We start from the raw sequence: 70,513 nt of genomic DNA on the forward strand, positions 1-70,513 counted from the left end.
AGAGGGGAAGAGAGGCAGCAGAAAGAGGGAAGAGCAGGACAGAGACCAAGAAAGAACGATGAGGAGCAGGCTGGAAACACACAAAGAACCTGGGGCAGGCAGCACAACAGCGAGGGAGAATGAAGACTAGGGGCAGAAAGCTGACAGAGCAAGATGGAGAAAGACAAGAAAAGCGACAAGAACAGGGCAGAGAGGGAAGAAAGAAGCCACAGGGACAGGGAGCCGAGACAGCCAACGACAGAGGGAAGGGGCCAGGGAGGGAAACCACAAAACGAACCACGGGGCTACGTGGTACAGAGCATGAGCAGGGAGGGAATTAACAATTAGGGACAGGGAGCCAGAGGAAAAAGAAAATACACCAAAAGGGAGACGGAGAGCAACAGGAATCGCAATGCGTACAGAAAGAAGAGAGAGAACCAATTCTAAAATAGGGACATGGGGAAGCCAGAAAGGACAAAAGCTACAGGCTACAGGGCAGAGAGGGAAGAATTAACGAATAGACACAGAGAGCTGGGCAGAAAGAGACGGAGAAAGGCTAAAGATCACACGGCCACCAGGGGAAGAGAGGGAAGAATTTAAAAAACAGGGGCAAGAAGCCAGAGAGAGGGAGGGAGAGGCAACAATAAAATGGGACGGGCCACAGGGCAGCGAGGAGGGAACCGAGGAATAAGGAAAAGATGCCAAAGAGAACACAATGTAGTATGGAAAAAAGGAACAGCGGCCTAGGGGGAAGGAGGAATTAAAGATCAGGCACTGGGAGGCAGACAGAGACAAACGAAGAAACAAGTGAAAACAAACCAACAGCAATGGCTAGCAAGACAGAGAGGGAGGAAATTGGGCAATAAATCATAGCAGCAAGGAGCTGGACAGAGAGAGATGAGGACAAACAAACAGCACGGGTCTACGTGACAGAGAACGTGGAATTAGAACACAGAGAGGGAGCCTGTCAGAGGTGGAGGATAAAAGCAGCAGAGAGGGGAAGAGAGGCAGCAGAAAGAGGGAAGAGCAGGACAGAGACCAAGAAAGAACGATGTGGAGCAGGCTGGAAACACACAAAGAACCTGGGGCAGGCAGCACGACAGCGAGGGAGGAATGAAGACTAGGGGCAGAAGCTGACAGAGCAAGATGGAGAAAGACAAGAAAAGCGACAAGAACAGGGCAGAGAGGAAGAAAGAAGCCACAGGGACAGGGAGCCGAGACAGCCAACGACGGAGGGAAGGGGCCGGGGAGGGAAAACCACAAAACGAACCACGGGGCTACGTGGTACAGAGCATGAGCAGGAGAGAATTAACAATTAGGGACAGGGAGCCAGAGGAAAAAGAAAATACACAAAAGGGAGACGGAGAGCAACAGGAATCGCAATGCGTACAGAAAGAAGAGAGAGAACCAATTCTAAAATAGGGACATGGGGAAGCCAGAAAGGACAAAAGCTACAGGCTACAGGGCAGAGAGGGAAGAATTAACGAATAGACACAGAGAGCTGGCAGAAAGAGACGGAGAAAGGCTAAAGATCACACGGCCACCAGGGAAGAGAGGAGGAATTTAAAAATCAGGGGCAAGAAGCCAGAGAGAGGGAGAGAGAGGCAACAATAAAATGGGGACGGTCCACAGGGCAGCGAGGAGGGAACCGAGGAATGAGAAAGAGGCCAAAGAGAACACAATGTAGTATGAAAAAAGGAACAGCGGCCTAGGGGAAGGAGGAATTAAAGATCAGGCACTGGGAGGCAGACAGAGACAAACGAAGAAACAAGTGAAAACAAACCAACAGCAATGGGCTAGCAAGACAGAGAGGGAGGAAATAGGGCAATAAATCATAGCAGCAAGGAGCTGGACAGAGAGAGATGAGGACAAACAAACAGCACGGGTCTACGTGACAGAGAACGTGGAATTAGAACACAGAGAGAGGGAGCCGGACAGAGAGGGGCCGAGAGAAAAATCTAGACAGGCTACAGTGGGCAGAGGCAGGAATTAAAACCTAGGGACAGGGAGCTGGACAGAGAGAGATGGAGATCACAGGGAACAGCGGTGGGTGCAGGAAGAGCAAGAATTCAAGAATAGGGAAAGGGAGCTGGACAGAGAAGAACTCAGAAAGGCAAGAACAGTAGCAGGGTACAGAGCAGAGAAGACGAATAAAAAGCGCGGGGGGAGCGTTGAGGCAGACAGAGAGATTAAGAAAATGTCACGGGCTACGTGGCAAAGCAGGAGGAATTCAGAAACGGGGACGGGAACCAAGGAAGAGTGAGTTGGTGAAGGATAACGGGCATTAAAAGTGAGGGACGGGGAGCTGGGAAAAGCGAGAGGCAGAGAAAAACAGGATCACACAAAGCCAAAAAAGAAGAAACAGAACAACAGGAACAAGTGTAACCAAAGCGATGAAATCAATCAACCAGAGACGTTGTTACACTATGGGAACATGGAGCGTACGAATCAGTGTATCTGTTGATCTGCATTTTAGTCCCTAGGTAATCATTAATGTGAACAGAACAATAGGCAATGTGCTTCTGTCAGAAAAGGATGACAAAACGCGGTTTCGTGTAGCGGACTGAGAAAACTAGCCAAGACTGGCAAGATTAAGAGCCAAGAAGGTAAAAGGTAATTCCGGCAGGGGGAAGATCGCGACCACCGACTCACGGACCACCACCGACTCAAGTAACACCACCTACTCAGAAGAGGACAACCGAGCCTGCGCAGTAATTTACATAAGGAAAGAGCAAGTTTGTACCAATCAGTAGACAGGACAATAATGAATATGTCTGACTACGTAAAATTTTGAGCTATAAATTGTAGGGGAAAGGTGCGTGAGGTACGCACGTTAGGAGGAGCGATCCCCCGTGCATCTGGCGCCGTGAATAAAGAATGCCTGCTCTTTAATACTAAATTGGAGTTACAGAGTTGTTTCCAATTTTACCACGTTTTTCAGTAACACAGGGAGTCACACCAAGAGAGCCAGAGAAAGACAAAATACCGACAGGCTACAGGACAGAGCAGGAGGAATACAAAAAAACAGAGCCAGAGCCAGGGAGAGAGAGGGAGAGAAAGAAAAAGTAGCCACAGGCTACAGGACAGAGAGAGGGAGGACTGAAAAGACAGGGAGGCAGGGAGCCACTCAGAGCGAGATGGAGAAAGACGGTGCGGGGGGGGGGAGCGCAAAAAAAAAAATTTTGCAGCAGGTAAGGAAAGAGAGGGGGCCAGGGGAGAGACAGGGAGGGCCCAGGATGCACAAGAGAGGCAATGGGGCCCCAGTGGCCCAGGACTCACCGTGACTCTCGCTCTCAGCGCTGCTGGCACAATTTAGCCGTTCAGATGCTTGTTTCCCCTTCTCTCCTCCCTGCCTCTTCTGCAGCTCCAGACTCTAGGCCATCCTCCACCTAAAGAGAATACATGGGTGTCTTACAGCTCTTACAAGATGAGGCTTCCTAGGCACGTGGCCTAGCTCGCTCGTGCACTACACGCCCGTACCGAACTCCGGGTTACGCGTACAGACCCTGCGGTGCACGTCGGTGGCCTGGCCCGCTGCGGGCTACGAAGGGGGATCCTTCCTCCCTCACCTGCAGGGACAGGCTCTCTCTTGCCTGCGGCAGGAAGGCAGCTGTCAGCCAGAGCGCCTTCAATTTCTTCTTCTTTACCTTTCGTTGGTGTCTCCAGCTTCAGCCGAGGCAGGTCCTGTCCACAGCCGGGAAGGGCTTTGTCTATCCCTTTTGAGCCCCGCGCTGCAAGGACGGCGAGGCCGGGCAGAGAGAAGCCACGCGAGCCTGAGACGGCCACAGTCAACGGCATCCCCGGGGGAAGGACAGACAACCACGTCCGCAGCAAGGTCTCTGGGAGAGGGAAAGAAGAAAGAGCGACCATCATTACCGTCGATCGACCCTGGCCAAAGCCTCTCCTTGCGCAGGGGGCTTCTGGACCCCCCGCTCCTTCCCTGCGCTAGTGCTAAGGGCCCCTGCGCCGAGGGGGAATCCAGTGCGCTTGAGGGCCGGCTCGCTGCCTTCACGACAGGGCCTGGGGACGGCCTAGGCCTACGCAGCACGCTTCAGGAGAGGTGCCGGGGCTGGGGGCAGGCGCGTGGGGCGAGGGCGGGGGGGGGCAGGCGGGGGGGGAGGGGGGGAAGGGGCAGGCGCCGGAGGGGGGGCAGGCGCGCGGGGGGGGGGGGCAGGCGCGCGGGGGGGGGGGGGCAGGCGCCGGAGGGGGGGGCAGGCGCCGGAGGGGGGGCAGGCGCCGGAGGGGGGGCAGGCGCGCGGGGTGAGGGGGTGGGGGGGGCAGGCGCCGGAAGGGGGGCAGGCGCGCGGGGCGAGGGGGGGGGGGGTAGGCGCCGGAGGGGGGGCAGGCGCGCGGGGTGAGGGGGTGGGGGGGGGCAGGCGCCGGAGGGGGGCCAAGCGCGGGGCGAGGGGGTGGGGGGGGGGCAGGCGCCGGAGGGGGGGCAGGCGCCGGAGGGGGGGCAGGCGCCGGAGGGGGGGCAGGCGCGCGGGGGGAGGGGGGGGGGGGGCAGGCGCCGGAGGGGGGGCAGGCGCGCGGGGCGACGGGGTGGGGGGGGGCAGGCGCCGGAGGGGGGGCAGGCGCGAGGGGCGACGGGGGGGGGCAGGCGCCGGAGGGGGGGCAGGCGCGCGGGGGAGGGGGTGGGGGGGGCAGGCGCGCGGGGCGAGGGAGGGGGGGCAAGCGCGCGGGGCGAGGGGGGGGGCAGGCGCCGGAGGGGGGGCAGGCGCCGGAGGGGGGGCAGGCGCCGGAGGGGGGGCAGGCGCGCGGGGCGAGGGGGTGGGGGGGGGCAGGCGCCGGAGGGGGGGCAGGCGCGCGGGGCGACGGGGTGGGGGGGGGCAGGCGCCGGAGGGGGGGCAGGCGCGAGGGGCGACGGGGGGGGGCAGGCGCCGGAGGGGGGGCAGGCGCGCGGGGGAGGGGGTGGGGGGGGCAGGCGCGCGGGGCGAGGGAGGGGGGGCAAGCGCGCGGGGCGGGGGGGGGGGGGCAGGCGCGCGGGCAAGGCGGGCCAGGGGAGGCTGAGGGGGAGCTCCGGTGAGCCGGGGAGGCGGCCATCTTAGGCGTCCTGGGCAGGGGAAAAGAGCATCATCCTCCTCCCTTCTGTCAGCTCCCGGGGAACTCACCGCTTCTCGGGCGGCCGCACCTGGAAGCCCCCAGAAATCAACACGAATCCAACCCCAAAAATACACCTCGCGGTCCGTACGCGGCACGGCCGCCCGCCACCCGAGCGCCAGAACACCGCGCCTCCCGCCGCGCCCCGGCGAACCACGTGACAGGGCCGGCGGCCGCGCGCCACAAGGACTACAGCTCCCGGCACGCCGCGAGCCCGCCCTCCCCGCTCTCTCACCCTGCGGGGCACCGTTCTTCCCGCCGATGCACCCGGAAGCCCCACCGAGCCCTCAGCACAGCCTCGCTCTCCCCACCGCCCGCTCCGACCCGGCGCTGCCCCGCCGCAGCCCTCCTCGGGGCTTCACCCGGGACCCAGCCGTCCACCACCCAGCTCCCGCTCACCTCCTCCGTCGCTACAGTCGCAGCCCGCTGACGCTCGGCCACAGCTCCGCCCCGTCCCGCCCTCGGCTCGCACTGGCCCCCCGGAGCAGGGCACCACCCCTTTTCCAGGTAGGAGCCGGCACCGGCAGCCCCACTGCCCGCACCTGGGGCTCCTCCATCCAGACCCCGCCCACAGCTGAGGCGCAGCAGCAACGGGGGCCCCCTCCCCTCACCCCCACAGTGCACCACCTCCTCCCCGGGCTCCATCACAGCCCCTTGCCCCACGCAAAGGGAGCGCAAACGCAGCCCCGAGGGCAAAGGAGAGGGCAGGTGTTTGTGCAGGCAGCGCGCATGTAACAAGTCCCAGGAGCGATTCGTGGCTCAGGGTCCCCAAAGCTCCCCCTGCCCCCAGGCCACCTCGGCCGCCATTGCCAGAGCCGCACGGAGCTGGTTTTGGCTAGGATAGTGCTCATTTTCTCCATAGTAGCTAGGAAAGGATAAGTTTTGGATTTATGTTCAAAACAGCGTTAACAATGTAGAGATGTGCTGAGCACTGCTTCCACAGTCAGAGCCTCTTCTGGTTCTCTCAGTGCCCCACCAGCAAGTAAGCTGGGAGAGGACACAGCTGGGAAAGCTTTCCCAGCTAACTGACCAAAGGGATATTCAATACCATTTGACATCACGCTGAGTACATGCAGCTGGGGAAGAAGGGGGAGTCCTTAGGGGCTACGGCATTTCACTCCCTAAGTAACCATTACACTTGACAGAGCCCTGCTTTCCCAGAGAAGGCTCAACACCTGCCCACCGAAAAGGAGGAGTGAATTAATTCCTTGCTTTGCTTTCACGCACAGCTGTTGCTCTACCTATTAAACACCCATGATTTTTCTCACTTTTACCCTTCCAGCTCTCTCCCCCAGCCCACTGAGGGTGGAGTGAGCAAGCAGCTCCCTGGTGCAGAGTTGCCAGCTGGGGCTAAACCACGGCACACGCTTGTCCTCGTTTGGCAGGGAGCGGACCGTCCATTGCCTGGCTCCTGGAGCGACGGGCTGCTGGGCAGAGGGGGAGGCCACCAAAGGTGAGGAGCAGGGCACAGGACAGTAGGAAGAGAGAAGAGAAAAGCGGCATGCGGCTGGACGGGGTGGGGGGTGTGTGTGCATGTAGTGAGAAGGCATGAGGCAGGGAACAGGACAGCCAGAGAAGGACAGGGAGCCTGTCAGAGGTGGAGATAAAAGCAGCAGAGAGAGGGGAAGAGAGGCAGCAGAAAGAGGGAAGAGCAGGACAGAGACCAAGAAAGAACGATGAGGAGCAGGCTGGAAACACACAAAGAACCTGGGGCAGGCAGCACAACAGCGAGGGAGGAATGAAGACTAGGGGCAGAAAGCTGACAGAGCAAGATGGAGAAAGACAAGAAAAGCGACAAGAACAGGGCAGAGAGGGAAGAAAGAAGCCACAGGGACAGGGAGCCGAGACAGCCAACGACAGAGGGAAGGGGCCAGGGAGGGAAAACCACAAAACGAACCACGGGGCTACGTGGTACAGAGCATGAGCAGGGAGGGAATTAACAATTAGGGACAGGGAGCCAGAGGAAAAAGAAAATACACCAAAAGGGAGACGGAGAGCAACAGGAATCGCAATGCGTACAGAAAGAAGAGAGAGAAACAATTCTAAAATAGGGACATGGGGAAGCCAGAAAGGACAAAAGCTACAGGCTACAGGGCAGAGAGGGAAGAATTAACGAATAGACACAGAGAGCTGGGCAGAAAGAGACGGAGAAAGGCTAAAGATCACACGGCCACCAGGGAAGAGAGGGAAGAATTTAAAAAACAGGGGCAAGAAGCCAGAGAGAGGGAGGGAGAGGCAACAATAAAATGGGGACGGGCCACAGGGCAGCGAGGAGGGAACCGAGGAATAAGGAAAAGATGCCAAAGAGAACACAATGTAGTATGGAAAAAAGGAACAGCGGCCTAGGGGGAAGGAGGAATTAAAGATCAGGCACTGGGAGGCAGACAGAGACAAACGAAGAAACAAGTGAAAACAAACCAACAGCAATGGGCTAGCAAGACAGAGAGGGAGGAAATTGGGCAATAAATCATAGCAGCAAGGAGCTGGACAGAGAGAGATGAGGACAAACAAACAGCACGGGTCTACGTGACAGAGAACGTGGAATTAGAACACAGAGAGGGAGCCTGTCAGAGGTGGAGATAAAAGCAGCAGAGAGGGGAAGAGAGGCAGCAGAAAGAGGGAAGAGCAGGACAGAGACCAAGAAAGAACGATGTGGAGCAGGCTGGAAACACACAAAGAACCTGGGGCAGGCAGCACGACAGCGAGGGAGGAATGAAGACTAGGGGCAGAAAGCTGACAGAGCAAGATGGAGAAAGACAAGAAAAGCGACAAGAACAGGGCAGAGAGGGAAGAAAGAAGCCACAGGGACAGGGAGCCGAGACAGCCAACGACGGAGGGAAGGGGCCGGGGAGGGAAAACCACAAAACGAACCACGGGGCTACGTGGTACAGAGCATGAGCAGGGAGAGAATTAACAATTAGGGACAGGGAGCCAGAGGAAAAAGAAAATACACCAAAAGGGAGACGGAGAGCAACAGGAATCGCAATGCGTACAGAAAGAAGAGAGAGAACCAATTCTAAAATAGGGACATGGGGAAGCCAGAAAGGACAAAAGCTACAGGCTACAGGGCAGAGAGGGAAGAATTAACGAATAGACACAGAGAGCTGGGCAGAAAGAGACGGAGAAAGGCTAAAGATCACACGGCCACCAGGGAAGAGAGGGAGGAATTTAAAAAACAGGGGCAAGAAGCCAGAGAGAGGGAGAGAGAGGCAACAATAAAATGGGGACGGTCCACAGGGCAGCGAGGAGGGAACCGAGGAATGAGAAAGAGGCCAAAGAGAACACAATGTAGTATGGAAAAAAGGAACAGCGGCCTAGGGGGAAGGAGGAATTAAAGATCAGGCACTGGGAGGCAGACAGAGACAAACGAAGAAACAAGTGAAAACAAACCAACAGCAATGGGCTAGCAAGACAGAGAGGGAGGAAATTGGGCAATAAATCATAGCAGCAAGGAGCTGGACAGAGAGAGATGAGGACAAACAAACAGCACGGGTCTACGTGACAGAGAACGTGGAATTAGAACACAGAGAGAGGGAGCCGGACAGAGAGGGGCCGAGAGAAAAATCTAGACAGGCTACAGTGGGCAGAGGCAGGAATTAAAACCTAGGGACAGGGAGCTGGACAGAGAGAGATGGAGATCACAGGGAACAGCGGTGGGTGCAGGAAGAGCAAGAATTCAAGAATAGGGAAAGGGAGCTGGACAGAGAAGAACTCAGAAAGGCAAGAACAGTAGCAGGGTACAGAGCAGAGAAGACGAATAAAAAGCGCGGGGGGAGCGTTGAGGCAGACAGAGAGATTAAGAAAATGTCACGGGCTACGTGGCAAAGCAGGAGGAATTCAGAAACGGGGACGGGAACCAAGGAAGAGTGAGTTGGTGAAGGATAACGGGCATTAAAAGTGAGGGACGGGGAGCTGGGAAAAGCGAGAGGCAGAGAAAAACAGGATCACACAAAGCCAAAAAAGAAGAAACAGAACAACAGGAACAAGTGTAACCAAAGCGATGAAATCAATCAACCAGAGACGTTGTTACACTATGGGAACATGGAGCGTACGAATCAGTGTATCTGTTGATCTGCATTTTAGTCCCTAGGTAATCATTAATGTGAACAGAACAATAGGCAATGTGCTTCTGTCAGAAAAGGATGACAAAACGCGGTTTCGTGTAGCGGACTGAGAAAACTAGCCAAGACTGGCAAGATTAAGAGCCAAGAAGGTAAAAGGTAATTCCGGCAGGGGGAAGATCGCGACCACCGACTCACGGACCACCACCGACTCAAGTAACACCACCTACTCAGAAGAGGACAACCGAGCCTGCGCAGTAATTTACATAAGGAAAGAGCAAGTTTGTACCAATCAGTAGACAGGACAATAATGAATATGTCTGACTACGTAAAATTTTGAGCTATAAATTGTAGGGGAAAGGTGCGTGAGGTACGCACGTTAGGAGGAGCGATCCCCCGTGCATCTGGCGCCGTGAATAAAGAATGCCTGCTCTTTAATACTAAATTGGAGTTACAGAGTTGTTTCCAATTTTACCACGTTTTTCAGTAACACAGGGAGTCACACCAAGAGAGCCAGAGAAAGACAAAATACCGACAGGCTACAGGACAGAGCAGGAGGAATACAAAAAAACAGAGCCAGAGCCAGGGAGAGAGAGGGAGAGAAAGAAAAAGTAGCCACAGGCTACAGGACAGAGAGAGGGAGGACTGAAAAGACAGGGAGGCAGGGAGCCACTCAGAGCGAGATGGAGAAAGACGGTGCGGGGGGGGGGAGCGCAAAAAAAAAAATTTTGCAGCAGGTAAGGAAAGAGAGGGGGCCAGGGGAGAGACAGGGAGGGCCCAGGATGCACAAGAGAGGCAATGGGGCCCCAGTGGCCCAGGACTCACCGTGACTCTCGCTCTCAGCGCTGCTGGCACAATTTAGCCGTTCAGATGCTTGTTTCCCCTTCTCTCCTCCCTGCCTCTTCTGCAGCTCCAGACTCTAGGCCATCCTCCACCTAAAGAGAATACATGGGTGTCTTACAGCTCTTACAAGATGAGGCTTCCTAGGCACGTGGCCTAGCTCGCTCGTGCACTACACGCCCGTACCGAACTCCGGGTTACGCGTACAGACCCTGCGGTGCACGTCGGTGGCCTGGCCCGCTGCGGGCTACGAAGGGGGATCCTTCCTCCCTCACCTGCAGGGACAGGCTCTCTCTTGCCTGCGGCAGGAAGGCAGCTGGCAGCCAGAGCGCCTTCAGTTTCTTCTTCTTTACCTTTCGTTGGTGTCTCCAGCTTCAGCCGAGGCAGGTCCTGTCCACAGCCGGGAAGGGCTTTGTCTATCCCTTTTGAGCCCCGCGCTGCAAGGACGGCGAGGCCGGGCAGAGAGAAGCCACGCGAGCCTGAGACGGCCACAGTCAACGGCATCCCCGGGGGAAGGACAGACAACCACGTCCGCAGCAAGGTCTCTGGGAGAGGGAAAGAAGAAAGAGCGACCATCATTACCGTCGATCGACCCTGGCCAAAGCCTCTCCTTGCGCAGGGGGCTTCTGGACCCCCCGCTCCTTCCCTGCGCTAGTGCTAAGGGCCCCTGCGCCGAGGGGGAATCCAGTGCGCTTGAGGGCCGGCTCGCTGCCTTCACGACAGGGCCTGGGGACGGCCTAGGCCTACGCAGCACGCTTCAGGAGAGGTGCCGGGGCTGGGGGCAGGCGCGTGGGGCGAGGGCGGGGGGGGGCAGGCGGGGGGGGAGGGGGGGAAGGGGCAGGCGCCGGAGGGGGGGCAGGCGCGCGGGGGGGGGGGGCAGGCGCGCGGGGGGGGGGGGGCAGGCGCCGGAGGGGGGGGCAGGCGCCGGAGGGGGGGCAGGCGCCGGAGGGGGGGCAGGCGCGCGGGGTGAGGGGGTGGGGGGGGCAGGCGCCGGAAGGGGGGCAGGCGCGCGGGGCGAGGGGGGGGGGGGGTAGGCGCCGGAGGGGGGGCAGGCGCGCGGGGTGAGGGGGTGGGGGGGGGCAGGCGCCGGAGGGGGGCCAAGCGCGGGGCGAGGGGGTGGGGGGGGGCAGGCGCCGGAGGGGGGGCAGGCGCCGGAGGGGGGGCAGGCGCCGGAGGGGGGGCAGGCGCGCGGGGGGAGGGGGGGGGGGGGCAGGCGCCGGAGGGGGGGCAGGCGCGCGGGGCGACGGGGTGGGGGGGGGCAGGCGCCGGAGGGGGGGCAGGCGCGAGGGGCGACGGGGGGGGGCAGGCGCCGGAGGGGGGGCAGGCGCGCGGGGGAGGGGGTGGGGGGGGCAGGCGCGCGGGGCGAGGGAGGGGGGGCAAGCGCGCGGGGCGAGGGGGGGGGCAGGCGCCGGAGGGGGGGCAGGCGCCGGAGGGGGGGCAGGCGCCGGAGGGGGGGCAGGCGCGCGGGGCGAGGGGGTGGGGGGGGGCAGGCGCCGGAGGGGGGGCAGGCGCGCGGGGCGACGGGGTGGGGGGGGGGCAGGCGCCGGAGGGGGGGCAGGCGCGAGGGGCGACGGGGGGGGGCAGGCGCCGGAGGGGGGGCAGGCGCGCGGGGGAGGGGGTGGGGGGGGCAGGCGCGCGGGGCGAGGGAGGGGGGGCAAGCGCGCGGGGCGGGGGGGGGGGGGGGCAGGCGCGCGGGCAAGGCGGGCCAGGGGAGGCTGAGGGGGAGCTCCGGTGAGCCGGGGAGGCGGCCATCTTAGGCGTCCTGGGCAGGGGAAAAGAGCATCATCCTCCTCCCTTCTGTCAGCTCCCGGGGAACTCACCGCTTCTCGGGCGGCCGCACCTGGAAGCCCCCAGAAATCAACACGAATCCAACCCCAAAAATACACCTCGCGGTCCGTACGCGGCACGGCCGCCCGCCACCCGAGCGCCAGAACACCGCGCCTCCCGCCGCGCCCCGGCGAACCACGTGACAGGGCCGGCGGCCGCGCGCCACAAGGACTACAGCTCCCGGCACGCCGCGAGCCCGCCCTCCCCGCTCTCTCACCCTGCGGGGCACCGTTCTTCCCGCCGATGCACCCGGAAGCCCCACCGAGCCCTCAGCACAGCCTCGCTCCTCCCCACCGCCCGCTCCGACCCGGCGCTGCCCCGCCGCAGCCCTCCTCGGGGCTTCACCCCGGGACCCAGCCGTCCACCACCCAGCTCCCGCTCACCTCCTCCGTCGCTACAGTCGCAGCCCGCTGACGCTCGGCCCACAAGCTCCGCCCCGTCCCGCCCTCGGCTCGCACTGGCCCCCCGGAGCAGGGCACCACCCCTTTTCCAGGTAGGAGCCGGCACCGGCAGCCCCACTGCCCGCACCTGGGGCTCCTCCATCCAGACCCCGCCCACAGCTGAGGCGCAGCAGCAACGGGGGGCCCCCTCCCCTCACCCCCCACAGTGCACCACCTCCTCCCCGGGCTCCATCACAGCCCCTTGCCCCACGCAAAGGGAGCGCAAACGCAGCCCCGAGGGCAAAGGAGAGGGCAGGTGTTTGTGCAGGCAGCGCGCCATGTAACAAGTCCCAGGAGCGATTCGTGGCTCAGGGTCCCCAAAGCTCCCCCCTGCCCCCAGGCCACCTCGGCCGCCATTGCCAGAGCCGCACGGAGCTGGTTTTGGCTAGGATAGTGCTCATTTTTCTCCATAGTAGCTAGGAAAGGATAAGTTTTGGATTTATGTTCAAAACAGCGTTAACAATGTAGAGATGTGCTGAGCACTGCTTCCACAGTCAGAGCCTCTTCTGGTTCTCTCAGTGCCCCACCAGCAAGTAAGCTGGGAGAGGACACAGCTGGGAAAGCTTTCCCAGCTAACTGACCAAAGGGATATTCAATACCATTTGACATCACGCTGAGTACATGCAGCTGGGGAAGAAGGGGGAGTCCTTAGGGGCTACGGCATTTCACTCCCTAAGTAACCATTACACTTGACAGAGCCCTGCTTTCCCAGAGAAGGCTCAACACCTGCCCACCGAAAAGGAGGAGTGAATTAATTCCTTGCTTTGCTTTCACGCACAGCTGTTGCTCTACCTATTAAACACCCATGATTTTTCTCACTTTTACCCTTCCAGCTCTCTCCCCCAGCCCACTGAGGGTGGAGTGAGCAAGCAGCTCCCTGGTGCAGAGTTGCCAGCTGGGGCTAAACCACGGCACACGCTTGTCCTCGTTTGGCAGGGAGCGGACCGTCCATTGCCTGGCTCCTGGAGCGACGGGCTGCTGGGCAGAGGGGGAGGCCACCAAAGGTGAGGAGCAGGGCACAGGACAGTAGGAAGAGAGAAGAGAAAAGCGGCATGCGGCTGGACGGGGTGGGGGGTGTGTGTGCATGTAGTGAGAAGGCATGAGGCAGGGAACAGGACAGCCAGAGAAGGACAGGGAGCCTGACTGAGGTGGAGATAAAAGCAGCAGAGAGAGGGGAAGAGAGGCAGCAGAAAGTGGGAAGAGCAGGACAGAGACCAAGAAAGAACGATGAGGAGCAGGCTGGAAACACACAAAGAACCTGGGGCAGGCAGCACAACAGCGAGGGAGGAATGAAGACTAGGGGCAGAAAGCTGACAGAGCAAGATGGAGAAAGACAAGAAAAGCGACAAGAACAGGGCAGAGAGGGAAGAAAGAAGCCACAGGGACAGGGAGCCGAGACAGCCAACGACAGAGGGAAGGGGCCGGGGAGGGAAAACCACAAAACGAACCACGGGGCTACGTGGTACAGAGCATGAGCAGGGAGGGAATTAACAATTAGGGACAGGGAGCCAGAGGAAAAAGAAAATACACCAAAAGGGAGACGGAGAGCAACAGGAATCGCAATGCGTACAGAAAGAAGAGAGAGAAACAATTGTAAAATAGGGACATGGGGAAGCCAGAAAGGACAAAAGCTACAGGCTACAGGGCAGAGAGGGAAGAATTAACGAATAGACACAGAGAGCTGGGCAGAAAGAGACGGAGAAAGGCTAAAGATCACACGGCCAACAGGGAAGAGAGGGAAGAATTTAAAAAACAGGGGCAAGAAGCCAGAGAGAGGGAGGGAGAGGCAACAATAAAATGGGGACGGGCCACAGGGCAGCGAGGAGGGAACCGAGGAATAAGGAAAAGATGCCAAAGAGAACACAATGTAGTATGGAAAAAAGGAACAGCGGCCTATGGGGAAGGAGGAATTAAAGATCAGGCACTGGGAGGCAGACAGAGACAAACGAAGAAAAACCAACAGCAATGGGCTAGCAAGACAGAGAGGGAGGAAATTGGGCAATAAATCATAGCAGCAAGGAGCTGGACAGAGAGATGAGGACAAACAAACAGCACGGGTCTACGTGACAGAGAACGTGGAATTAGAACACAGAAAGGGAGCCTGTCAGAGGTGGAGATAAAAGCAGCAGAGAGGGGAAGAGAGGAAGCAGAAAGAGGGAAGAGCAGGACAGAGACAAGAAAGAACGATGTGGAGCAGGCTGGAAACACACAAAGAACCTGGGGCAGGCAGCACGACAGCGAGGGAGGAATGAAGACTAGGGGCAGAAAGCTGACAGAGCAAGATGGAGAAAGACAAGAAAAGCGACAAGAACAGGGCAGAGAGGGAAGTAAGAAGCCACAGGGACAGGGAGCCGAGACAGGCAACGACGGAGGGAAGGGAACACCACAAAACAACCACGGGGCTACGTGGTACAGAGCATGAGCAGGGAGAGAATTAACAATTAGGGACAGGGAGCCAGAGGAAAAAGAAAATACACCAAAAGGGAGATGGAGAGCAAAAGGAATCGCAATGCGTACAGAAAGAAGAGAGAGAAACAATTCTAAAATAGGGACATGGGGAAGCCAGAAAGGACAAAAGCTACAGGCTACAGGGCAGAGAGGGAAGAATTAACGAATAGACACAGAGAGCTGGGCAGAAAGAGACGGAGAAAGGCTAAAGATCTCACGGCCACCAGGGAAGAGAGGGAGGAATTTAAAAAACAGGGGTAAGAAGCCAGAGAGAGGGAGGGAGAGGCAACAATAAAATGGGGACGGGCCACAGGGCAGCGAGGAGGGAACCGAGGAATAAGGAAAAGATGCCAAAGAGAACACAATGTAGTATGGAAAAAAGGAACAGCGGCCTAGGGGGAAGGAGGAATTAAAGATCAGGCACTGGGAGGCAGACAGAGACAAACGAAGAAACAAGTGAAAACAAACCAACAGCAATGGGCTAGCAAGACAGAGAGGGAGGAAATTGGGCAATAAATCATAGCAGCAAGGAGCTGGACAGAGAGAGATGAGGACAAACAAACAGCACGGGTCTACGTGACAGAGACCGTGGAATTAGAACACAGAGAGGGAGCCTGTCAGAGGTGGAGATAAAAGCAGCAGAGAGGGGAAGAGAGGCAGCAGAAAGAGGGAAGAGCAGGACAGAGACCAAGAAAGAACGATGTGGAGCAGGCTGGAAACACACAAAGAACCTGGGGCAGGCAGCACGACAGCGAGGGAGGAATGAAGACTAGGGGCAGAAAGCTGACAGAGCAAGATGGAGAAAGACAAGAAAAGCGACAAGAACAGGGCAGAGAGGGAAGTAAGAATTCACAGGGACAGGGAGCCGAGACAGCCAACGACAGAGGGAAGGGAACACCAAAAAAACGAACCACGGGGCTACGTGGTACAGAGCATGAGCAGGGAGAGAATTAACAATTAGGGACAGGGAGCCAGAGGAAAAAGAAAATACACCAAAAGGGAGATGGAGAGCAAAAGGAATCGCAATGCGTACAGAAAGAAGAGAGAACCAATTCTAAAATAGGGACATGGGGAAGCCAGAAAGGACAAAAGCTACAGGCTACAGGGCAGAGAGGGAAGAATTAACGAATAGACACAGAGAGCTGGGCAGAAAGAGACGGAGAAAGGCTAAAGATCACACGGCCACCAGGGAAGAGAGGGAGGAATTTAAAAAACAGGGGTAAGAAGCCGGAGAGAGAGGGAGGGAGAGGCAACAATAAAATGGGGACGGTCCACAGGGCAGCGAGGAGGGAACCAAGGAATAAGGAAAAGATGCCAAAGAGAACACAATGTAGTATGGAAAAAAGGAACAGCGGCCTATGGGGAAGGAGGAATTAAAGATCAGGCACTGGGAGGCAGACAGAGACAAACGAAGAAAAACCAACAGCAATGGGCTAGCAAGACAGAGAGGGAGGAAATTGGGCAATAAATCATAGCAGCAAGGAGCTGGACAGAGAGAGATGAGGACAAACAAACAGCACGGGTCTACGTGACAGAGACCGTGGAATTAGAACACAGAGAGGGAGCCTGTCAGAGGTGGAGATAAAAGCAGCAGAGAGGGGAAGAGAGGCAGCAGAAAGAGGGAAGAGCAGGACAGAGACCAAGAAAGAACGATGAGGAGCAGGCTGGAAACACACAAAGAACCTGGGGCAGGCAGCACGACAGCGAGGGAGGAATGAAGACTAGGGGCAGAAAGCTGACAGAGCAAGATGGAGAAAGACAAGAAAAGCGACAAGAACAGGGCAGAGAGGGAAGAAAGAAGCCACAGGGACAGGGAGCCGAGACAGCCAACGACAGAGGGAAGGGGCCGGGGAGGGAAAACCACAAAACGAACGACGGGGCTACGTGGTACAGAGCATGAGCAGGGAGGGAATTAACAATTAGGGACAGGGAGCCAGAGGAAAAAGAAAATACACCAAAAGGGAGACGGAGAGCAAAAGGAATCGCAATGCGTACAGAAAGAAGAGAGAACCAATTCTAAAATAGGGACATGGGGAAGCCAGAAAGGACAAAAGCTACAGGCTACAGGGCAGAGAGGGAAGAATTAACGAATAGACACAGAGAGCTGGGCAGAAAGAGACGGAGAAAGGCTAAAGATCACACGGCCACCAGGGAAGAGAGGGAAGAATTTAAAAAACAGGGGCAAGAAGCCAGAGAGAGGGAGGGAGAGGCAACAATAAAATGGGGACGGTCCACAGGGCAGCGAGGAGGGAACCGAGGAATGAGAAAGAGGCCAAAGAGAACACAATGTAGTATGGAAAAAAGGAACAGCGGCCTATGGGGAAGGAGGAATTAAAGATCAGGCACTGGGAGGCAGACAGAGACAAACGAAGAAAAACCAACAGCAATGGGCTAGCAAGACAGAGAGGGAGGAAATTGGGCAATAAAACATAGCAGCAAGGAGCTGGACAGAGAGATGAGGACAAACAAACAGCACGGGTCTACGTGACAGAGAACGTGGAATTAGAACACAGAGAGGGAGCCTGTCAGAGGTGGAGATAAAAGCAGCAGAGAGGGGAAGAGAGGCAGCAGAAAGAGGGAAGAGCAGGACAGAGACCAAGAAAGAACGATGAGGAGCAGGCTGGAAACACACAAAGAACCTGGGGCAGGCAGCACGACAGCGAGGGAGGAATGAAGACTAGGGGCAGAAAGCTGACAGAGCAAGATGGAGAAAGACAAGAAAAGCGACAAGAACAGGGCAGAGAGGGAAGAAAGAAGCCACAGGGACAGGGAACCGAGACAGGCAACGGCGGAGGGAAGGGGCCGGGAAGGGAACACCACAAAACGAACCACGGGGCAACGTGGTACAGAGCATGAGCAGGGAGAGAATTAACAATTAGGGACAGGGAGCCAGAGGAAAAAGAAAATACACCAAAAGGGAGATGGAGAGCAAAAGGAATCGCAATGCGTACAGAAAGAAGAGAGAACCAATTCTAAAATAGGGACATGGGGAAGCCAGAAAGGACAAAAGCTACAGGCTACAGGGCAGAGAGGGAAGAATTAACGAATAGACACAGAGAGCTGGGCAGAAAGAGACAGAGAAAGGCTAAAGATCACACGGCCACCAGGGAAGAGAGGGAAGAATTTAAAAAACAGGGGTAAAAAGCCAGAGAGAGGGAGGGAGAGGCAACAATAAAATGGGGACGGGCCACAGGGCAGCGAGGAGGGAACCGAGGAATAAGGAAAAGATGCCAAAGAGAACACAATGTAGTATGGAAAAAAGGAACAGCGGCCTATGGGGAAGGAGGAATTAAAGATCAGGCACTGGGAGGCAGACAGAGACAAACGAAGAAAAACCAACAGCAATGGGCTAGCAAGACAGAGAGGGAGGAAATTGGGCAATAAATCATAGCAGCAAGGAGCTGGACAGAGAGAGATGAGGACAAACAAACAGCACGGGTCTACGTGACAGAGACCGTGGAATTAGAACACAGAGAGGGAGCCTGTCAGAGGTGGAGATAAAAGCAGCAGAGAGGGGAAGAGAGGCAGCAGAAAGTGGGAAGAGCAGGACAGAGACAAGAAAGAACGATGTGGAGCAGGCTGGAAACACACAAAGAACCTGGGGCAGGCAGCACGACAGCGAGGGAGGAATGAAGACTAGGGGCAGAAAGCTGACAGAGCAAGATGGAGAAAGACAAGAAAAGCGACAAGAACAGGGCAGAGAGGGAAGAAAGAAGCCACAGGGACAGGGAGCCTAGACAGGCAACGACGGAGGGAAGGGGCCGGGGAGGGAACACCACAAAACGAACCACGGGGCTACGTGGTACAGAGCATGAGCAGGGAGGGAATTAACAATTAGGGACAGGGAGCCAGAGGAAAAAGAAAATACACCAAAAGGTTGATGGAGAGCAAAAGGAATCGCAATGCGTACAGAAAGAAGAGAGAGAAACAATTCTAAAATAGGGACATGGGGAAGCCAGAAAGGACAAAAGCTACAGGCTACAGGGCAGAGAGGGAAGAATTAACGAATAGACACAGAGAGCTGGGCAGAAAGAGACGGAGAAAGGCTAAAGATCTCACGGCCACCAGGGAAGAGAGGGAGGAATTTAAAAAACAGGGGTAAGAAGCCAGAGAGAGGGAGGGAGAGGCAACAATAAAATGGGGACGGTCCACAGGGCAGCGAGGAGGGAACCGAGGAATGAGAAAGAGGCCAAAGAGAACACAATGTAGTATGGAAAAAAGGAACAGCGGCCTATGGGGAAGGAGGAATTAAAGATCAGGCACTGGGAGGCAGACAGAGACAAACGAAGAAAAACCAACAGCAATGGGCTAGCAAGACAGAGAGGGAGGAAATTGGGCAATAAAACATAGCAGCAAGGAGCTGGACAGAGAGATGAGGACAAACAAACAGCACGGGTCTACGTGACAGAGAACGTGGAATTAGAACACAGAGAGGGAGCCTGTCAGAGGTGGAGATAAAAGCAGCAGAGAGGGGAAGAGAGGCAGCAGAAAGAGGGAAGAGCAGGACAGAGACCAAGAAAGAACGATGAGGAGCAGGCTGGAAACACACAAAGAACCTGGGGCAGGCAGCACGACAGCGAGGGAGGAATGAAGACTAGGGGCAGAAAGCTGACAGAGCAAGATGGAGAAAGACAAGAAAAGCGACAAGAACAGGGCAGAGAGGGAAGAAAGAAGCCACAGGGACAGGGAACCGAGACAGGCAACGGCGGAGGGAAGGGGCCGGGAAGGGAACACCACAAAACGAACCACGGGGCAACGTGGTACAGAGCATGAGCAGGGAGAGAATTAACAATTAGGGACAGGGAGCCAGAGGAAAAAGAAAATACACCAAAAGGGAGATGGAGAGCAAAAGGAATCGCAATGCGTACAGAAAGAAGAGAGAACCAATTCTAAAATAGGGACATGGGGAAGCCAGAAAGGACAAAAGCTACAGGCTACAGGGCAGAGAGGGAAGAATTAACGAATAGACACAGAGAGCTGGGCAGAAAGAGACAGAGAAAGGCTAAAGATCACACGGCCACCAGGGAAGAGAGGGAAGAATTTAAAAAACAGGGGTAAAAAGCCAGAGAGAGGGAGGGAGAGGCAACAATAAAATGGGGACGGGCCACAGGGCAGCGAGGAGGGAACCGAGGAATAAGGAAAAGATGCCAAAGAGAACACAATGTAGTATGGAAAAAAGGAACAGCGGCCTATGGGGAAGGAGGAATTAAAGATCAGGCACTGGGAGGCAGACAGAGACAAACGAAGAAAAACCAACAGCAATGGGCTAGCAAGACAGAGAGGGAGGAAATTGGGCAATAAATCATAGCAGCAAGGAGCTGGACAGAGAGAGATGAGGACAAACAAACAGCACGGGTCTACGTGACAGAGACCGTGGAATTAGAACACAGAGAGGGAGCCTGTCAGAGGTGGAGATAAAAGCAGCAGAGAGGGGAAGAGAGGCAGCAGAAAGTGGGAAGAGCAGGACAGAGACAAGAAAGAACGATGTGGAGCAGGCTGGAAACACACAAAGAACCTGGGGCAGGCAGCACGACAGCGAGGGAGGAATGAAGACTAGGGGCAGAAAGCTGACAGAGCAAGATGGAGAAAGACAAGAAAAGCGACAAGAACAGGGCAGAGAGGGAAGAAAGAAGCCACAGGGACAGGGAGCCTAGACAGGCAACGACGGAGGGAAGGGGCCGGGGAGGGAACACCACAAAACGAACCACGGGGCTACGTGGTACAGAGCATGAGCAGGGAGGGAATTAACAATTAGGGACAGGGAGCCAGAGGAAAAAGAAAATACACCAAAAGGTTGATGGAGAGCAAAAGGAATCGCAATGCGTACAGAAAGAAGAGAGAGAAACAATTCTAAAATAGGGACATGGGGAAGCCAGAAAGGACAAAAGCTACAGGCTACAGGGCAGAGAGGGAAGAATTAACGAATAGACACAGAGAGCTGGGCAGAAAGAGACGGAGAAAGGCTAAAGATCTCACGGCCACCAGGGAAGAGAGGGAGGAATTTAAAAAACAGGGGTAAGAAGCCAGAGAGAGGGAGGGAGAGGCAACAATAAAATGGGGACGGTCCACAGGGCAGCGAGGAGGGAACCGAGGAATGAGAAAGAGGCCAAAGAGAACACAATGTAGTATGGAAAAAAGGAACAGCGGCCTATGGGGAAGGAGGAATTAAAGATCAGGCACTGGGAGGCAGACAGAGACAAACGAAGAAAAACCAACAGCAATGGGCTAGCAAGACAGAGAGGGAGGAAATTGGGCAATAAAACATAGCAGCAAGGAGCTGGACAGAGAGATGAGGACAAACAAACAGCACGGGTCTACGTGACAGAGAACGTGGAATTAGAACACAGAGAGGGAGCCTGTCAGAGGTGGAGATAAAAGCAGCAGAGAGGGGAAGAGAGGCAGCAGAAAGAGGGAAGAGCAGGACAGAGACCAAGAAAGAACGATGAGGAGCAGGCTGGAAACACACAAAGAACCTGGGGCAGGCAGCACGACAGCGAGGGAGGAATGAAGACTAGGGGCAGAAAGCTGACAGAGCAAGATGGAGAAAGACAAGAAAAGCGACAAGAACAGGGCAGAGAGGGAAGAAAGAAGCCACAGGGACAGGGAACCGAGACAGGCAACGGCGGAGGGAAGGGGCCGGGAAGGGAACACCACAAAACGAACCACGGGGCAACGTGGTACAGAGCATGAGCAGGGAGAGAATTAACAATTAGGGACAGGGAGCCAGAGGAAAAAGAAAATACACCAAAAGGGAGATGGAGAGCAAAAGGAATCGCAATGCGTACAGAAAGAAGAGAGAACCAATTCTAAAATAGGGACATGGGGAAGCCAGAAAGGACAAAAGCTGCAGGCTACAGGGCAGAGAGGGAAGAATTAACGAATAGACACAGAGAGCTGGGCAGAAAGAGACAGAGAAAGGCTAAAGATCACACGGCCACCAGGGAAGAGAGGGAAGAATTTAAAAAACAGGGGTAAAAAGCCAGAGAGAGGGAGGGAGAGGCAACAATAAAATGGGGACGGGCCACAGGGCAGCGAGGAGGGAACCGAGGAATAAGGAAAAGATGCCAAAGAGAACACAATGTAGTATGGAAAAAAGGAACAGCGGCCTATGGGGAAGGAGGAATTAAAGATCAGGCACTGGGAGGCAGACAGAGACAAACGAAGAAAAACCAACAGCAATGGGCTAGCAAGACAGAGAGGGAGGAAATTGGGCAATAAATCATAGCAGCAAGGAGCTGGACAGAGAGAGATGAGGACAAACAAACAGCACGGGTCTACGTGACAGAGAACGTGGAATTAGAACACAGAGAGGGAGCCTGTCAGAGGTGGAGATAAAAGCAGCAGAGAGGGGAAGAGAGGCAGCAGAAAGTGGGAAGAGCAGGACAGAGACAAGAAAGAACGATGTGGAGCAGGCTGGAAACACACAAAGAACCTGGGGCAGGCAGCACGACAGCGAGGGAGGAATGAAGACTAGGGGCAGAAAGCTGACAGAGCAAGATGGAGAAAGACAAGAAAAGCGACAAGAACAGGGCAGAGAGGGAAGAAAGAAGCCACAGGGACAGGGAGCCTAGACAGGCAACGACGGAGGGAAGGGGCCGGGGAGGGAACACCACAAAACGAACCACGGGGCTACGTGGTACAGAGCATGAGCAGGGAGGGAATTAACAATTAGGGACAGGGAGCCAGAGGAAAAAGAAAATACACCAAAAGGTTGATGGAGAGCAAAAGGAATCGCAATGCGTACAGAAAGAAGAGAGAGAAACAATTCTAAAATAGGGACATGGGGAAGCCAGAAAGGACAAAAGCTACAGGCTACAGGGCAGAGAGGGAAGAATTAACGAATAGACACAGAGAGCTGGGCAGAAAGAGACGGAGAAAGGCTAAAGATCTCACGGCCACCAGGGAAGAGAGGGAGGAATTTAAAAAACAGGGGTAAGAAGCCAGAGAGAGGGAGGGAGAGGCAACAATAAAATGGGGACGGTCCACAGGGCAGCGAGGAGGGAACCGAGGAATGAGAAAGAGGCCAAAGAGAACACAATGTAGTATGGAAAAAAGGAACAGCGGCCTATGGGGAAGGAGGAATTAAAGATCAGGCACTGGGAGGCAGACAGAGACAAACGAAGAAAAACCAACAGCAATGGGCTAGCAAGACAGAGAGGGAGGAAATTGGGCAATAAAACATAGCAGCAAGGAGCTGGACAGAGAGATGAGGACAAACAAACAGCACGGGTCTACGTGACAGAGAACGTGGAATTAGAACACAGAGAGGGAGCCTGTCAGAGGTGGAGATAAAAGCAGCAGAGAGGGGAAGAGAGGCAGCAGAAAGAGGGAAGAGCAGGACAGAGACCAAGAAAGAACGATGAGGAGCAGGCTGGAAACACACAAAGAACCTGGGGCAGGCAGCACGACAGCGAGGGAGGAATGAAGACTAGGGGCAGAAAGCTGACAGAGCAAGATGGAGAAAGACAAGAAAAGCGACAAGAACAGGGCAGAGAGGGAAGAAAGAAGCCACAGGGACAGGGAGCCTAGACAGGCAACGACGGAGGGAAGGGGCCGGGGAGGGAACACCACAAAACGAACCACGGGGCTACGTGGTACAGAGCATGAGCAGGGAGGGAATTAACAATTAGGGACAGGGAGCCAGAGGAAAAAGAAAATACACCAAAAGGTTGATGGAGAGCAAAAGGAATCGCAATGCGTACAGAAAGAAGAGAGAGAACCAATTCTAAAATAGGGACATGGGGAAGCCAGAAAGGACAAAAGCTACAGGCTACAGGGCAGAGAGGGAAGAATTAACGAATAGACACAGAGAGCTGGGCAGAAAGAGACGGAGAAAGGCTAAAGATCTCACGGCCACCAGGGAAGAGAGGGAGGAATTTAAAAAACAGGGGTAAGAAGCCAGAGAGAGGGAGGGAGAGGCAACAATAAAATGGGGACGGTCCACAGGGCAGCGAGGAGGGAACCGAGGAATGAGAAAGAGGCCAAAGAGAACACAATGTAGTATGGAAAAAAGGAACAGCGGCCTATGGGGAAGGAGGAATTAAAGATCAGGCACTGGGAGGCAGACAGAGACAAACGAAGAAAAACCAACAGCAATGGGCTAGCAAGACAGAGAGGGAGGAAATTGGGCAATAAAACATAGCAGCAAGGAGCTGGACAGAGAGATGAGGACAAACAAACAGCACGGGTCTACGTGACAGAGAACGTGGAATTAGAACACAGAGAGGGAGCCTGTCAGAGGTGGAGATAAAAGCAGCAGAGAGGGGAAGAGAGGCAGCAGAAAGTGGGAAGAGCAGGACAGAGACAAGAAAGAACGATGTGGAGCAGGCTGGAAACACACAAAGAACCTGGGGCAGGCAGCACGACAGCGAGGGAGGAATGAAGTATAGGGGCAGAAAGCTGACAGAGCAAGATGGAGAAAGACAAGAAAAGCGACAAGAACAGGGCAGAGAGGGAAGAAAGAAGCCACAGGGACAGGGAACCGAGACAGGCAACGGCGGAGGGAAGGGGCCGGGAAGGGAACACCACAAAACGAACCACGGGGCAACGTGGTACAGAGCATGAGCAGGGAGAGAATTAACAATTAGGGACAGGGAGCCAGAGGAAAAAGAAAATACACCAAAAGGGAGATGGAGAGCAAAAGGAATCGCAATGCGTACAGAAAGAAGAGAGAACCAATTCTAAAATAGGGACATGGGGAAGCCAGAAAGGACAAAAGCTACAGGCTACAGGGCAGAGAGGGAAGAATTAACGAATAGACACAGAGAGCTGGGCAGAAAGAGACGGAGAAAGGCTAAAGATCACACGGCCACCAGGGAAGAGAGGGAGGAATTTAAAAAACAGGGGTAAGAAGCCAGAGAGAGGGAGGGAGAGGCAACAATAAAATGGGGACGGGCCACAGGGCAGCGAGGAGGGAACCGAGGAATAAGGAAAAGATGCCAAAGAGAACACAATGTAGTATGGAAAAAAGGAACAGCGGCCTATGGGGAAGGAGGAATTAAAGATCAGGCACTGGGAGGCAGACAGAGACAAACGAAGAAAAACCAACAGCAATGGGCTAGCAAGACAGAGAGGGAGGAAATTGGGCAATAAAACATAGCAGCAAGGAGCTGGACAGAGAGAGATGAGGACAAACAAACAGCACGGGTCTACGTGACAGAGAACGTGGAATTAGAACACAGAGAGGGAGCCTGTCAGAGGTGGAGATAAAAGCAGCAGAGAGGGGAAGAGAGGAAGCAGAAAGAGGGAAGAGCAGGACAGAGACCAAGAAAGAACGATGTGGAGCAGGCTGGAAACACACAAAGAACCTGGGGCAGGCAGCATGACAGCGAGGGAGGAATGAAGACTGGGGCAGAAAGCTGACAGAGCAAGATGGAGAAAGACAAGAAAAGCGACAAGAACAGGGCAGAGAGGGAAGAAAGAAGCCACAGGGACAGGGAACCGAGACAGGCAACGGCGGAGGGAAGGGGCCGGGAAGGGAACACCACAAAACGAACCACGGGGCAACGTGGTACAGAGCATGAGCAGGGAGAGAATTAACAATTAGGGACAGGGAGCCAGAGGAAAAAGAAAATACACCAAAAGGGAGATGGAGAGCAAAAGGAATCGCAATGCGTACAGAAAGAAGAGAGAACCAATTGTAAAATAGGGACATGGGGAAGCCAGAAAGGACAAAAGCTACAGGCTACAGGGCAGAGAGGGAAGAATTAACGAATAGACACAGAGAGCTGGGCAGAAAGAGACGGAGAAAGGCTAAAGATCACACGGCCACCAGGGAAGAGAGGGAAGAATTTAAAAAACAGGGGTAAGAAGCCAGAGAGAGGGAGGGAGAGCCAACAATAAAATGGGGACGGGCCACAGGGCAGCGAGGAGGGAACCGAGGAATAAGGAAAAGATGCCAAAGAGAACACAATGTAGTATGGAAAAAAGGAACAGCGGCCTATGGGGAAGGAGGAATTAAAGATCAGGCACTGGGAGGCAGACAGAGACAAACGAAGAAAAACCAACAGCAATGGGCTAGCAAGACAGAGAGGGAGGAAATTGGGCAATAAATCATAGCAGCAAGGAGCTGGACAGAGAGAGATGAGGACAAACAAACAGCACGGGTCTACGTGACAGAGACCGTGGAATTAGAACACAGAGAGGGAGCCTGTCAGAGGTGGAGATAAAAGCAGCAGAGAGGGGAAGAGAGGCAGCAGAAAGAGGGAAGAGCAGGACAGAGACCAAGAAAGAACGATGTGGAGCAGGCTGGAAACACACAAAGAACCTGGGGCAGGCAGCACGACAGCGAGGGAGGAATGAAGACTAGGGGCAGAAAGCTGACAGAGCAAGATGGAGAAAGACAAGAAAAGCGACAAGAACAGGGCAGAGAGGGAAGTAAGTATTCACAGGGACAGGGAGCCGAGACAGCCAACGACAGAGGGAAGGGAACACCACAAAACGAACCACGGGGCTACGTGGTACAGAGCATGAGCAGGGAGAGAATTAACAATTAGGGACAGGGAGCCAGAGGAAAAAGAAAATACACCAAAAGGGAGATGGAGAGCAAAAGGAATCGCAATGCGTACAGAAAGAAGAGAGAGAACCAATTCTAAAATAGGGACATGGGGAAGCCAGAAAGGACAAAAGCTACAGGCTACAGGGCAGAGAGGGAAGAATTAACGAATAGACACAGAGAGCTGGGCAGAAAGAGACGGAGAAAGGCTAAAGATCTCACGGCCACCAGGGAAGAGAGGGAGGAATTTAAAAAACAGGGGTAAGAAGCCAGAGAGAGGGAGGGAGAGGCAACAATAAAATGGGGACGGGCCACAGGGCAGCGAGGAGGGAACCGAGGAATAAGGAAAAGATGCCAAAGAGAACACAATGTAGTATGGAAAAAAGGAACAGCGGCCTATGGGGAAGGAGGAATTAAAGATCAGGCACTGGGAGGCAGACAGAGACAAACGAAGAAAAACCAACAGCAATGGGCTAGCAAGACAGAGAGGGAGGAAATTGGGCAATAAAACATAGCAGCAAGGAGCTGGACAGAGAGAGATGAGGACAAACAAACAGCACGGGTCTACGTGACAGAGAACGTGGAAGTAGAACACAGAGAGGGAGCCTGTCAGAGGTGGAGATAAAAGCAGCAGAGAGGGGAAGAGAGGCAGCAGAAAGAGGGAAGAGCAGGACAGAGACCAAGAAAGAACGATGTGGAGCAGGCTGGAAACACACAAAGAACCTGGGGCAGGCAGCACGACAGCGAGGGAGGAATGAAGACTGGGGCAGAAAGCTGACAGAGCAAGATGGAGAAAGACAAGAAAAGCGACAAGAACAGGGCAGAGAGGGAAGAAAGAAGCCACAGGGACAGGGAACCGAGACAGACAACGGCGGAGGGAAGGGGCCGGGAAGGGAACACCACAAAACGAACCACGGGGCAACGTGGTACAGAGCATGAGCAGGGAGAGAATTAACAATTAGGGACAGGGAGCCAGAGGAAAAAGAAAATACACCAAAAGGGAGATGGAGAGCAAAAGGAATCGCAATGCGTACAGAAAGAAGAGAGAACCAATTCTAAAATAGGGACATGGGGAAGCCAGAAAGGACAAAAGCTACAGGCTACAGGGCAGAGAGGGAAGAATTAACGAATAGACACAGAGAGCTGGGCAGAAAGAGACGGAGAAAGGCTAAAGATCACACGGCCACCAGGGAAGAGAGGGAGGAATTTAAAAAACAGGGGCAAGAAGCCAGAGAGAGGGAGAGAGAGGCAACAATAAAATGGGGACGGGCCACAGGGCAGCGAGGAGGGAACCGAGGAATAAGGAAAAGAGGCCAAAGAGAACACAATGTAGTATGGAAAAAAGGAACAGCGGCCTATGGGGAAGGAGGAATTAAAGATCAGGCACTGGGAGGCAGACAGAGACAAACGAAGAAAAACCAACAGCAATGGGCTAGCAAGACAGAGAGGGAGGAAATTGGGCAATAAAACATAGCAGCAAGGAGCTGGACAGAGAGATGAGGACAAACAAACAGCACGGGTCTACGTGACAGAGACCGTGGAATTAGAACACAGAGAGGGAGCCTGTCAGAGGTGGAGATAAAAGCAGCAGAGAGGGGAAGAGAGGCAGCAGAAAGAGGGAAGAGCAGGACAGAGACCAAGAAAGAACGATGTGGAGCAGGCTGGAAACACACAAAGAACCTGGGGCAGGCAGCACGACAGCGAGGGAGGAATGAAGACTGGGGCAGAAAGCTGACAGAGCAAGATGGAGAAAGACAAGAAAAGCGACAAGAACAGGGCAGAGAGGGAAGAAAGAAGCCACAGGGACAGGGAACCGAGACAGGCAACGGCGGAGGGAAGGGGCCGGGAAGGGAACACCACAAAACGAACCACGGGGCTACGTGGTACAGAGCATGAGCAGGGAGAGAATTAACAATTAGGGACAGGGAGCCAGAGGAAAAAGAAAATACACCAAAAGGGAGATGGAGAGCAAAAGGAATCGCAATGCGTACAGAAAGAAGAGAGAACCAATTCTAAAATAGGGACATGGGGAAGCCAGAAAGGACAAAAGCTACAGGCTACAGGGCAGAGAGGGAAGAATTAACGAATAGACACAGAGAGCTGGGCAGAAAGAGACGGAGAAAGGCTAAAGATCACACGGCCACCAGGGAAGAGAGGGAAGAATTTAAAAAACAGGGGCAAGAAGCCAGAGAGAGGGAGAGAGAGGCAACAATAAAATGGGGACGGGCCACAGGGCAGCGAGGAGGGAACCGAGGAATAAGGAAAAGAGGCCAAAGAGAACACAATGTAGTATGGAAAAAAGGAACAGCGGCCTATGGGGAAGGAGGAATTAAAGATCAGGCACTGGGAGGCAGACAGAGACAAACGAAGAAAAACCAACAGCAATGGGCTAGCAAGACAGAGAGGGAGGAAATTGGGCAATAAATCATAGCAGCAAGGAGCTGGACAGAGAGATGAGGACAAACAAACAGCACGGGTCTACGTGACAGAGAACGTGGAATTAGAACACAGAGAGAAGGAGCCGGACAGAGGTGGAGATAAAAGCAGCAGAGAGGGAAAGAGAGGCAGCAGAAAGAGGGAAGAGCAGGACAGAGACAAGAAAGAACGATGTGGAGCAGGCTGGAAACACACAAAGAACCTGGGGCAGGCAGCACGACAGCGAGGGAGGAATGAAGTATAGGGGCAGAAAGCTGACAGAGCAAGATGGAGAAAGACAAGAAAAGCGACAAGAACAGGGCAGAGAAGGAAGTAAGAATTCACAGGGACAGGGAGCCGAGACAGCCAACGACAGAGGGAAGGGAACACCACAAAACGAACCACGGGGCTACGTGGTACAGAGCATGAGCAGGGAGAGAATTAACAATTAGGGACAGGGAGCCAGAGGAAAAAGAAAATACACCAAAAGGGAGATGGAGAGCAAAAGGAATCGCAATGCGTACAGAAAGAAGAGAGAGAACCAATTCTAAAATAGGGACATGGGGAAGCCAGAAAGGACAAAAGCTACAGGCTACAGGGCAGAGAGGGAAGAATTAACGAATAGACACAGAGAGCTGGGCAGAAAGAGACGGAGAAAGGCTAAAGATCTCACGGCCACCAGGGAAGAGAGGGAGGAATTTAAAAAACAGGGGTAAGAAGCCAGAGAGAGGGAGGGAGAGGCAACAATAAAATGGGGACGGGCCACAGGGCAGAGAGGAGGGAACCGAGGAATAAGGAAAAGATGCCAAAGAGAACACAATGTAGTATGGAAAAAAGGAACAGCGGCCTATGGGGAAGGAGGAATTAAAGATCAGGCACTGGGAGGCAGACAGAGACAAACGAAGAAAAACCAACAGCAATGGGCTAGCAAGACAGAGAGGGAGGAAATTGGGCAATAAATCATAGCAGCAAGGAGCTGGACAGAGAGATGAGGACAAACAAACAGCACGGGTCTACGTGACAGAGAACGTGGAATTAGAACACAGAGAGAGGGAGCCGGACAGAGGTGGAGATAAAAGCAGCAGAGAGGGGAAGAGAGGCAGCAGAAAGAGGGAAGAGCAGGACAGAGACAAGAAAGAACGATGTGGAGCAGGCTGGAAACACACAAAGAACCTGGGGCAGGCAGCACGACAGCGAGGGAGGAATGAAGACTAGGGGCAGAAAGCTGACAGAGCAAGATGGAGAAAGACAAGAAAAGCGACAAGAACAGGGCAGAGAGGGAAGAAAGAAGCCACAGGGACAGGGAACCGAGACAGGCAACGGCGGAGGGAAGGGAACACCACAAAACGAACCACGGGGCTACGTGGTACAGAGCATGAGCAGGGAGAGAATTAACAATTAGGGACAGGGAGCCAGAGGAAAAAGAAAATACACCAAAAGGGAGATGGAGAGCAAAAGGAATCGCAATGCGTACAGAAAGAAGAGAGAACCAATTCTAAAATAGGGACATGGGGAAGCCAGAAAGGACAAAAGCTACAGGCTACAGGGCAGAGAGGGAAGAATTAACGAATAGACACAGAGAGCTGGGCAGAAAGAGACGGAGAAAGGCTAAAGATCACACGGCCACCAGGGAAGAGAGGGAAGAATTTAAAAAACAGGGGCAAGAAGCCAGAGAGAGGGAGAGAGAGGCAACAATAAAATGGGGACGGGCCACAGGGCAGCGAGGAGGGAACCGAGGAATAAGGAAAAGAGGCCAAAGAGAACACAATGTAGTATGGAAAAAAGGAACAGCGGCCTATGGGGAAGGAGGAATTAAAGATCAGGCACTGGGAGGCAGACAGAGACAAACGAAGAAAAACCAACAGCAATGGGCTAGCAAGACAGAGAGGGAGGAAATTGGGCAATAAATCATAGCAGCAAGGAGCTGGACAGAGAGATGAGGACAAACAAACAGCACGGGTCTACGTGACAGAGAACGTGGAATTAGAACACAGAGAGAGGGAGCCGGACAGAGGCGGAGATAAAAGCAGCAGAGAGGGGAAGAGAGGCAGCAGAAAGAGGGAAGAGCAGGACAGAGACAAGAAAGAACGATGTGGAGCAGGCTGGAAACACACAAAGAACCTGGGGCAGGCAGCACGACAGCGAGGGAGGAATGAAGTATAGGGGCAGAAAGCTGACAGAGCAAGATGGAGAAAGACAAGAAAAGCGACAAGAACAGGGCAGAGAGGGAAGTAAGAATTCACAGGGACAGGGAGCCGAGACAGCCAACGACAGAGGGAAGGGAACACCACAAAACGAACCACGGGGCTACGTGGTACAGAGCATGAGCAGGGAGAGAATTAACAATTAAGGGACAGGGAGCCAGAGGAAAAAGAAAATACACCAAAAGGGAGATGGAGAGCAAAAGGAATCGCAATGCGTACAGAAAGAAGAGAGAGAACCAATTCTAAAATAGGGACATGGGGAAGCCAGAAAGGACAAAAGCTACAGGCTACAGGGCAGAGAGGGAAGAATTAACGAATAGACACAGAGAGCTGGGCAGAAAGAGACGGAGAAAGGCTAAAGATCTCACGGCCACCAGGGAAGAGAGGGAGGAATTTAAAAAACAGGGGTAAGAAGCCAGAGAGAGGGAGGGAGAGGCAACAATAAAATGGGGACGGGCCACAGGGCAGCGAGGAGGGAACCGAGGAATAAGGAAAAGATGCCAAAGAGAACACAATGTAGTATGGAAAAAAGGAACAGCGGCCTATGGGGAAGGAGGAATTAAAGATCAGGCACTGGGAGGCAGACAGAGACAAACGAAGAAAAACCAACAGCAATGGGCTAGCAAGACAGAGAGGGAGGAAATTGGGCAATAAAACATAGCAGCAAGGAGCTGGACAGAGAGAGATGAGGACAAACAAACAGCACGGGTCTACGTGACAGAGAACGTGGAATTAGAACACAGAGAGGGAGCCTGTCAGAGGTGGAGATAAAAGCAGCAGAGAGGGGAAGAGAGGCAGCAGAAAGAGGGAAGAGCAGGACAGAGACAAGAAAGAACGATGTGGAGCAGGCTGGAAACACACAAAGAACCTGGGGCAGGCAGCACGACAGCGAGGGAGGAATGAAGACTAGGGGCAGAAAGCTGACAGAGCAAGATGGAGAAAGACAAGAAAAGCGACAAGAACAGGGCAGAGAGGGAAGTAAGAATTCACAGGGACAGGGAGCCGAGACAGCCAACGACAGAGGGAAGGGAACACCACAAAACGAACCACGGGGCAACGTGGTACAGAGCATGAGCAGGGAGAGAATTAACAATTAGGGACAGGGAGCCAGAGGAAAAAGAAAATACACCAAAAGGGAGATGGAGAGCAAAAGGAATCGCAATGCGTACAGACAGAAGAGAGAGAACCAATTCTAAAATAGGGACATGGGGAAGCCAGAAAGGACAAAAGCTACAGGCTACAGGGCAGAGAGGGAAGAATTAACGAATAGACACAGAGAGCTGGGCAGAAAGAGACGGAGAAAGGCTAAAGATCACACGGCCACCAGGGAAGAGAGGGAAGAATTTAAAAAACAGGGGCAAGAAGCCAGAGAGAGGGAGAGAGAGGCAACAATAAAATGGGGACGGGCCACAGGGCAGCGAGGAGGGAACCGAGGAATAAGGAAAAGAGGCCAAAGAGAACACAATGTAGTATGGAAAAAAGGAACAGCGACCTAGGGGGAAGGAGGAATTAAAGATCAGGCACTGGGAGGCAGACAGAGACAAACGAAGAAAAACCAACAGCAATGGGCTAGCAAGACAGAGAGGGAGGAAATTGGGCAATAAAACATAGCAGCAAGGAGCTGGACAGAGAGAGATGAGGACAAACAAACAGCACGGGTCTACGTGACAGAGACCGTGGAATTAGAACACAGAGAGGGAGCCTGTCAGAGGTGGAGATAAAAGCAGCAGAGAGGGGAAGAGAGGCAGCAGAAAGAGGGAAGAGCAGGACAGAGACCAAGAAAGAACGATGTGGAGCAGGCTGGAAACACACAAAGAACCTGGGGCAGGCAGCACGACAGCGAGGGACGAATGAAGACTGGGGCAGAAAGCTGACAGGGCAAGATGGAGAAAGACAAGCGACAAGAACAGGGCAGAGAGGGAAGAAAGAAGCCACAGGGACAGGGAGCCGAGACAGCCAACGACAGAGGGAAGGGAACACCACAAAACGAACCACGGGGCTACGTGGTACAGAGCATGAGCAGGGAGAGAATTAACAATTAGGGACAGGGAGCCAGAGGAAAAAGAAAATACACCAAAAGGGAGATGGAGAGCAAAAGGAATCGCAATGCGTACAGAAAGAAGAGAGAGAACCAATTCTAAAATAGGGATATGGGGAAGCCAGAAAGGACAAAAGCTACAGGCTACAGGGCAGAGAGGGAAGAATTAACGAATAGACACAGAGAGCTGGGCAGAAAGAGACGGAGAAAGGCTAAAGATCTCACGGCCACCAGGGAAGAGAGGGAGGAATTTAAAAAACAGGGGTAAGAAGCCAGAGAGAGGGAGGGAGAGGCAACAATAAAATGGGGACGGTCCACAGGGCAGCGAGGAGGGAACCGAGGAATAAGGAAAAGATGCCAAAGAGAACACAATGTAGTATGGAAAAAAGGAACAGCGGCCTATGGGGAAGGAGGAATTAAAGATCAGGCACTGGGAGGCAGACAGAGACAAACGAAGAAAAACCAACAGCAATGGGCTAGCAAGACAGAGAGGGAGGAAATTGGGCAATAAAACATAGCAGCAAGGAGCTGGACAGAGAGAGATGAGGACAAACAAACAGCACGGGTCTACGTGACAGAGACCGTGGAATTAGAACACAGAGAGGGAGCCTGTCAGAGGTGGAGATAAAAGCAGCAGAGAGGGGAAGAGAGGCAGCAGAAAGAGGGAAGAGCAGGACAGAGACCAAGAAAGAACGATGTGGAGCAGGCTGGAAACACACAAAGAACCTGGGGCAGGCAGCACGACAGCGAGGGACGAATGAAGAATAGGGGCAGAAAGCTGACAGAGCAAGATGGAGAAAGACAAGAAAAGGGCAGAGAGGGAAGTAAGAATTCACAGGGACAGGGAGCCGAGACAGGCAACGACGGAGGGAAGGGAACACCACAAAACGAACCACGGGGCTACGTGGTACAGAGCATGAGCAGGGAGAGAATTAACAATTAGGGACAGGGAGCCAGAGGAAAAAGAAAATACACCAAAAGGGAGATGGAGAGCAAAAGGAACTGCAATGCGTACAGAAAGAAAAGAAAAACATTTCTAAATAGGGACGGGTCTACGTGGAATTAGAACACAGAGAGAGCCGGACAGAGAGGGGCCGAGAGAAATCTAGATAGGCTACAGTGGGCAGAGGCAGGAATTAAAACCTAGGGACAGGGAGCTGGACAGAGAGATGGAGATCACAGGAAACAGCGGTGGGTGCAGGAAGAGCAGGAATTCAAGAATAGGGAAAGGGAGCTGGACAGAGAAGAACTCAGAAAGGCAAGAACAGTAGCAGGGTACAGAGCAGAGAAGACGAATAAAAAGCGCGGGGGGAGCGTTGAGGCAGACAGAGAGATTAAGAAAATGTCACGGGCTACGTGGCAAAGCAGGAGGAATTCAGAAACGGGGACGGGAACCAAGGAAGAGTGAGTTGGTGAAGGATAACGGGCATTAGAAGTGAGGGACGGGAGCTGGGAAAAGCGAGAGGCAGAGAAAAACAGGATCACACAAAGCCAAAAAAGAAGAAACAGAACAACAGGAACAAGTGTAACCAAAGCGATGAAATCAATCAACCAGAGACGTTGTTACACTATGGGAACATGGAGCGTACGAATCAGTGTATCTGTTGATCTGCATTTTAGTCCCTAGGTAATCATTAATGTGAACAGAACAATAGGCAATGTGCTTCTGTCAGAAAAGGATGACAAAACGCGGTTTCGTGTAGCGGACTGAGAAAACTAGCCAAGACTGGCAAGATTAAGAGCCAAGACGGCAAAAGGTAATTCCGGCAGGGGGAAGATCGCGACCACCGACTCACGGACCACCACCGACTCAAGTAACACCACCTACTCAGAAGAGGACAACCGAGCCTGCGCAGTAATTTACATAAGGAAAGAGCAAGTTTGTACCAATCAGTAGACAGGACAATAATGAATATGTCTGACTACGTAAAATTTTGAGCTATAAATTGTAGGGGAAAGGTGCGTGAGGTACGCACGTTAGGAGGAGCGATCCCCGTGCATCCGGCGCCGTGAATAAAGAATGCCTGCTCTTTAATACTAAATTGGAGTTACAGAGTTGTTTCCAATTTTACCACGTTTTTCAGTAACACAGGGAGTCACACCAAGAGAGCCAGAGAAAGACAAAATACCGACAGGCTACAGGACAGAGCAGGAGGAATACAAAAAAACAGAGCCAGAGCCAGGGAGAGAGGCAGAGAAAGAAAAAGTAGCCACAGGCTACAGGACAGAGAGAGGACTGAAAAGACAGGGAGGCATTCAGCCACTCAGAGCTAGATGGAGAAAGAAGGTGCGGGGAAAGAGAGGGGGCCAGGAGAGAGACAGGGAGGGCCCAGGACGCACAAGAGAGGCAATGGGGCCCCAGTGGCCCAGGACTCACCGTGACTCTCGCTCTCAGCGCTGCTGGCACAATTTAGCCGTTCAGATGCTTCTTTCCCCTTCTCTCCTCCTTTTTTTTCTGCAGCTCCATGTTCTGAGTGTTTCTTGCAAAAAATACTCTTACCCTAGAAGAGGCGCCTTTAGCATAGAGCAAGGAGCAAAGCACAAGTATTCTTTTGCATGCGCTTGCTCCACCAGATATCCCAGAGACCCAGTTACAACTTTGGACATTGCCTTTTGGTGTGGGTAATATCTGGCCTGTGGGGCACTAATATAACAGAAAAATGCAGTAGCCCGGAATAACAAGGTTTTGCTTAGTGGGAGGCTATGCAGGTTCAGAGATCCAACCTGTGTGTGCTCGTGTGTCCCTGGAGGACGGAGAGTCCCGGCAATGTGTCATGGCATGGCCACTTAGTTGTGGGAGCAAACATGGTAGGTTATGCGTTAACCCGCCTGTGTCGGTGCAACACTTAATGGGGTTCGGCCAGGCACATTTCTTCGCCGCAGAAACATTTAACGGGATCCTACCAGGCACTTTTGTTAGGCGGCAAAACAAGTAAAAGGGCCCGGCCTGGCATTTCCGGTAGTCAATGAGACAACTAATGTCATCCCGCCGGGATCTTCCCGTTGTAAGTCAACACTTGCTGTCATTTGGATACGCTCTTCTACTACGTTGTACAGAAATTAATGCCTTCCTGCAGGGTATCTGCAGTCATCTGCGCAGAATTTAGTCGCGTTCGCGACATTATTTCACGTAGGCAACAGCTAATGGTGTCCTACCGGGCTTTTCCGGAGTCGACGCAGCACTTAAAAGGATCCTACAAGGTACTTCCGGTATTTGGAAAGACAGTGTCACCCGGACAGACACCTACATGAGTCAGTGGAACTCTTAATATGGCTACAGCCGAGCACTTCCGGTCGTCTCTGTAATCCTTAGGAAGATCGAGTCAGGAAAGTCTGATAATGATAAAACACGTAAAAGAGTAAGCTTTCGACGAGGCAAAGTGCTGTAGGGCGATGAATGCAGACACCTGGAAATAACTTTAAGTGTTCACATTTGCCATGAATTAGGCGTAAAAGCGGACCTGGAATGGCCAGCGCTGAAAAACCTCACCCCCAGAATGCAGTGACACAGAAAAACCGGACAGGATTGGGGCCGCCGCGCAAAAACCGGAGCAGATCCGGCCCGCGGAACAGGCCGCCGCGCAAAAACTGGACGGGATCGGGGCCGCCACGCAAAAACAGGACCGGATCCGGCCCACGGAACAGGCTGCCGCACAAAAACTGGAGCAGATCGGAGCCACCGCGCAAAAACCGGAGCGGATCCGGCCCGCGGAACGGGCCGCCGCGCAAAAACCGGAGCGGATCCGGCCCGCGGAACGGGCCGCCGCGCAAAAACCGGAGCGGATCGGGGCCGCCGCGCAAAAACCGGAGCGGATCCGGCCTGCAGAACGGGCCGCCGCGCAAAAACCGGACCGGATCGGGGCCGCCGCGCAAAAACCGGACCGGCTCCGGCCCGCGGAACGGGCTGCCGCACAAAAACCGGAGCGGATCGGGGCCGCCGCTCAAAAACCGGAGCGGATCCGGCCCGCGGAACGGGCCGCCGCGCAAAAACCGTACGGGATCGGGGCCGCCGCGCAAAAACCGGAGCGGATCCGGCCCGCGGAACGGGCCGCCGCGCAAAAACCTGACAGGATCGGGGCCACCGCGCAAAAACCGGAGCGGATCCGGCCCGCGGAACGGGCCGCGGCGCAAAAACCGGACTGGATGCGGCCCACGGAACGGGCCGCCGCGCAAAAACCGGAGCGGATCGGGGCCGCCGCGCAAAAACCGGAGCGGATGCGGCCCGCGGAACGGGCCTCCGCGCAAAAACCGGAGCGGATCCGGCCCGCGGAACGGGCCGCCGCGCAAAAACCGGAGCGGATCGGGGCCGCCGCGCAAAAACCGGAGCGGATCCGGCCCGCAGAACGGGCCGCCGCGCAAAAACCGGAGCGGATCGGGGCCGCCGCGCAAAAACCGGAGCGGATCCGGCCCGCGGAACGGGCCGCCGCGCAAAAACCGGAGCGGATCGGGGCCGCCGTGCAAAAACCGGACCGGCTCCGGCCCGCGGAACTGGCTGCCGCACAAAAACCGGAGCGGATCGGGGCCGCCGCGCAAAAACCGGAGCGGATCCGGCCCGCGGAACGGGCCACCGCGCAAAAATCGGACAGGATCGGGGCCGCCGCGCAAAAACCGGAGCGGATCCGGCCCGCGGAACGGGCCGCCGCGCAAAAACCGGACCGGATCGGAGCCACCGCGCAAAAACCGGATCGGATCCGGCCCGCGGAACGGGCCGCCGCGCAAAGACCGGACCGGCTCGGGGCCGCCGCGCAAAAACCGGACCGGATCCGGCCCACGGAACGGGCCGCCGCGCAAAAAGCGGAGCGGATCGGGGCCGCCGCGCAAAAACCGGACCGGATCCGGCCCGCGGAACGGGCCACCGCGCAAAAACCGGATTGGATCGGGGCCGCCGCGCAAAACCCAGAGGGGATCCGGCCCGCGGAACGGGCCGCCGCGCAAAAATCGGACCGGATCGGGGCCGCCGCGCAAAAACCGGACAGGATCGGAGCCACCGCGCAAAAACCGGATCGGATCCGGCCCGCGGAACGGGCCGCCGCGCAAGGACCGGACCGGCTCGGGGCCGCCGCGCAAAAACCGGAGCGGATCCAGCCCGCGGAACGGGCCGCCGCGCAAAAACCGGAGCGGATCGGGGCCGCCGCGCAAAAAGCGGAGCGGATCCGGCCCGCGGAACGGGCCACCGCGCAAAAACCGGACCGGATCGGGGCCGCCGCGCAAAAACCGGACCGGATGCGGCCCGCGGAACGGGCCGCCGCGCAAAAACCGGAGCGGATCGGGGCCGCCGCGCAAAAACCGGAGCGGATCCGGCCCGCGGAACGGGCCGCCGCGCAAAAACCGGAGCGGATCCGGCCCGCGGAACGGGCCGCCGCGCAAAAACCGGACCGGATCGGGGCCGCCGCGCAAAAACCGGAGCAGATCCGGCCCGCGGAACGGGCCGCGGCGCAAAAACCAGACAGGCTCGGGGCCGCCGCGCAAAAACCGGAGCGGATCCGGCCCGCGGAACGGGCTGCCGCGCAAAAACCGGAGCGGATCGGGCCCGCCTCGCAAAAACCGGAGCGGATCCGGCCCGCGGAACGGGCCGCCGCGCAAAAACCGGAGCGGATCGGGGCCGCCGCGCAAAAACCGGAGCGGATCCGGCCCGCAGAACGGGCCGCGGCGCAAAAACCGGACTGGATGCGGCCCACGGAACGGGCCGCCGGGCAAAAACCGGACCGGATCGGAGCCACCGCGCAAAAACCGGAGCGGATCCGGCCCGTGGAACGGGCCGCCGCGCAAAAACCGGAGTGGATCGGGGCCGCCGCGCAAAAACCGGACCGGATCCGGCCCGCGGAACGGGCTGCCGCACAAATACCGTACGGGATCGGGGCCGCCGCGCAAAAACCGGAGCGGATCCGGCCCGCGGAACGGGCCGCGGCGCAAAAACCGGACCGTATCGGGGCCGCCGCGCAAAAACCGGAGCGGATGCGGCCCGCGGAACGGGCCGCCGCGCAAAAACCGGACCGGCTCGGGGCCACCGCGCAAAAACCGGAGCGGATTGGGTCCGCCGAGCAAAAACCGGAGCGGATCCGGCCCGCGGAACGGGCCGCCGCGGAAAAACCGAACCGTATCGGGGCCGCCGCGCAAAAACCGGAGCGGATCCGGCTCGCGGAACGGGCCGCCGCACAAAAACCGGACCGGCTCGGGGCCGCCGCGCAAAAACCGGATCGGATCCGGCCCGCGGAACGGGCCGCCGCGCAAAAACCGGACCGGCTCGGGGCCGCCGCGCAAAAACCGGACCGGCTCCGGCCCGCGGAACGGGCCACCGCGCAAAAACCGGAGCGGATCGGGGCCGCCGCGCAAAAACCAGAGCGGATCCGGCCCGCGGAACGGGCCGCCGCGCAAAAACCGGAGCGGATCGGGGCCGCCGTGCAAAAACCGGACCGGCTCCGGGCCGCGGAACGGGCTGCCGCACAAAAACCGTACTGGATCGGGGCCGCCACGCAAAAACCGGAGCGGATCCGGCCCGCGGAACGGGCCGCCGCGCAAAAACCGGAGCGGATCGGGCCCGCCTCGCAAAAACCGGAGCGGATCCGGCCCGCGGAACGGGCCACCGCGCAAAAACCGGATCGGATCGGGGCTGCCGCGCAAAAACCAGAGCGGATGCGGCCCCCGGAACGGGCCGCCGCGGAAAAATCGGACCGGATCGGGGCCGCCGCGCAAAAACCGGAGCGGATCCGGCCCGCGGAACGGGCCGCCGCGCAAAAATCGGACCGGATCGGGGCCGCCGCGCAAAAACCGGAGCGGATGCGGCCCGCGGAACGGGCCGCCGCGCAAAAACCGGACCGTATCGGGGCCGCCGCGCAAAAACCGGAGCGGATGCGGCCCGCGGAACGGGCCGCCGCGCAAAAACCGGAGCGGATCGGGGCCGCCGCGCAAAAACCGGAGCGGATGCGGCCCGCGGAACGGGCCGCCGCGCAAAAATCGGACCGGATCGGGGCCGCCGCGCAAAAACCGGAGCGGATGCGGCCCGCGGAACGGGCCGCCGCGCAAAAACCGGACCGTATCGGGGCCGCCGCGCAAAAACCGGAGCGGATGCGGCCCGCGGAACGGGCCGCCGCGCAAAAACCGGAGCGGATCGGGGCCGCCGCGCAAAAACCGGAGCAGATCCGGCCCGCGGAACGGGCCGCGGCGCAAAAACCAGACAGGCTCGGGGCCGCCGCGCAAAAACCAGAGCGGATCCGGCCCACGGAACGGGCTGCCGCGCAAAAACCGGAGCGGATCGGGGCCACCGCGCAAAAACCGGACCGGCTCGGGGCCGCCGCGCAAAAACCGGACCGGCTCCGGCCCGCGGAACGGGCCACCGCGCAAAAACCGGAGCGGATCGGGGCCGCCGCGCAAAAACCAGAGCGGATCCGGCCCGCGGAACGGGCCGCCGCGCAAAAACCGGAGCGGATCGGGGCCGCCGTGCAAAAACCGGACCGGCTCCGGGCCGCGGAACGGGCTGCCGCACAAAAACCGTACTGGATCGGGGCCGCCGCGCAAAAACCGGAGCGGATCCGGCCCGCGGAACGGGCCGCCGCGCAAAAACCGGAGCGGATCGGGCCCGCCTCGCAAAAACCGGAGCGGATCCGGCCCGCGGAACGGGCCACCGCGCAAAAACCGGATCGGATCGGGGCTGCCGCGCAAAAACCAGAGCGGATGCGGCCCCCGGAACGGGCCGCCGCGGAAAAATCGGACCGGATCGGGGCCGCCGCGCAAAAACCGGAGCGGATCCGGCCCGCGGAACGGGCCGCCGCGCAAAAATCGGACCGGATCGGGGCCGCCGCGCAAAAACCGGAGCGGATGCGGCCCGCGGAACGGGCCGCCGCGCAAAAACCGGACCGGATCGGGGCCGCCGCGCAAAAACCGGAGCGGATCCGGCCCGCGGAACGGGCCGCCGCGCAAAAACCGGAGCGGATCCGGCCCGCGGAAAGGGCCGCGGCACAAAAACCGGACCGGCTCGGGGCCGCCGCGCAAAAACCGGAGCGGATCCGGCCCGCGGAACGGGCCGCCGCGCAAAAACCGGACAGGCTCGGGGCCGCCGCGCAAAAACCGGAGCGGATCCGGCCCGCGGAACGGGCCGCGGCGCAAAAACCGGACAGTATCGGGGCCGCCGCGCAAAAACCGGAGCGGATCCGGCCCGCGGAACGGGCCACCGCGCAAAAATCGGACCGGATCGGGGCCGCCGCGCAAAAACCGGAGCGGATGCGCCCCGCGGAACGGGCCGCCGCGCAAAAACCGGACCGGATCGGAGCCACCGCGCAAAAACCGGATCGGATCCGGCCCGCGGAACGGGCCGCCGCGCAAAGACCGGACCGGCTCGGGGCCGCCGCGCAAAAACCGGAGCAGATCCGGCCCGCGGAACGGGCCGCGGCGCAAAAACCAGACAGGATCGGGGCCGCCGCGCAAAAACCGGAGCGGATCCGGCCCGCGGAACGGGCCGCCGCGCAAAAACCGGACAGTATCGGGCCCGCCGCGCAAAAACCGGACCGGATCCGGCCCGCAGAACGGGCCGCCGCGCAAAAACCGGAGCGGATCGGGGCCGCCGCGCAAAAAGCGGAGCGGATCCAGCCCGCGGAACGGGCCGCCGCGCAAAAACCAGACCGGATCGGGGCCGCCGCGCAAAAAGCGGAGCGGATCCGTCCCGCGGAACGGGCCGCCGCGCAAAAACCGGACCGGATCGGGGCCGCCGCGCAAAAACCGGAGCGGATGCGGCCCGCGGAACGGGCTGCCGCGCAAAAACCGGAGCGGATCGGGGCCGCCGCGCAAAAACCGGACCGGATCCGGCCCGCGGAACGGGCCGCCGCGCAAAAACCGGAGCGGATCGGGGCCGCCGCGCAAAAACCGGACCGGATCCGGACCCCGGAACGGGCCGCCGCGCAAAAACGGGACCGGATCGGGGCCGCCGCGCAAAAACCGGAGCGGATGGGGCCCGCGGAACAGGCCGCCGCGCAAAAACCGGAGTGGATCGGGGCCGCCGCGCAAAAACCGGAGCGGATGCGGCCCGCGGAACGGGCCGCCGCGCAAAAACCGGACCGGATCGGGGCCGCCGCGCAAAAACCGGATCGGATCCGGCCCGCGGAACGGGCCGCCGCGCAAAAACCGGAGCGGATCGGGGCCACCGCGCAAAAACCGGACCGGATCCGGACCCCGGAACGGGCCGCCGCGCAAAAACCGGACCGGATCGGAGCCACCGCGCAAAAACCGGAGCGGATGCGGCCCGCGGAACGGGCCGCCGCGCAAAAACCGGAGCGGATCCGGCCCGCGGAACGGGCCGCCGCGCAAAAACCGGAGCGGATCGGGGCTGCCGCGCAAAAACCGGACCGGATCCGGCCGGCGGAACGGGCCGCCGCGCAAAAACCGGACCGGATCGGGGCCGCCGCTCAAAAACCGGACCGGATCCGGCCCGCGGAACGGGCCGCCGCGCAAAAACCGGAGCGGATCGGGGCCGCCGTGCAAAAACCGGACCGGATCCAGCCCGCGGAACTGGCTGCCGCACAAAAACCGGAGCGGATCGGGGCCGCCGCGCAAAAACCGGAGCGGATCCGGCCCGCGGAACGGGCCACCGCGCAAAAAGCGGACCGGATCGGGGCCGCCGCGCAAAAACCGGACCGGATCGGAGCCACCGCGCAAAAACCGGAGCGGATCCGGCCCGCGGAACGGGCCACCGCGCAAAAAGCGGACCGGATCGGGGCCGCCGCGCAAAAACCGGAGCGGATCGGGGCCGCCGCGCAAAAACCGGAGCGGATCCGGCCCGCGGAACGGGCCGCCGCGCAAAAACCGGAGCGGATCCGGCCCGCGGAAAGGGCCGCGGCACAAAAACTGGACCGGCTCGGGGCCGCCGCGCAAAAACCGGATCGGATCCGGCCCGTGGAACGGGTCGCCGCGCAAAGACCGGACCGGCTCGGGGCCGCCGCGCAAAAACCGGAGCGGATCCAGCCCGCGGAACGGGCCGCCGCGCAAAAACCGGAGCGGATCGGGGCCGCCGCGCAAAAAGCGGAGCGGATCTGTCCCGCGGAACGGGCCACCGCGCAAAAACCGGACAGGATCGGGGCCGCCGCGCAAAAACCGGAGCGGATGCGGCCCGCGGAACGGGCCGCCGCGCAAAAACCGGACCGGATCGGGGCCGCCGCGCAAAAACCGGAGCGGATCCGGCCCGCGGAACGGGGCCGCCGCGCAAAAACCGGACCGGATCCGGCCCGCGGAAAGGGCCGCGGCACAAAAACCGGACCGGCTCGGGGCCGCCGCGCAAAAACCGGAGCAGATCCGGCCCGCGGAACGGGCCGCGGCGCAAAAACCAGACAGGATCGGGGCCGCCGCGCAAAAAGCGGAGCGGATCCGGCCCGCGGAACGGGCTGCCGCGCAAAAACCGGAGCGGATCGGGCCCGCCTGGCAAAAACCGGAGCGGATCCGGCCCGCGGAACGGGCCGCCGGGCAAAAACCGGAGCGGATCGGGGCCGCCGCGCAAAAACCGGACCGGATCCGGCCCGCGGAACGGGCCGCGGCGCAAAAACCAGACAGGATCGGGGCCGCCGCGCAAAAACCGGAGCGGATCCGGCCCGCGGAACAGGCCACCGCGCAAAAACCGGACCGGATCGGAGCCACCGCGCAAAAACCGGAGCGGATCCGGCCCGCGGAACGGGCCGCCGCGCAAAAACCAGAGTGGATCGGGGCCGCCGCGCAAAAACCGGAGCGGATCTGGCCCGCGGAACGGGCCGCCGCGCAAAAATCGGACCGGATCGGGGCCGCCGCGCAAAAACCGGAGCGGATCCGGCCCGCGGAACGGGCCGCCGCGCAAAAATCGGACCGGATCGGGGCCGCCGCGCAAAAACCGGACCGGATGCGGCCCGCGGAACGGGCCGCCGTGCAAAAACCGGAGCGGATCGGGGCCGCCGCGCAAAAAGCGGAGCGGATCCGGCCCGCGGAACGGGCCGCCGCGCAAAAACCGGAGCGGATCCGGCCCGCGGAACGGGCCGCGGCACAAAAACCGGACCGGCTCGGGGCCGCCGCGCAAAAACCGGAGCGGATCCGGCCCGCGGAACGGGCCGCGGCACAAAAACCGGAGCGGATCGGGGCCGCCGCGCAAAAACCGGACCGGATCCGGCCCGCGGAACGGGCCGCCGCGCAAAAACCAGAGTGGATCGGGGCCGCCGCTCAAAAACCGGAGCGGATCAAGCCCGCGGAACAGGCCGCCGCGCAAAAACCGGAGCGGATCGGGGCCGCCGCGCAAAAACCGGAGCGGATCCGGCCCGCGGAACGGGCTGCCGCGCAAAAACCGGAGCGGATCGGGGCCACCGCGCAAAAACCGGAGCGGATCCGGCCCGCGGAACGGGCCGCCGCGCAATAACCGGAGCGGATCGGGGCCGCCGCGCAACAACCGGAGCGGATGCGTCCCACGGAACGGGCCGCCGCGCAAAAACCGGAGCGGATCGGGGCCGCAGCGCAAAAACCGGAGCGGATCCGGCCCGCAGAACGGGCCGCGGCGCAAAAACCGGACTGGATGCGGCCCACGGAACGGGCCGCCGGGCAAAAACCGGACCGGATCGGAGCCACCGCGCAAAAACCGGAGCGGATCCGGCCCGTGGAACGGGCCGCCGCGCAAAAACCGGAGTGGATCGGGGCCGCCGCGCAAAAACCGGACCGGATCCGGCCCGCGGAACGGGCTGCCGCACAAATACCGTACGGGATCGGGGCCGCCGCGCAAAAACCGGAGCGGATCCGGCCCGCGGAACGGGCCGCGGCGCAAAAACCGGACCGTATCGGGGCCGCCGCGCAAAAACCGGAGCGGATGCGGCCCGCGGAACGGGCCGCCGCGCAAAAACCGGACCGGCTCGGGGCCACCGCGCAAAAACCGGAGCGGATTGGGTCCGCCGAGCAAAAACCGGAGCGGATCCGGCCCGCGGAACGGGCCGCCGCGGAAAAACCGGACCGTATCGGGGCCGCCGCGCAAAAACCGGAGCGGATCCGGCTCGCGGAACGGGCCGCCGCACAAAAACCGGACCGGCTCGGGGCCGCCGCGCAAAAACCGGATCGGATCCGGCCCGCGGAACGGGCCGCCGCGCAAAAACCGGACCGGCTCGGGGCCGCCGCGCAAAAACCGGATCTGCTCCGGCCCGCGGAACGGGCCACCGCGCAAAAACCGGAGCGGATCGGGGCCGCCGCGCAAAAACCAGAGCGGATCCGGCCCGCGGAACGGGCCGCCGCGCAAAAACCGGATCGGATCGGGGCTGCCGCGCAAAAACCAGAGCGGATGCGGCCCCCGGAACGGGCCGCCGCGGAAAAATCGGACCGGATCGGGGCCGCCGCGCAAAAACCGGAGCGGATCCGGCCCGCGGAACGGGCCGCCGCGCAAAAATCGGACCGGATCGGGGCCGCCGCGCAAAAACCGGAGCGGATGCGGCCCGCGGAACGGGCCGCCGCGCAAAAACCGGACCGTATCGGGGCCGCCGCGCAAAAACCGGAGCGGATGCGGCCCGCGGAACGGGCCGCCGCGCAAAAACCGGAGCGGATCGGGGCCGCCGCGCAAAAACCGGAGCAGATCCGGCCCGCGGAACGGGCCGCGGCGCAAAAACCAGACAGGCTCGGGGCCGCCGCGCAAAAACCAGAGCGGATCCGGCCCGCGGAACGGGCTGCCGCGCAAAAACCGGAGCGGATCGGGGCCACCGCGCAAAAACCGGACCGGCTCGGGGCCGCCGCGCAAAAACCGGACCGGCTCCGGCCCGCGGAACGGGCCACCGCGCAAAAACCGGAGCGGATCGGGGCCGCCGCGCAAAAACCAGAGCGGATCCGGCCCGCGGAACGGGCCGCCGCGCAAAAACCGGAGCGGATCGGGGCCGCCGTGCAAAAACCGGACCGGCTCCGGGCCGCGGAACGGGCTGCCGCACAAAAACCGTACTGGATCGGGGCCGCCGCGCAAAAACCGGAGCGGATCCGGCCCGCGGAACGGGCCGCCGCGCAAAAACCGGAGCGGATCGGGCCCGCCTCGCAAAAACCGGAGCGGATCCGGCCCGCGGAACGGGCCACCGCGCAAAAACCGGATCGGATCGGGGCTGCCGCGCAAAAACCAGAGCGGATGCGGCCCCCGGAACGGGCCGCCGCGGAAAAATCGGACCGGATCGGGGCCGCCGCGCAAAAACCGGAGCGGATCCGGCCCGCGGAACGGGCCGCCGCGCAAAAATCGGACCGGATCGGGGCCGCCGCGCAAAAACCGGAGCGGATGCGGCCCGCGGAACGGGCCGCCGCGCAAAAACCGGACCGGATCGGGGCCGCCGCGCAAAAACCGGAGCGGATCCGGCCCGCGGAACGGGCCGCCGCGCAAAAACTGGAGCGGATCCGGCCCGCGGAAAGGGCCGCGGCACAAAAACCGGACCGGCTCGGGGCCGCCGCGCAAAAACCGGAGCGGATCCGGCCCGCGGAACGGGCCGCCGCGCAAAAACCGGACAGGCTCGGGGCCGCCGCGCAAAAACCGGAGCGGATCCGGCCCGCGGAACGGGCCGCGGCGCAAAAACCGGACAGTATCGGGGCCGCCGCGCAAAAACCGGAGCGGATCCGGCCCGCGGAACGGGCCACCGCGCAAAAATCGGACCGGATCGGGGCCGCCGCGCAAAAACCGGAGCGGATGCGCCCCGCGGAACGGGCCGCCGCGCAAAAACCGGACCGGATCGGAGCCACCGCGCAAAAACCGGATCGGATCCGGCCCGCGGAACGGGCCGCCGCGCAAAGACCGGACCGGCTCGGGGCCGCCGCGCAAAAACCGGAGCAGATCCGGCCCGCGGAACGGGCCGCGGCGCAAAAACCAGACAGGATCGGGGCCGCCGCGCAAAAACCGGAGCGGATCCGGCCCGCGGAACGGGCCGCCGCGCAAAAACCGGACAGTATCGGGCCCGCCGCGCAAAAACCGGACCGGATCCGGCCCGCAGAACGGGCCGCCGCGCAAAAACCGGAGCGGATCGGGGCCGCCGCGCAAAAAGCGGAGCGGATCCAGCCCGCGGAACGGGCCGCCGCGGAAAAACCAGACCGGATCGGGGCCGCCGCGCAAAAAGCGGAGCGGATCCGTCCCGCGGAACGGGCCGCCGCGCAAAAACCGGACCGGATCCGGACCCCGGAACGGGCCGCCGCGCAAAAACCGGACCGGATCGGAGCCACCGCGCAAAAACCGGAGCGGATGCGGCCCGCGGAACGGGCCGCCGCGCAAAAACCGGACCGGATCCGGCCCGCGGAACGGGCCGCCGCGCAAAAACCGGAGCGGATCGGGGCTGCCGCGCAAAAACCGGACCGGATCCGGCCGGCGGAACGGGCCGCCGCGCAAAAACCGGACCGGATCGGGGCCGCCGCTCAAAAACCGGACCGGATCCGGCCCGCGGAACGGGCCGCCGCGCAAAAACCGGAGCGGATCGGGGCCGCCGTGCAAAAACCGGACCGGATCCAGCCCGCGGAACTGGCTGCCGCACAAAAACCGGAGCGGATCGGGGCCGCCGCGCAAAAACCGGAGCGGATCCGGCCCGCGGAACGGGCCACCGCGCAAAAAGCGGACCGGATCGGGGCCGCCGCGCAAAAACCGGACCGGATCGGAGCCACCGCGCAAAAACCGGAGCGGATCCGGCCCGCGGAACGGGCCACCGCGCAAAAAGCGGACCGGATCGGGGCCGCCGCGCAAAAACCGGAGCGGATCGGGGCCGCCGCGCAAAAACCGGAGCGGATCCGGCCCGCGGAACGGGCCGCCGCGCAAAAACCGGAGCGGATCCGGCCCGCGGAAAGGGCCGCGGCACAAAAACTGGACCGGCTCGGGGCCGCCGCGCAAAAACCGGATCGGATCCGGCCCGTGGAACGGGTCGCCGCGCAAAGACCGGACCGGCTCGGGGCCGCCGCGCAAAAACCGGAGCGGATCCAGCCCGCGGAACGGGCCGCCGCGCAAAAACCGGAGCGGATCGGGGCCGCCGCGCAAAAAGCGGAGCGGATCTGTCCCGCGGAACGGGCCACCGCGCAAAAACCGGACAGGATCGGGGCCGCCGCGCAAAAACCGGAGCGGATGCGGCCCGCGGAACGGGCCGCCGCGCAAAAACCGGACCGGATCGGGGCCGCCGCGCAAAAACCGGAGCGGATCCGGCCCGCGGAACGGGGCCGCCGCGCAAAAACCGGACCGGATCCGGCCCGCGGAAAGGGCCGCGGCACAAAAACCGGACCGGCTCGGGGCCGCCGCGCAAAAACCGGAGCAGATCCGGCCCGCGGAACGGGCCGCGGCGCAAAAACCAGACAGGATCGGGGCCGCCGCGCAAAAAGCGGAGCGGATCCGGCCCGCGGAACGGGCTGCCGCGCAAAAACCGGAGCGGATCGGGCCCGCCTGGCAAAAACCGGAGCGGATCCGGCCCGCGGAACGGGCCGCCGGGCAAAAACCGGAGCGGATCGGGGCCGCCGCGCAAAAACCGGACCGGATCCGGCCCGCGGAACGGGCCGCGGCGCAAAAACCAGACAGGATCGGGGCCGCCGCGCAAAAACCGGAGCAGATCCGGCCCGCGGAACAGGCCACCGCGCAAAAACCGGACCGGATCGGAGCCACCGCGCAAAAACCGGAGCGGATCCGGCCCGCGGAACGGGCCGCCGCGCAAAAACCAGAGTGGATCGGGGCCGCCGCGCAAAAACCGGAGCGGATCTGGCCCGCGGAACGGGCCGCCGCGCAAAAATCGGACCGGATCGGGGCCGCCGCGCAAAAACCGGAGCGGATCCGGCCCGCGGAACGGGCCGCCGCGCAAAAATCGGACCGGATCGGGGCCGCCGCGCAAAAACCGGACCGGATGCGGCCCGCGGAACGGGCCGCCGTGCAAAAACCGGAGCGGATCGGGGCCGCCGCGCAAAAAGCGGAGCGGATCCGGCCCGCGGAACGGGCCGCCGCGCAAAAACCGGAGCGGATCCGGCCCGCGGAACGGGCCGCGGCACAAAAACCGGACCGGCTCGGGGCCGCCGCGCAAAAACCGGAGCGGATCCGGCCCGCGGAACGGGCCGCGGCACAAAAACCGGAGCGGATCGGGGCCGCCGCGCAAAAACCGGACCGGATCCGGCCCGCGGAACGGGCCGCCGCGCAAAAACCAGAGTGGATCGGGGCCGCCGCTCAAAAACCGGAGCGGATCAAGCCCGCGGAACAGGCCGCCGCGCAAAAACCGGAGCGGATCGGGGCCGCCGCGCAAAAACCGGAGCGGATCCGGCCCGCGGAACGGGCTGCCGCGCAAAAACCGGAGCGGATCGGGGCCACCGCGCAAAAACCGGAGCGGATCCGGCCCGCGGAACGGGCCGCCGCGCAATAACCGGAGCGGATCGGGGCCGCCGCGCAACAACCGGAGCGGATGCGTCCCACGGAACGGGCCGCCGCGCAAAAACCGGAGCGGATCGGGGCCGCAGCGCAAAAACCGGAGCGGATCCGGCCCGCAGAACGGGCCGCGGCGCAAAAACCGGACTGGATGCGGCCCACGGAACGGGCCGCCGGGCAAAAACCGGACCGGATCGGAGCCACCGCGCAAAAACCGGAGCGGATCCGGCCCGTGGAACGGGCCGCCGCGCAAAAACCGGAGTGGATCGGGGCCGCCGCGCAAAAACCGGACCGGATCCGGCCCGCGGAACGGGCTGCCGCACAAATACCGTACGGGATCGGGGCCGCCGCGCAAAAACCGGAGCGGATCCGGCCCGCGGAACGGGCCGCGGCGCAAAAACCGGACCGTATCGGGGCCGCCGCGCAAAAACCGGAGCGGATGCGGCCCGCGGAACGGGCCGCCGCGCAAAAACCGGACCGGCTCGGGGCCACCGCGCAAAAACCGGAGCGGATTGGGTCCGCCGAGCAAAAACCGGAGCGGATCCGGCCCGCGGAACGGGCCGCCGCGGAAAAACCGGACCGTATCGGGGCCGCCGCGCAAAAACCGGAGCGGATCCGGCTCGCGGAACGGGCCGCCGCACAAAAACCGGACCGGCTCGGGGCCGCCGCGCAAAAACCGGATCGGATCCGGCCCGCGGAACGGGCCGCCGCGCAAAAACCGGACCGGCTCGGGGCCGCCGCGCAAAAACCGGACCGGCTCCGGCCCGCGGAACGGGCCACCGCGCAAAAACCGGAGCGGATCGGGGCCGCCGCGCAAAAACCAGAGCGGATCCGGCCCGCGGAACGGGCCGCCGCGCAAAAACCGGATCGGATCGGGGCTGCCGCGCAAAAACCAGAGCGGATGCGGCCCCCGGAACGGGCCGTCGCGGAAAAATCGGACCGGATCGGGGCCGCCGCGCAAAAACCGGAGCGGATCCGGCCCGCGGAACGGGCCGCCGCGCAAAAATCGGACCGGATCGGGGCCGCCGCGCAAAAACCGGAGCGGATGCGGCCCGCGGAACGGGCCGCCGCGCAAAAACCGGACCGTATCGGGGCCGCCGCGCAAAAACCGGAGCGGATGCGGCCCGCGGAACGGGCCGCCGCGCAAAAACCGGAGCGGATCGGGGCCGCCGCGCAAAAACCGGAGCAGATCCGGCCCGCGGAACGGGCCGCGGCGCAAAAACCAGACAGGCTCGGGGCCGCCGCGCAAAAACCAGAGCGGATCCGGCCCGCGGAACGGGCTGCCGCGCAAAAACCGGAGCGGATCGGGGCCACCGCGCAAAAACCGGACCGGCTCGGGGCCGCCGCGCAAAAACCGGACCGGCTCCGGCCCGCGGAACGGGCCACCGCGCAAAAACCGGAGCGGATCGGGGCCGCCGCGCAAAAACCAGAGCGGATCCGGCCCGCGGAACGGGCCGCCGCGCAAAAACCGGAGCGGATCGGGGCCGCCGTGCAAAAACCGGACCGGCTCCGGGCCGCGGAACGGGCTGCCGCACAAAAACCGTACTGGATCGGGGCCGCCGCGCAAAAACCGGAGCGGATCCGGCCCGCGGAACGGGCCGCCGCGCAAAAACCGGAGCGGATCGGGCCCGCCTCGCAAAAACCGGAGCGGATCCGGCCCGCGGAACGGGCCACCGCGCAAAAACCGGATCGGATCGGGGCTGCCGCGCAAAAACCAGAGCGGATGCGGCCCCCGGAACGGGCCGCCGCGGAAAAATCGGACCGGATCGGGGCCGCCGCGCAAAAACCGGAGCGGATCCGGCCCGCGGAACGGGCCGCCGCGCAAAAATCGGACCGGATCGGGGCCGCCGCGCAAAAACCGGAGCGGATGCGGCCCGCGGAACGGGCCGCCGCGCAAAAACCGGACCGGATCGGGGCCGCCGCGCAAAAACCGGAGCGGATCCGGCCCGCGGAACGGGCCGCCGCGCAAAAACCGGAGCGGATCCGGCCCGCGGAAAGGGCCGCGGCACAAAAACCGGACCGGCTCGGGGCCGCCGCGCAAAAACCGGAGCGGATCCGGCCCGCGGAACGGGCCGCCGTGCAAAAACCGGACAGGCTCGGGGCCGCCGCGCAAAAACCGGAGCGGATCCGGCCCGCGGAACGGGCCGCGGCGCAAAAACCGGACAGTATCGGGGCCGCCGCGCAAAAACCGGAGCGGATCCGGCCCGCGGAACGGGCCACCGCGCAAAAATCGGACCGGATCGGGGCCGCCGCGCAAAAACCGGAGCGGATGCGCCCCGCGGAACGGGCCGCCGCGCAAAAACCGGACCGGATCGGAGCCACCGCGCAAAAACCGGATCGGATCCGGCCCGCGGAACGGGCCGCCGCGCAAAGACCGGACCGGCTCGGGGCCGCCGCGCAAAAACCGGAGCAGATCCGGCCCGCGGAACGGGCCGCGGCGCAAAAACCAGACAGGATCGGGGCCGCCGCGCAAAAACCGGAGCGGATCCGGCCCGCGGAACGGGCCGCCGCGCAAAAACCGGACAGTATCGGGCCCGCCGCGCAAAAACCGGACCGGATCCGGCCCGCAGAACGGGCCGCCGCGCAAAAACCGGAGCGGATCGGGGCCGCCGCGCAAAAAGCGGAGCGGATCCAGCCCGCGGAACGGGCCGCCGCGGAAAAACCAGACCGGATCGGGGCCGCCGCGCAAAAAGCGGAGCGGATCCGTCCCGCGGAACGGGCCGCCGCGCAAAAACCGGACCGGATCGGGGCCGCCGCGCAAAAACCGGAGCGGATGCGGCCCGCGGAACGGGCTGCCGCGCAAAAACCGGACAGGATCGGGGCCGCCGCGCAAAAACCGGACCGGATCCGGCCCGCGGAACGGGCCGCCGCGCAAAAACCGGAGCGGATCGGGGCCGCCGCGCAAAAACCGGACCGGATCCGGACCCCGGAACGGGCCGCCGCGCAAAAACGGGACCGGATCGGGGCCGCCGCGCAAAAACCGGAGCGGATGGGGCCCGCGGAACAGGCCGCCGCGCAAAAACCGGAGTGGATCGGGGCCGCCGCGCAAAAACCGGAGCGGATGCGGCCCGCGGAACGGGCCGCCGCGCAAAAAACGGACCGGATCGGGGCCGCCGCGCAAAAACCGGATCGGATCCGGCCCGCGGAACGGGCCGCCGCGCAAAAACCGGAGCGGATCGGGGCCACCGCGCAAAAACCGGACCGGATCCGGACCCCGGAACGGGCCGCCGCGCAAAAACCGGACCGGATCGGAGCCACCGCGCAAAAACCGGAGCGGATGCGGCCCGCGGAACGGGCCGCCGCGCAAAAACCGGAGCGGATCCGGCCCGCGGAACGGGCCGCCGCGCAAAAACCGGAGCGGATCGGGGCTGCCGCGCAAAAACCGGACCGGATCCGGACGGCGGAACGGGCCGCCGCGCAAAAACCGGACCGGATCGGGGCCGCCGCTCAAAAACCGGACCGGATCCGGCCCGCGGAACGGGCCGCCGCGCAAAAACCGGAGCGGATCGGGGCCGCCGTGCAAAAACCGGACCGGATCCAGCCCGCGGAACTGGCTGCCGCACAAAAACCGGAGCGGATCGGGGCCGCCGCGCAAAAACCGGAGCGGATCCGGCCCGCGGAACGGGCCACCGCGCAAAAAGCGGACCGGATCGGGGCCACCGCGCAAAAACCGGACCGGATCGGAGCCACCGCGCAAAAACCGGAGCGGATCCGGCCCGCGGAACGGGCCACCGCGCAAAAAGCGGACCGGATCGGGGCCGCCGCGCAAAAACCGGAGCGGATCGGGGCCGCCGCGCAAAAACCGGAGCGGATCCGGCCCGCGGAACGGGCCGCCGCGCAAAAACCGGAGCGGATCCGGCCCGCGGAAAGGGCCGCGGCACAAAAACTGGACCGGCTCGGGGCCGCCGCGCAAAAACCGGATCGGATCCGGCCCGTGGAACGGGCCGCCGCGCAAAGACCGGACCGGCTCGGGGCCGCCGCGCAAAAACCGGAGCGGATCCAGCCCGCGGAACGGGCCGCCGCGCAAAAACCGGAGCGGATCGGGGCCGCCGCGCAAAAAGCGGAGCGGATCTGTCCCGCGGAACGGGCCACCGCGCAAAAACCGGACAGGATCGGGGCCGCCGCGCAAAAACCGGAGCGGATGCGGCCCGCGGAACGGGCCGCCACGCAAAAACCGGACCGGATCGGGGCCGCCGCGCAAAAACCGGAGCGGATCCGGCCCGCGTAACGGGGCCGCCGTGCAAAAACCGGAGCGGATCCGGCCCGCGGAAAGGGCCGCGGCACAAAAACCGGACCGGCTCGGGGCCGCCGCGCAAAAACCGGACCGGCTCCGGCCCGCGGAACGGGCCGCGGCGCAAAAACCAGACAGGATCGGGGCCGCCGCGCAAAAACCGGAGCGGATCCGGCCCGCGGAACGGGCCGCCGCGCAAAAACCGGAGCGGATCGGGGCCGCCGCGCAAAAACCGGAGCAGATCCGGCCCGCGGAACGGGCCGCGGCGCAAAAACCAGACAGGATCGGGGCCGCCGCGCAAAAACCGGAGCGGATCCGGCCCGCGGAACGGGCTGCCGCACAAAAACCGGAGCGGATCGGGCCCGCCTGGCAAAAACCGGAGCGGATCCGGCCCGCGGAACGGGCCGCCGGGCAAAAACCGGAGCGGATCGGGGCCGCCGCGCAAAAACCGGACCGGATCCGGCCCGCGGAACGGGCCACCGCGCAAAAACCAGACAGGATCGGGGCCGCCGCGCAAAAACCGGAGCGGATCCGGCCCGCGGAACAGGCCACCGCGCAAAAACCGGACCGGATCGGAGCCACCGCGCAAAAACCGGAGCGGATCCGGCCCGCGGAACGGGCCGCCGCGCAAAAACCAGAGTGGATCGGGGCCGCCGCGCAAAAACCGGAGCGGATCTGGCCCGCGGAACGGGCCGCCGCGCAAAAATCGGACCGGATCGGGGCCGCCGCGCAAAAACCGGAGCGGATCCGGCCCGCGGAACGGGCCGCCGCGCAAAAATCGGACCGGATCGGGGCCGCCGCGCAAAAACCGGACCGGATGCGGCCCGCGGAACGGGCCGCCGCGCAAAAACCGGAGCGGATCGGGGCCGCCGCGCAAAAAGCGGAGCGGATCCGGCCCGCGGAACGGGCCGCCGCGCAAAAACCGGAGCGGATCCGGCCCGCGGAACGGGCCGCGGCACAAAAACCGGACCGGCTCGGGGCCGCCGCGCAAAAACCGGAGCGGATCCGGCCCGCGGAACGGGCCGCGGCACAAAAACCGGAGCGGATCGGGGCCGCCGCGCAAAAACCGGAGCGGATCCGGCCCGCGGAACGGGCCGCCGCGCAAAAACCAGAGTGGATCGGGGCCGCCGCTCAAAAACCGGAGCGGATCAAGCCCGCGGAACAGGCCGCCGCGCAAAAACCGGAGCGGATCGGGGCCGCCGCGCAAAAACCGGAGCGGATCCGGCCCGCGGAACGGGCTGCCGCGCAAAAACCGGAGCGGATCGGGGCCACCGCGCAAAAACCGGAGCGGATCCGGCCCGCGGAACGGGCCGCCGCGCAATAACCGGAGCGGATCGGGGCCGCCGCGCAACAACCGGAGCGGATGCGTCCCACGGAACGGGCCGCCGCGCAAAAACCGGAGCGGATCGGGGCCGCCGTGCAAAAACCGGAGCGGATCCGGCCCGCGGAACGGGCCGCCGCGCAAAAACCGGACAGGCTCGGGGCCGCCGCGCAAAAACCGGACCGGATCCGGCCCGCGGAACGGGCCGCCGCGCAAAAACCGGACCGGATCGGGGCCACCGCGCAAAAACCGGAGCGGATCCGGCCCGCGGAACGGGCCGCCGCGCAAAAACCGGAGCGGATCGGGGCCGCCGCGCAAAAACCGGAGCGGATCCGGCCCGCGGAACGGGCCGCGGCGCAAAAACCGGACCGTATCGGGGCCGCCGCGCAAAAACCGGAGCGGATCCGGCCCGCGGAACGGGCCGCCGCGCAAAAACCGGAGCGGATCGGGGCCGCCGCGCAAAAACCGGAGCAGATCCGGCCCGCGGAACGGGCCGCGGCGCAAAAACCAGACAGGATCGGGGCCGCCGCGCAAAAACCGGAGCGGATCCGGCCCGCGGAACGGGCTGCCGCGCAAAAACCGGAGCGGATCGGGCCCGCCTCGCAAAAACCGGAGCGGATCCGGCCCGCGGAACGGGCCGCCGCGCAAAAACCGGACAGGATCGGGGCCGCCGCGCAAAAACCGGACCGGATCCGGCCCGCGGAACGGGCCGCCGCGCAAAAACCGGACAGGACCGGGGCCGCCGCGCAAAAACCGGAGCGGATCCGGCCCGCGGAACAGGCCACCGCGCAAAAACCGGACAGGATCGGGGCCGCCGCGCAAAAACCGGAGCGGATCCGGCCCGCGGAACGGGCCGCGGCGCAAAAACCGGACAGTATCGGGGCCGCCGCGCAAAAACCGGACCGGATCCGGCCCGCGGAACGGGCCGCCGCGCAAAAACCAGATTGGATCGGGGCGCCGCTCAAAAACCGGAGCGGATCCGCCCCGCGGAACAGGCCGCCGCGCAAAAACCGGAGCGGATCGGGGCCGCCGTGCAAAAACCGGACCGGCTCCGGGCCGCGGAACGGGCTGCCGCACAAAAACCGTACGGGATCGGGGCCGCCGCGCAAAAACCGGACCGGATCCGGCCCGCGGAACGGGCCGCCGCGCAAAACCGCAGCGGATCGGGGCCGCCGCTCAAAAAGCGGAGCGGATCCGGCCCGCGGAACAGGCCGCCGCGCAAAAACCGGAGCGGATCGGGGCCGCCGCGCAAAAACCGGAGCGGATCCGGCCCGCAGAACGGGCCACGGCGCAAAAACCGGACTGGATGCGGCCCACGGAACGGGCCGCCGGGCAAAAACCGGACCGGATCGGAGCCACCGCGCAAAAACCGGAGCGGATCCGGCCCGTGGAACGGGCCGCCGCGCAAAAACCGGAGTGGATCGGGGCCGCCGCACAAAAACCGGAGCGGATCCGGCCCGCGGAACGGGCTGCCGCACAAAAACCGTACGGGATCGGGGCCGCCGCGCAAAAACCATATCGGATCCGGCCCGCGGAACGGGCCACCGCGCAAAAATCGGACCGGATCGGGGCCGCCGCGCAAAAACCGGAGCGGATGCGGCCCGCGGAACGGGCCGCCGCGCAAAAACCGGACCGGCTCGGGGCCACCGCGCAAAAACCGGAGCGGATTGGGTCCGCCGAGCAAAAACCGGAGCGGATCGGGGCCGCCGCGCAAAAACCGGAGCAGATCCGGCCCGCGGAACGGGCCGCGGCGCAAAAACCAGACAGGATCGGGGCCGCCGCGCAAAAACCGGAGCGGATCCGGCCCGCGGAACGGGCTGCCGCGCAAAAACCGGAGCGGATCGGGCCCGCCTGGCAAAAACCGGAGCGGATCCGGCCCGCGGAACGGGCCGCCGGGCAAAAACCGGAGCGGATCGGGGCCGCCGCGCAAAAACCGGACCGGATCCGGCCCGCGGAACGGGCCGCGGCGCAAAAACCAGACAGGATCGGGGCCGCCGCGCAAAAACCGGAGCGGATCCGGCCCGCGGAACAGGCCACCGCGCAAAAACCGGACCGGATCGGAGCCACCGCGCAAAAACCGGAGCGGATCCGGCCCGCGGAACGGGCCGCCGCGCAAAAACCAGAGTGGATCGGGGCCGCCGCGCAAAAACCGGAGCGGATCTGGCCCGCGGAACGGGCCGCCGCGCAAAAATCGGACCGGATCGGGGCCGCCGCGCAAAAACCGGAGCGGATCCGGCCCGCGGAACGGGCCGCCGCGCAAAAATCGGACCGGATCGGGGCCGCCGCGCAAAAACCGGACCGGATGCGGCCCGCGGAACGGGCCGCCGCGCAAAAACCGGAGCGGATCGGGGCCGCCGCGCAAAAAGCGGAGCGGATCCGGCCCGCGGAACGGGCCGCCGCGCAAAAACCGGAGCGGATCCGGCCCGCGGAACGGGCCGCGGCACAAAAACCGGACCGGCTCGGGGCCGCCGCGCAAAAACCGGAGCGGATCCGGCCCGCGGAACGGGCCGCGGCACAAAAACCGGAGCGGATCGGGGCCGCCGCGCAAAAACCGGACCGGATCCGGCCCGCGGAACGGGCCGCCGCGCAAAAACCAGAGTGGATCGGGGCCGCCGCTCAAAAACCGGAGCGGATCAAGCCCGCGGAACAGGCCGCCGCGCAAAAACCGGAGCGGATCGGGGCCGCCGCGCAAAAACCGGAGCGGATCCGGCCCGCGGAACGGGCTGCCGCGCAAAAACCGGAGCGGATCGGGGCCACCGCGCAAAAACCGGAGCGGATCCGGCCCGCGGAACGGGCCGCCGCGCAATAACCGGAGCGGATCGGGGCCGCCGCGCAACAACCGGAGCGGATGCGTCCCACGGAACGGGCCGCCGCGCAAAAAACCGGAGCGGATCGGGGCCGCCGTGCAAAAACCGGAGCGGATCCGGCCCGCGGAACGGGCCGCCGCGCAAAAACCGGACAGGCTCGGGGCCGCCGCGCAAAAACCGGACCGGATCCGGCCCGCGGAACGGGCCGCCGCGCAAAAACCGGACCGGATCGGGGCCACCGCGCAAAAACCGGAGCGGATCCGGCCCGCGGAACGGGCCGCCGCGCAAAAACCGGAGCGGATCGGGGCCGCCGCGCAAAAACCGGAGCGGATCCGGCCCGCGGAACGGGCCGCGGCGCAAAAACCGGACCGTATCGGGGCCGCCGCGCAAAAACCGGAGCGGATCCGGCCCGCGGAACGGGCCGCCGCGCAAAAACCGGAGCGGATCGGGGCCGCCGCGCAAAAACCGGAGCAGATCCGGCCCGCGGAACGGGCCGCGGCGCAAAAACCAGACAGGATCGGGGCCGCCGCGCAAAAACCGGAGCGGATCCGGCCCGCGGAACGGGCTGCCGCGCAAAAACCGGAGCGGATCGGGCCCGCCTCGCAAAAACCGGAGCGGATCCGGCCCGCGGAACGGGCCGCCGCGCAAAAACCGGACAGGATCGGGGCCGCCGCGCAAAAACCGGACCGGATCCGGCCCGCGGAACGGGCCGCCGCGCAAAAACCGGACAGGACCGGGGCCGCCGCGCAAAAACCGGAGCGGATCCGGCCCGCGGAACAGGCCACCGCGCAAAAACCGGACAGGATCGGGGCCGCCGCGCAAAAACCGGAGCGGATCCGGCCCGCGGAACGGGCCGCGGCGCAAAAACCGGACAGTATCGGGGCCGCCGCGCAAAAACCGGACCGGATCCGGCCCGCGGAACGGGCCGCCGCGCAAAAACCAGATTGGATCGGGGCGCCGCTCAAAAACCGGAGCGGATCCGCCCCGCGGAACAGGCCGCCGCGCAAAAACGGGACCGGATCGGGGCCGCCGCGCAAAAACCGGATCGGATCCGGCCCGCGGAACGGGCTGCCGCGCAAAAACCGGAGCGGATCGGGGCCACCGCGCAAAAACCGGATCGGATCCGGCCCGCGGAACGGGCCGCCGCGCAAAAACCGGAGCGGATCGGGGCCACCGCGCAAAAACCGGAGCGGATCCGGCCCGCGGAACGGGCCGCCGCGCAATAACCGGAGCGGATCGGGGCCGCCGCGCAAAAACCGGAGCGGATGCGGCCCACGGAACGGGCCGCCGCGCAAAAACCGGAGCGGATCGGGGCCGCCGTGCAAAAACCGGACCGGCTCCGGGCCGCGGAACGGGCTGCCGCACAAAAACCGTACGGGATCGGGGCCGCCGCGCAAAAACCGGACCGGATCCGGCCCGCGGAACGGGCCGCCGCGCAAAACCGCAGCGGATCGGGGCCGCCGCTCAAAAAGCGGAGCGGATCCGGCCCGCGGAACAGGCCGCCGCGCAAAAACCGGAGCGGATCGGGGCCGCCGCGCAAAAACCGGAGCGGATCCGGCCCGCAGAACGGGCCACGGCGCAAAAACCGGACTGGATGCGGCCCACGGAACGGGCCGCCGGGCAAAAACCGGACCGGATCGGAGCCACCGCGCAAAAACCGGAGCGGATCCGGCCCGTGGAACGGGCCACCGCGCAAAAACCGGAGTGGATCGGGGCCGCCGCACAAAAACCGGAGCGGATCCGGCCCGCGGAACGGGCTGCCGCACAAAAACCGTACGGGATCGGGGCCGCCGCGCAAAAACCATATCGGATCCGGCCCGCGGAACGGGCCACCGCGCAAAAATCGGACCGGATCGGGGCCGCCGCGCAAAAACCGGAGCGGATGCGGCCCGCGGAACGGGCCGCCGCGCAAAAACCGGACCGGCTCGGGGCCACCGCGCAAAAACCGGAGCGGATTGGGTCCGCCGAGCAAAAACCGGAGCGGATCCGGCCCGCGGAACGGGCCGCCGCGGAAAAACCGGACCGTATCGGGGCCGCCGCGCAAAAACCGGAGCGGATCCGGCTCGCGGAACGGGCCGCCGCACAAAAACCGGACCGGCTCGGGGCCGCCGCGCAAAAACCGGAGCGGATCCGGCCCGCGGAACGGGCCGCCGCGCAAAAACCGGAGCGGATCGGGGCCGCCGCGCAAAAACCGGAGCGGATCCGGCCCGCGGAACGGGCCGCCGCGCAAAAACCGGAGCGGATCGGGGCCGCCGCGCAAAAACCGGAGCGGATCCGGCCCGCGGAACGGGCCGCCGCGCAAAAACCGGAGCGGATCGGGGCCGCCGCGCAAAAACCGGACCGGCTCCGGCCCGCGGAACGGGCTGCCGCACAAAAACCGTACGGGATCGGGGCCGCCGCGCAAAAACCGGAGCGGATCCGGCCCGCGGAACGGGCCGCCGCGCAAAAATCGGACCGGATCGGGGCCGCCGCGCAAAAACCGGAGCGGATCCGGCCCACGGAACGGGCCGCCGCGCAAAAACCGGAGCGGATCGGGGCCGCCGCGCAAAAAGCGGAGCGGATCCGGCCCGCGGAACGGGCCACCGCGCAAAAATCGGATCGGATCGGGGCTGCCGCGCAAAAACCAGAGCGGATGCGGCCCGCGGAACGGGCCGCCGCGGAAAAATCGGACCGGATCGGGGCCGCCGCGCAAAAACCGGAGCGGATCCGGCCCGCGGAACGGGCCGCCGCGCAAAAATCGGACCGGATCGGGGCCGCCGCGCAAAAACCGGAGCGGATGCGGCCCGCGGAACGGGCCGCCGCGCAAAAACCGGACCGGATCGGGGCCGCCGCGCAAAAACCGGAGCGGATCCGGCCCGCGGAACGGGCCGCCGCGCAAAAACCGGAGCGGATCCGGCCCGCGGAAAGGGCCGCGGCACAAAAACCGGACCGGCTCGGGGCCGCCGCGCAAAAACCGGAGCGGATCCGGCCCGCGGAACGGGCCGCCGCGCAAAAACCGGACAGGCTCGGGGCCGCCGCGCAAAAACCGGACCGGATCCGGCCCGCGGAACGGGCCGCCGCGCAAAAACCGGAGCGGATCAGAGCCACCGCGCAAAAACCGGAGCGGATGCGGCCCGCGGAACGGGCCGCCGCGCAAAAACCGGACAGGCTCGGGGCCGCCGCGCAAAAACCGGACTGGATCCGGCCCGCGGAACGGGCCGCCGCGCAAAAACCGGAGCGGATCGGAGCCACCGCGCAAAAACCGGAGCGGATGCGGCCCGCGGAACGGGCCGCCGCGCAAAAACCGGACAGGATCGGGGCCGCAGCGCAAAAACCGGAGCGGATCCGGCCCGCGGAACGGGCCGCGGCGCAAAAACCGGACAGTATCGGGGCCGCCGCGCAAAAACCGGACCGGATCCGGCCCGCGGAACGGGCCACCGCGCAAAAATCGGACCGGATTGGGGCCGCCGCGCAAAAACCGGAGCGGATGCGGCCCGCGGAACGGGCCGCCGCGCAAAAACCGGAGCGGATCGGAGCCACCGCGCAAAAACCGGATCGGATCCGGCCCGCGGAACGGGCCGCCGCGCAAAGACCGGACCGGCTCGGGGCCGCCGCGCAAAAACCGGAGCAGATCCGGCCCGCGGAACGGGCCGCGGCGCAAAAACCAGACAGGATCGGGGCCGCCGCGCAAAAACCGGAGCGGATCCGGCCCGCGGAACGGGCCGCCGCGCAAAAACCGGAGCGGATCGGGCCCGCCGCGCAAAAACCGGAGCGGATCCGGCCCGCAGAACGGGCCGCCGCGCAAAGACCGGACCGGCTCGGGGCCGCCGCGCAAAAAGCGGAGCGGATCCAGCCCGCGGAACGGGCCGCCGCGGAAAAACCAGACCGGATCGGGGCCGCCGCGCAAAAAGCGGAGCGGATCCGTCCCGCGGAACGGGCCGCCGCGCAAAAACCGGAGCGGATCGGGGCCGCCGCGCAAAAACCGGAGCGGATGCGGCCCGCGGAACGGGCCGCCGCGCAAAAACCGGAGCGGATCGGGGCCGCCACGCAAAAACCGGACCGGATCCGGCCCGCGGAACGGGCCGCCGCGCAAAAACCGGAGCGGATCGGGCCCGCCGCGCAAAAACCGGACCGGATCCGGACCCCGGAACGGGCCGCCGCGCAAAAACCGGACCGGATCGGAGCCACCGCGCAAAAACCGGAGAGGATGGGGCCCGCGGAACGGGCCGCCGCGCAAAAACCGGAGTGGATCGGAGCCGCCGCGCAAAAACCGGAGCGGATGCGGCCCGCGGAACGGGCCGCCGCGCAAAAACCGGAGCGGATCGGGGCCGCCGCGCAAAAACCGGAGCGGATCCGGCCCGCGGAACGGGCCGCCGCGCAAAAACCGGAGCGGATCGGGGCCACCGCGCAAAAACCGGAGCGGATGCGGCCCGCGGAACGGGCCGCCGCGCAAAAAGCGGAGCGGATCCGGCCCGCGGAACGGGCCGCCGCGCAAAAACCGGAGCGGATCGGGGCTGCCGCGCAAAAACCGGACCGGATCCGGCCGGCGGAACGGGCCGCCGCGCAAAAACCGGACCGGATCAGGGCCGCCGCGCAAAAACCGGACCGGATCCGGCCCGCGGAACGGGCCGCCGCGCAAAAACCGGAGCGGATCGGGGCCGCCGTGCAAAAACCGGACCGGATCCAGCCCGCGGAACTGGCTGCCGCACAAAAACCGGAGCGGATCGGGGCCGCCGCGCAAAAACCGGAGCGGATCCGGCCCGCGGAACGGGCCACCGCGCAAAAAGCGGACCGGATCGGGGCCGCCGCGCAAAAACCGGACCGGATCGGAGCCACCGCGCAAAAACCGGATCGGATCCGGCCCGCGGAACGGGCCGCCGCGCAAAGACCGGACCGGCTCGGGGCCGCCGCGCAAAAACCGGAGCGGATCCAGCCCGCGGAACGGGCCGCCGCGCAAAAACCGGAGCGGATCGGGGCCGCCGCGCAAAAACCGGACCGGATCCGGCCCGCGGAACGGGCCACCGCGCAAAAACCGGACCGTATCGGGGCCGCCGCGCAAAAACCGGAGCGGATGCGGCCCGCGGAACGGGCCGCGGTGCAAAAATCGGACCGGATCGGGGCCGCCGCGCAAAAACCGGAGCGGATCCGGCCCGCGGAACGGGCCGCCGCGCAAAAATCGGACCGGATCGGGGCCGCCGCGCAAAAACCGGACCGGATGCGGCCCGCGGAACGGGCCGCCGCGCAAAAACCGGACCGGATCGGGGCCGCCGCGCAAAAACCGGAGCGGATCCGGCCCGCGGAACGGGGCCGCCGCGCAAAAACCGGAGCGGATCCGGCCCGCGGAAAGGGCCGCGGCACAAAAACCGGACCGGCTCGGGGCCGCCGCGCAAAAACCGGAGCGGATCCGGCCCGCGGAACGGGCCGCCGCGCAAAAACCGGAAAGGCTCGGGGCCGCCGCGCAAAAACCGGACCGGATCCGGCCCGCGGAACGGGCCGCCGCGCAAAAACCGGAGCGGATCGGGGCCACCGCGCAAAAACCGGAGCGGATGCGGCCCGCGGAACGGGCCGCCGCGCAAAAACCGGAGCGGATCGGGGCCGCCGCGCAAAAACCGGAGCGGATCCGGCCCGCAGAACGGGCCGCGGCGCAAAAACCGGACCGTATCGGGGCCGCCGCACAAAAACCGGAGCGGATCCGGCCCGCAGAACGGGCCGCGGCGCAAAAACCGGACCGTATCGGGGCCGCCGCACAAAAACCGGAGCGGATCCGGCCCGCGGAACGGGCCACCGCGCAAAAACCGGAGCGGATCGGAGCCACCGCGCAAAAACCGGATCGGATCCGGCCCGCGGAACGGGCCGCCGCGCAAAGACCGGACCGGCTCGGGGCCGCCGCGCAAAAACCGGAGCAGATCCGGCCCGCGGAACGGGCCGCGGCGCAAAAACCAGACAGGATCGGGGCCGCCGCGCAAAAACCGGAGCGGATCCGGCCCGCGGAACGGGCCGCCGCGCAAAAACCGGAGCGGATCGGGCCCGCCGCGCAAAAACCGGAGCGGATCCGGCCCGCAGAACGGGCCGCCGCGCAAAGACCGGACCGGCTCGGGGCCGCCGCGCAAAAAGCGGAGCGGATCCAGCCCGCGGAACGGGCCGCCGCGGAAAAACCAGACCGGATCGGGGCCGCCGCGCAAAAAGCGGAGCGGATCCGTCCCGCGGAACGGGCCGCCGCGCAAAAACCGGAGCGGATCGGGGCCGCCGCGCAAAAACCGGAGCGGATGCGGCCCGCGGAACGGGCCGCCGCGCAAAAACCGGAGCGGATCGGGGCCGCCACGCAAAAACCGGACCGGATCCGGCCCGCGGAACGGGCCGCCGCGCAAAAACCGGAGCGGATCGGGCCCGCCGCGCAAAAACCGGACCGGATCCGGACCCCGGAACGGGCCGCCGCGCAAAAACCGGACCGGATCGGAGCCACCGCGCAAAAACCGGAGAGGATGGGGCCCGCGGAACGGGCCGCCGCGCAAAAACCGGAGTGGATCGGAGCCGCCGCGCAAAAACCGGAGCGGATGCGGCCCGCGGAACGGGCCGCCGCGCAAAAACCGGAGCGGATCGGGGCCGCCGCGCAAAAACCGGAGCGGATCCGGCCCGCGGAACGGGCCGCCGCGCAAAAACCGGAGCGGATCGGGGCCACCGCGCAAAAACCGGAGCGGATGCGGCCCGCGGAACGGGCCGCCGCGCAAAAAGCGGAGCGGATCCGGCCCGCGGAACGGGCCGCCGCGCAAAAACCGGAGCGGATCGGGGCTGCCGCGCAAAAACCGGACCGGATCCGGCCGGCGGAACGGGCCGCCGCGCAAAAACCGGACCGGATCAGGGCCGCCGCGCAAAAACCGGACCGGATCCGGCCCGCGGAACGGGCCGCCGCGCAAAAACCGGAGCGGATCGGGGCCGCCGTGCAAAAACCGGACCGGATCCAGCCCGCGGAACTGGCTGCCGCACAAAAACCGGAGCGGATCGGGGCCGCCGCGCAAAAACCGGAGCGGATCCGGCCCGCGGAACGGGCCACCGCGCAAAAAGCGGACCGGATCGGGGCCGCCGCGCAAAAACCGGACCGGATCGGAGCCACCGCGCAAAAACCGGATCGGATCCGGCCCGCGGAACGGGCCGCCGCGCAAAGACCGGACCGGCTCGGGGCCGCCGCGCAAAAACCGGAGCGGATCCAGCCCGCGGAACGGGCCGCCGCGCAAAAACCGGAGCGGATCGGGGCCGCCGCGCAAAAACCGGACCGGATCCGGCCCGCGGAACGGGCCACCGCGCAAAAACCGGACCGTATCGGGGCCGCCGCGCAAAAACCGGAGCGGATGCGGCCCGCGGAACGGGCCGCGGTGCAAAAATCGGACCGGATCGGGGCCGCCGCGCAAAAACCGGAGCGGATCCGGCCCGCGGAACGGGCCGCCGCGCAAAAATCGGACCGGATCGGGGCCGCCGCGCAAAAACCGGACCGGATGCGGCCCGCGGAACGGGCCGCCGCGCAAAAACCGGACCGGATCGGGGCCGCCGCGCAAAAACCGGAGCGGATCCGGCCCGCGGAACGGGGCCGCCGCGCAAAAACCGGAGCGGATCCGGCCCGCGGAAAGGGCCGCGGCACAAAAACCGGACCGGCTCGGGGCCGCCGCGCAAAAACCGGAGCGGATCCGGCCCGCGGAACGGGCCGCCGCGCAAAAACCGGAAAGGCTCGGGGCCGCCGCGCAAAAACCGGACCGGATCCGGCCCGCGGAACGGGCCGCCGCGCAAAAACCGGAGCGGATCGGGGCCACCGCGCAAAAACCGGACCGGATCCGGCCCGCGGAACGGGCCGCCGCGCAAAAACCGGAGCGGATCGGGGCCGCCGCGCAAAAACCGGAGCGGATCCGGCCCGCAGAACGGGCCGCGGCGCAAAAACCGGACCGTATCGGGGCCGCCGCACAAAAACCGGAGCGGATCCGGCCCGCGGAACGGGCCGCCGCGCAAAAACCGGAGCGGATCGGGGCCGCCGCGCAAAAACCGGAGCAGATCCGGCCCGCGGAACGGGCCGCGGCGCAAAAACCAGACAGGATCGGGGCCGCCGCGCAAAAACCGGAGCGGATCCGGCCCGCGGAACGGGCTGCCGCGCAAAAACCGGAGCGGATCGGGCCCGCCTCGCAAAAACCGGACCGGATCCGGCCCGCGGAACGGGCCGCCGCACAAAAACCGGAGCGGATCGGGGCCGCCGCGCAAAAACCGGACCGGATCCGGCCCGCGGAACGGGCCGCCGCGCAAAAACCGGACCGATTCGGGGCCGCCGCGCAAAAACCGGACTGCATGCGGCCCGCGGAACAGGCCACCGCGCAAAAACCGGACCGGATCGGAGCCACCGCGCAAAAACCGGAGCGGATCCGGCCCGCGGAACGGGCCGCCGCGCAAAAACCAGAGTGGATCGGGGCCGCCGCGCAAAAAGCGGAGCGGATCCGGCCCGCGGAACGGGCCGCCGCGCAAAAATCGGACCGGATCGGGGCCGCCGCGCAAAAACCGGAGCGGATCCGGCCCGCGGAACGGGCCGCCGCGCAAAAATCGGACCGGATCGGGGCCGCCGCGCAAAAACCGGACCGGATGCGGCCCGCGGAACGGGCTGCCGCGCAAAAACCGGAGCGGATCGGGGCCACCGCGCAAAAACCGGACCGGATCGGGGCCGCCGCGCAAAAACCGGAGCGGATCGGGGCCGCCGCGCAAAAAGCGGAGCGGATCCGGCCCGCGGAACGGGCCGCCGCGCAAAAACCGGAGCGGATCCGGCCCGCGGAACGGGCCGCGGCACAAAAACCGGACCGGCTCGGGGCCGCCGCGCAAAAACCGGAGCGGATCCGGCCCGCGGAACGGGCCGCCGCGCAACAACCGGACAGGCTCGGGGCCGCCGCGCAAAAACCGGACCGGATCCGGCCCGCGGAACGGGCCGCCGCGCAAAAACCGGAGCGGATCGGGCCCGCCGCGCAAAAACCGGAGTGGATGCGGCCCGCGGAACGGGCCGCCGCGCAAAAACCGGACAGGATCGGGGCCGCCGCGCAAAAACCGGAGCGGATCGCGGCCGCCGTGCAAAAACCGGACCGGCTCCGGCCCGCGGAACGGGCTGCCGCACAAAAACCGTACGGGATCGGGGCCGCCGCGCAAAAACCGGACCGGATCCGGCCCGCGGAACGGGCCGCCGCGCAAAAACCGCAGCGGATCGGGGCCGCCGCTCAAAAAGCGGAGTGGATCCGGCCCGCGGAACGGGCCGCCGCGCAAAAACCGGACAGGATCGGGGCCGCCGCGCAAAAACCGGAGCGGATCCGGCCCGCAGAACGGGCCGCGGCGCAAAAACCGGACTGGATGCGGCCCACGGAACGGGCCGCCGCGCAAAAACCGGACCGGATCTGAGCCACCGCGCAAAAACCGGAGCGGATCCGGCCCGTGGAACGGGCCGCCGCGCAAAAACCGGAGTGGATCGGGGCCGCCGCGCAAAAACCGGAGCGGATCCGGCCCGCGGAACGGGCTGCCGCACAAAAACCGTACGGGATCGGGGCCGCCGCGCAAAAACCGGAGCGGATCCGGCCCGCGGAACGGGCCACCGCGCAAAAATCGGACCGGATCGGGGCCGCCGCGCAAAAACCGGAGCGGATGCGGCCCGCGGAACGGGCCGCCGCGCAAAAACCGGACCGGCTCGGGGCCACCGCGCAAAAACCGGAGCGGATTGGGTCCGCCGAGCAAAAACCGGAGCGGATCCGGCCCGCGGAACGGGCCGCCGCGCAAAAACCGGACCGTATCGGGGCCGCCGCGCAAAAACCGGAGCGGATCCGGCTCGCGGAACGGGCCGCCGCACAAAAACCGGACCGGCTCGGGGCCGCCGCGCAAAAACCGGATCGGATCCGGCCCGCGGAACGGGCCGCCGCGCAAAAACCGGAGCGGATCGGGGCCGCCGCGCAAAAACCGGACCGGCTCCGGCCCGCGGAACGGGCCGCCGCGCAAAAACCGGAGCGGATCGGGGCCGCCGTGCAAACACCGGACCGTCTCCGGCCCGCGGAACGGGCTGCCGCACAAAAACCGGAGCGGATCGGGGCCGCCGCGCAAAAACCGGAGCGGATCCGGCCCGCGGAACGGGCCGCCGCGCAAAAATCGGACCGGATCGGGGCCGCTGCGCAAAAACCGGAGCGGATGCGGCCCGCGGAACGGGCCGCCGCGCAAAAATCGGAGCGGATCGGGGCCGCCGCGCAAAAACCGGACCGGATGCGGCCCGCGGAACGGGCCGCCGCGCAAAAACCGGACCGGATCGGGGCCGCCGCGCAAAAAGCGGAGCGGATCCGGCCCGCGGAACGGGCCGCCGCGCAAAAACCGGAGCGGATCCGGCCCGCGGAACGGGCCGCGGCACAAAAACCGGACCGGCTCGGGGCCGCCGCGCAAAAACCGGAGCGGATCCGGCCCGCGGAACGGGCCGCCGCGCAAAAACCGGACAGGCTCGGGGCCGCCGCGCAAAAACCGGACCGGATCCGGCCCGCGGAACGGGCCGCCGCGCAAAAACCGGACCGGATCGGGGCCGCCGCGCAAAAACCGGAGTGGATGCGGCCCGCGGAACGGGCCGCCGCGCAAAAACCGGACAGGATCGGGGCCGCCGCGCAAAAACCGGAGCGGATCCGGCCCGCGGAACGGGCCGCGGCGCAAAAACCGGACAGTATCGGGGCCGCCGCGCAAAAACCGGACTGGATGCGGCCCGCGGAACGGGCCGCCGCGCAAAAACCGGACCGGATCGGGGCCGCCGCGCAAAAAGCGGAGCGGATCCGGCCCGCGGAACGGGCCGCGGCACAAAAACCGGAGCGGATCGGGGCCGCCGCGCAAAAACCGGACCGGATCCGGCCCGCGGAACGGGCCGCCGCGCAAAAACCAGAGTGGATCGGGGCCGCCGCTCAAAAACCGGAGCGGATCAAGCCCGCGGAACAGGCCGCCGCGCAAAAACCGGACCGGCTCGGGGCCGCCGCGCAAAAACCGGAGCGGATCCGGCCCGCGGAACGGGCTGCCGCGCAAAAAACCGGAGCGGATCGGGGCCACCGCGCAAAAACCGGAGCGGATCCGGCCCGCGGAACGGGCCGCCGCGCAATAACCGGAGCGGATCGGGGCCGCCGCGCAAAAAACGGAGCGGATGCGGCCCACGGAACGGGCCGCCGCGCAAAAACCGGAGCGGAACGGGGCCGCCGTGCAAAAACCGGACCGGCTCCGGGCCGCGGAACGGGCTGCCGCACAAAAACCGTACGGGATCGGGGCCGCCGCGCAAAAACCGGACTGGATCCGGCCCGCGGAACGGGCCGCCGCGCAAAACCGCAGCGGATCGGGGCCGCCGCTCAAAAAGCGGAGCGGATCCGGCCCGCGGAACGGGCCGCCGCGCAAAAACCGGACAGGATCGGGGCCGCCGCGCAAAAACCAGAGCGGATCCGGCCCGCAGAACGGGCCGCGGCGCAAAAACCGGACTGGATGCGGCCCACGGAACGGGCCGCCGGGCAAAAACCGGACCGGATCGGAGCCACCGCGCAAAAACCGGAGCGGATCCGGCCCGTGGAACGGGCCGCCGCGCAAAAACCGGAGTGGATCGGGGCCGCCGCGCAAAAACCGGAGCGGATCCGGCCCGCGGAACGGGCTGCCGCACAAAAACCGTACGGGATCGGGGCCGCCGCGCAAAAACCGGACCGGATCCGGCCCGCGGAACGGGCCACCGCGCAAAAATCGGAGCGGATCGGGGCCGCCGCGCAAAAACCGGAGCAGATGCAGCCCGCGGAACGGGCCGCGGTGCAAAAACCGGAGCGGATCGGGGCCGCCGCGCAAAAACCGGAGCGGATGCGGCCCGCGGAACGGGCCGCGGCGCAAAAACCGGACAGGCTCGGGGCCGCCGCGCAAAAACCGGACCGGATCCGGCCCGCGGAACGGGCCGCCGCGCAAAAACCGGACCGGATCGGAGCCACCGCGCAAAAACCGGAGCGGATGCGGCCCGCGGAACTGGCCGCCGCGCAAAAACCGGACAGGCTCGGGGCCGCCGCGCAAAAACTGGAGCGGATCCGGCCCGCGGAACGGGCCGCCGCGCAAAAACCGGACCGGGTCGGGGCTGCCGCGCAAAAACCGGATCGGATCCGGCCCGCGGAACGGGCCGCCGCGCAAAAACCGGACCGGGTCGGGGCTGCCGCGCAAAAACCGGATCGGATCCGGCCCGCGGAACGGGCCGCCGCGCAAAGACCGGACCGGCTCGGGGCCGCCGCGCAAAAACCGGACTGGATGCGGCCCACGGAACGGGCCACCGCGCAAAAACCGGATCGGATCGGGGCCGCCGCGCAAAACCCAGAGCGGATCCGGCCCGCGGAACGGGCCGCCGCGCAAAAATCGGACCGGATCGGGGCCGCCGCGCAAAAACCGGAGCGGATGCGGCCCGCGGAACGGGCCGCCGCGCAAAAACCGGAGCGGATCGGGGCCGCCGCGCAAAAACCGGAGCGGATCCGGCCCGCGGAACGGGCCGCCGCGCAAAAACCGGAGCGGATCCGGCCCGCGGAAAGGGCCGCGGCACAAAAACTGGACCGGCTCGGGGCCGCCGCGCAAAAACCGGAGCGGATCGGGGCCACCGCGCAAAAACCGGAGCGGATCCAGCCCGCGGAACAGGCCGCCGCGCAAAAACCGGAGCGGAACGGGGCCGCCGCGCAAAAACCAGAGCGGATCGGGGCCCGCGGAACGGGCTGCCGCACAAAAACCGTACGGGATCGGGGCCGCCGCGCAAAAACCGGAGCGGATCCGGCCCGCGGAACGGGCCGCCGCGCAAAAACCGGAGCGGATCGGGGCCACCGCGCAAAAACCGGAGCGGATCCGGCCCGCGGAACGGGCCGCCGCGCAAAAACCGGACCGTATCGGGGCCGCCGCGCAAAAAACGGATCGGATCCGGCCCGCGGAACGGGCCGCGGCGCAAAAACCGGACTGGATGCGGCCCACGGAACGGGCCGCCGGGCAAAAACCGGACCG

At 63.1% G+C, this 70,513-nt stretch overlaps 1 long non-coding RNA gene across 2 annotated transcripts; it reads right to left on the reverse strand.

The window, feature by feature from the left end:
• Positions 1-3,038: 3,038 nt before the first annotated feature.
• Positions 3,039-35,306, reverse strand: LOC135311182 (uncharacterized). 2 transcript variants are annotated; one of them, XR_010370990.1, is made up of 4 exons: positions 35,224-35,306; positions 10,192-10,525; positions 9,966-10,075; positions 3,039-3,368 (listed from the first exon to the last, which is right to left on the reverse strand). It is a non-coding gene; the product is annotated as an uncharacterized LOC135311182 (long non-coding RNA). The 2 variants fall into 2 exon arrangements; XR_010370989.1 differs by lacking the exon at positions 3,039-3,368 and having other exon boundaries at positions 9,746-10,075.
• Between the last annotated feature and the right edge of the window lie 35,207 nt (positions 35,307-70,513).

Source organism: Phalacrocorax carbo, unplaced genomic scaffold, assembly GCF_963921805.1.
Source record: "Phalacrocorax carbo unplaced genomic scaffold, bPhaCar2.1 SCAFFOLD_65, whole genome shotgun sequence".
In the NCBI taxonomy this organism is placed as follows: Eukaryota; Metazoa; Chordata; class Aves; order Suliformes; family Phalacrocoracidae; genus Phalacrocorax; species Phalacrocorax carbo.